The 72,089-nt window shown below is 39.5% G+C and overlaps 1 protein-coding gene across 1 annotated transcript; it reads left to right on the plus strand.

Annotated features, from left to right (window-relative positions):
• The first annotated feature begins 18,552 nt into the window (after window positions 1-18,552).
• LOC107836177 (uncharacterized) lies at window positions 18,553-56,807 on the plus strand. Its single transcript, XM_016671197.1, has 16 exons — window positions 18,553-18,937; window positions 40,470-40,520; window positions 43,312-43,412; window positions 43,618-43,744; window positions 43,857-43,906; window positions 45,994-46,126; window positions 46,351-46,509; window positions 47,358-47,475; window positions 47,815-47,876; window positions 48,912-49,037; window positions 49,138-49,232; window positions 49,311-49,466; window positions 49,545-49,741; window positions 50,758-50,887; window positions 54,915-55,108; window positions 55,687-56,807. The coding sequence occupies exons 3-16, from the start codon at window positions 43,347-43,349 to the stop codon at window positions 55,919-55,921; spliced, it is 1,848 nt and encodes a 615-aa protein (XP_016526683.1). The 5' UTR covers window positions 18,553-18,937; window positions 40,470-40,520; window positions 43,312-43,346; the 3' UTR covers window positions 55,922-56,807.
• The last annotated feature ends 15,282 nt before the right edge of the window (window positions 56,808-72,089 follow it).

Here is a 72,089-nt window from a genome sequence, read left to right on the forward strand (position 1 = left end):
AGCCAGAGTAATGTGTTCTTTCAATGTAATGGCAAAATACATGTGGTATTTTTTGTGTCCTCTATGATATCTTGTTTCTATTGTGAAAGAGTAGATAGCAGCCAAAAATATAAAGTATTACGGTACATATGCTCCCAATTAACATGGTACCAACAAAGTACAGTAGGAAAGTTCAAGAGATGCACTAAAAACTTGTTGGAATCTAGAGAAGCCAACTCTTCTGTAAGAACATAAAGCTATTGGCTGGTCTGGAAGTCACTGGAACTCATTAAATGGCAATCTACTGCGAAATTCATCATTTGCATGTAGTTGGAATAGATGATTATGAGATAGGAATAATGTTTGAAAGTAAACAGAAAAGTAAATACAAAAGACCCTAAAATACATTTAGAACAAATATGAAGATTTCTGATATCAATATTAGCTTTTTCTCAGTTTTGTCAGCTCTATTTTAGACTAACAAAAATTGAGCTTTTTCAGTCTAAAATAGAGCTGACAGAAACACTAAGTTTTAGTTTTGTTAAGCTGTCACCATATATATGTAAATGTAGATTTTATGTACTTTCTTGTGAAAAGTATATGTAATTCTTCAGTGTAGCTGATCATGCTCCATGAGGACTGGGCTGCCTGTGAGTGCTTTAGGATTGGTGAAGAGCTCATGGCAGAACTGAGAAATGAAAGAACAATATGTGCTTAAATCAAGTCTTGAAAAGTCTCCAGAAGTACTAAATAAGTTGTTGGATTTGTTTCATTTTGGAAAAGCAGTCACTATAGGGGTCACCACACTCATAAAATACAGCAAAAAAGAAGAAGAAAAAAAAAGAATAAAGAAAAAATGGCTAAGTTGTCAGTACTATCTGAATCAAATGAGTTTCAGCTTGAACTTTCTTAAATGAGTTTCCGGCTCTGCTGGAAACTCGAAAATGCAATTTTCTTTCAATCAGTGAACACACACTAAGCAGCAATGCACATCAAATGTGCTTTCAATTCTGCCTATCGAGTGGCAACCTTAACACACAGTGAACACATCTTGTGCTGTGACTGAGCAAATTCCTGAACTTCAGCTATGGATGTCTTATCAAGAGTCTTGATGTTGAGTCTCGAGCTGAATAGAACTGTTTTGAAAAGTGTTATTGAATTGGGAAAACAAGAGGAATGGATTTATTTATTTTTTTATGTGCATCTCAGGCTGCCAAACATGTGAACTACCAGGCTGTGCTGTTCTGTGAAATAATTACTGCAGGAAGAACACTCAAAGTAATCTATATTCAACTGGAGTGAGGTGTTTAAAACTGATGTTACAGGAAACACAAAACACGTAAGATGTTTTTAAAAAGAAAACATGTTTTCCACAGAGGCACACTGCCACATTATTCAGGCTGTTACAACAGACAACCTGACCTCAGGGGATCCTGGTCATTTATGATGAGAGCCTTTATTATTTCGGATTTTTGCAGTTTCGGTCATTTTGTCTTAAAAATGTTGAGTTAATAAATAAACCAACCTGCCACAGGAAGTCAATTCACCACCACTGGCACATTTTGTCCTTTTACTGATGGATCATCCTGACACAAAGACAAGTTCAGCAGGTGGAAGGAAGGCTGAATGTACTGTAGCAACGTTGCTCTATTTTAATTATTTTGGTCTTCAAATCTCTGTTAGGGAGCCTGCTGAATTTGGAAATATTGGTATTATATTTGGACAACTCAAAATTAAGTTAAAGTATTGCATTCCTTGGAAACCCACAAAGAAATTGTTGTTTGCAGTTGATATGCTAACCTGTATTAATTGCTAACATCAGATGCTACAAACAGTTCAAAATATCCACATTAAATCTTTTGTCTTTGCTTGGAATGAATTAAAACCCTTTTTTAAAATTTTTTCATCATTTTAAATAATTAAACTGTGGAGATAAAAAAAAATGGACTAGTGTTTTTTTTTAAGTGGTTCCAACAACTAAACTTCACATGTGACAGTTGTTTTAACATTACCATTCTGCTCATGTTGTAGTCTCTACAACTGGGCCAGAAAATGACCCTTTTCAATACACAGCGAATATTTGCTGCTTGCTCATGAAACCCACAAAAACATTTGAATCCAACTCAATGCACTGACCCAATGAGGGTGAAGAAACCATTGAGCAATCACATTCGACTTTAACAGTAGAGGCTATCCATCACCCAGGCAACTGCGTGTTTCACTGAGCGAAACAAACATAATACAACTTAATAGTGGGGTTAACAGAGAAGACAAGTTTACCGCTACGGTGCAGACATGAACAGGCCTGAGAATGGGTCAATGATTTGTGTGTCGAAGGCAGAATGGAGCAAACTATGCTGCCATTGAGAATTATTTAAATCAACATAATTACAGCTGATGCGTGAGAAAATTTATGCACAATACATACCCTCATCAATTCACATGGTTGCTCACAAAAAGTTTCACAAACGTTACGCACATTCGGCATTCTCAGGGCTGCTGAGTCAATGTGCTATGAAAGTGCATCTTTAAGGCCTCCGGCTGCTGTTGCACAAGAAATTTCACAGGGGAAAAAAAAAATGACGTTTGCTCGTCATCTTTCGCCTTTGTCAACTTTGACCTTTGTTTTTGGAAAAAGCTAAAATGAAGTATTATTTCTTTGACCTTTCAATGCATTTTGATGTTTTCGTCTGCATCAAGGAGAAGTCTAAACTGAGATATTAATGAAACAATACTTTTAGAATACACAGATTTAAACACTTGGTTAGTATATGCACTGTGCAGCATAGGGCAACTTTACATAACCTTTCAACCCATGGATGCTCATGACTGTCAACATTCCTCTGCTTTTTAAGTTTCATACCATCTTTATTGTGTCATGTTTTATTTTTCCTTATTCAAAGTGGATCCTATCTGGCTTTTCAAGTGAGTATTTATCTGCTTGGTCTGTGCTTTTTTCCGACTAATTCGATTTGGCCTCTATAAGCAGGATTTTTGAATGAGCATCTGTCAAGGCAGCTATAAATTAATTATATTTAGAGCGAGCTGAAGCTTCTTTTTCCTTTAGGCATTCATGAGAAGATTAAGGCCTTACACAAACTTGGACCTTTTAAGTCAGTACATGTACAAACAAAACTATTAACAAACACACATGGTATGCACGCACTTGCACACACCCTGCAGTGTTCAGGCACATATTGCTGACTAATCTAAATGGACTCTTTTTCCAGCAGTGATAAAGTTCTCCAACTTCAAATTCTTCTTCAACAAATCTAAAATGATTTTTTAAAGAAACATAGAAATCTGTTAAGAATGAACATGTATAATTCTTTACTGACCTTTTTAAAAAAGTTTCAAAACATGGAAGTGATTTTTAAATCGCACTTTTCTGACCCAGTGGAAGCAGGACTTTGTCAAAAAGAGTCTGCAAATGTCAGATCAAAAACACCACAACATGATGACAGGTTGTTGTAAATCAGATTGTTTTGTTGATAAAAAAGAAAAGATTATTTAACGTAAACAGTTGAAGAAGATGGATTTTTCATCACCCCCACAACAAGCCCCCACAAACCTTTTCTCCTCTTGCAGTATTTCAGCTATAGAGTTATGATACAATTGTTTCTGTGGGAGACATGAGTCTTGAACAGAAGACTGGCTTCAACTGAAGGGTCAACACAAAGCTATAATCAATAGATAGGTAACAACACTTGTAAGAAAATGTACTGCCTTTTTATTCCTTTGTGCCCTCTGCCAGTATAACATGTCTACTGACTTTCATGAATTGTGTAATTTAATTAATTTCTAACAGCTCTCTCTAAGCACTGCTCCTCATTGTTTTCTGCAACTTTTTTTTCTCAGTGTTTGAGCCAAATGAATGTGTATGCACAACGTGTTTGTTATTAGTTTAGTTTGCACAGACTAATCTGTCTGAACACAATCAAGTGAGACTTTTAGGTACTTCCATTCACTTCTGCTATGTTTTTCTTCTGTTTTTATTTTTTAAGCAAATTATAAGGAGACTGTGCGTGATGCCTTATGCTTGGTTTCTTTTTCATGCTTTTTTAGGAAAATATTTTTATAATTTATTATTATTTTATTGACTTTGGATATAAATATAACGATCACAAGCTAATGGAAGTATAAAAAATGATGAAATATTCAAGATTACACTCATTTAACATCCAACGCAGTCAAGATCACAAGAATCATACACCTCAGTGAGGACATCTGTTATATGGATGACATGAACTGAATCATCACAAAGATCAGGAATCAGAACAATGGCTTCACTTGCTTGTCGTGACAAGCAAAGGTTGAAATCCTCAGTATCTTTTGACAGGGACTCCTCATCTCCGACAGCATCGAATCATATATCTTGTCAGCGTACCAACTCTAATGGTCACCCCGGAGACGAGTGGATTTTCTGCATGGTTTGCCATCAATGTAACCGCTGGATCCGCGCTGAGTGAATGTTTCACAGATATCATCAGAGGGAGCTGACAGAAGAAGAAATAGAGCTTCTACCACAACACAAAGTACTTTAGATAACAGGCTAAGCAGAGGTGAAGTACAGTCGAGAGCGATAGCTGTGCAAAAGGACACGAAGCGTCAGGCAGCAGAGTAAATACTACATGTAAGGATTAACCTGCCTGTGTGAACTTGCATAGATGTAAATAATGGAAATATGAGGCTTACCCTGATGGAAAAAAGTGATTTACCTCCCTCAGCCTGTGCATAAATTACACACACAATGCTCTTTGAAGAGTATGCAGTTACTACCTACACTAAGTATTAGTGGTTGGTGGAGTATTTAGAAACACTGTGAAAGCTGATAATTATGAGGTGAATCATGCAGCTGTTCATCTATTGCTATATTATATTAACAGTTCCCACTGACAGTCAAACAAACTCAGTTTCACCAACTTGAAGTCTTGATGGCTAAAGCAGACTTCATTCAAAAAGCAGCACTTTTTCCAAAAATCACACGGCGATTTATAAGGTCACAAAGAGCGCCATTAGAGCTGCTAAAAATCATACGCAAAAATAAATAAAAACAACATAGCATTTAACTCAGTGAAGCATACAGGCATGGTTCTGAGCTTACTATTTGATGGTGAGTTGGAGTGGCGAGTGTGGTCGGCGATGAGGGAGGCAGAAAATATGTAGCAGCCACACTGGTATTTCCAGTGGGTTTGGGCTATTGGTGCCTCTGGAAGCGAGGTCATGTGTTGACTAAAGTCATTTCATTTTGTACTAGAAAACGTCACAGGTCAGACTTATGGAGGCAAACTTTTAGCATCAGACTGCAGCCAGATGCATCTTGAATGTGTGTAAAGTCCGTAGTGGACAGAAATCTTAGCGTCCTGCAGTACCTTGCAAAAGTACTCATGCACCATTAACTCTTTTAAATTTTGAGAAGTCATAGCATCAATCACTATGTCATTTACTGGAACTTGACATGACGAGGCAGTAGTGCATAACTGTGAAGTGGAAGGAAAATGATGAACGGTTTGTTTTACTTCTTTACAAATAAAAATATAAGAAAATGTAATAAAAAATACTATGTGTAGAAGACCAAAGAACACGGCGGATAAAGGGAGAAAACTGAAGAAATTTAAAGCTAGATCTCAAACTATCAACTCCTCACAGAGCACTTTTCTATCCATCATCTGAAATAGAAGAGTATGGCACAAGTGAAACCTACAAAGACATAAGGCTGGTGAGGAACAGTATTAATCAAAGACACAGCAAAGAAGCCTATGGTAACTCTAGAGAAGCTGCAGATATCAGGTGTAAGAACCTATTGCACACTGCATAAAACTTGCCTTTATGATAGTCATAAATCCCATAAGCAGTTTGTTACAAGCCATGTAAGGGGAGACAAGAATCATGGAGGAAGTTTTTCTGGTGAAATTAGAACAAAACGTTTTCTATTATCTGCAGATTCTGAGTGGTAAGAAAAACTAACACTGCTCATCTCCCTGAGGACAACATGGTGTTGTCCCCCATCATGCTGCCAAGGTGCTTTTCTCCTAGAATAAAGGCACAAACAAAGCAACTGGAGAAAAAAAATAATGAGAAATCATATCGAAGAAGAGCCGTTGATAAGATGAAATCACCTCAATCGTACCATGGAGGATACGTCTCTCCAGCAGGAAAAGGGAAGCAGGGAAGAATTCATGGGGAGATGGGCGGAGATGCTAAATAAAGGACAATCCAAGAAGAAAATCAGTCAAAGGCTGCAGAAGACTTAAAACGGGGGAAGAGGTTCCTCTTCTTCTACACTTTATCAATCCTGCCAATCCCATCACAGCAGCAAAGAACAATGAAAAACAGTGTAAAATACGAAATAATTAAAAACCATACACCACGTATAAAAATAGTTCTTTAAAGAGACACAAACCCCTGATCACATTTCTGATTATCTCACTATGTTTACAGTTTAGAGCTTCACCACTTCACAGATGAGTAAACAAATAATAAAGTAGACGCCACCGCCTGAATGAAGTCAGATGTAAAGTAATGACTAGTGCTCAAACTTGGCTCCTAATTGTTAAATCGACCCCCAAATGCAGAGTCCAAACCTAAAGGCCATAGAGAATAGGCTTGGCCAAAGACACTAATTTGTATGAGAGTGGTCATTACTGAGACACAGCAGCCAGCTGTGGCGTGCTGCTGTTTATCTGGAGGTAATGAGAGGTAACATGGCTGTAATGCGGTTCCACGCATGTATATCTGTCTCCACTTCCAGAAAATAAATCCTGTTCGGCTGGTTTGGAATCCCTCTGCTTCCCCCCTAGCCCCCTCTCTCCCTTCCTCTCGCTCTCTGCTATTTCTCATTAACCTCATGGAAAAGAAAAACATGTTTAGTATGAGCTGAAGACCCCCCTATCCACTGACTCAGTTGTGGGAAGGGAGCTGTACTGGTTAATTGAGGGAGGTCTCACACGGGGAGAGAAGACACCCACACTCAACACACACATAGATCAGAGAGCAGCAGTGTTTTTAGGTGATGTTCGGGGTGGCAGATAAACAGAACATGTCTCGAGGAGCAGCGGGAGTCCTGATGGGACTCAGGTGAGAGAAAGAGTGGAATAGCCCAAGGAGACATGACGCTCGTCTGGCCTGTTTCCCGGCCTCCCGTGTCGGAGCATGAAAAGGAGCAGGTCGTTTACACCCCGCTTAAAAAAGGAGGAGGGGGAGGGAAAAAAAAAAAAGCCACCATAGCTACAGCAGCACCTGGATGTTATTTGGGCTAATGGAGTTGAGCCTCACTCAATAGTAATCAACTCAGGGGAGGGCTTGTCGCTTGGATTCCTGTAGAACCATTTTCCAAAACTTCCTTTCTTTGTCTTGCAAAACTTAACTTTTTTTTTAAATTTTTTTACCCTCCTACCTGGCTTTCCTCCCTTCCCGTCCTTATCTCTCCCCACCTTTTCCTTGTGTGTTTATTTTATTTTGCAGAGAGCTGTGTTATGACAAAGCCTTCACTCCCCGGATGCGTGCAGTCAGAGCTTGTGTCATGCCCTTATGAGGTATGAGGGCTCTGCCAGCCCCACCCGGAATGCTCTTCCCAAGCTTTGGAGGAGGGGTTGGGAGAGCCTGTAAAAAAAAAAGAAGAAAAAAAAAGGAGGTGACTCCTGCTTCTGCTTCTCTTATCCAGCCTTGTGTTGATGCAAATCTAAACGTCATATATCGTAATTTTTACAACATTCCCTTGTCAGCTGTGTTTTAGCTTGTAGCTCACTCATTACTCACTTCTTCTCAAGTCAGAAATTGAGAAATAGGTTCGAAAGCAAGAGTGAAGAAATTGAGCACAAGGTAGCCAAGAATATGGCCAAAAGTTACCAAACAGTGATAATGTTATGTTTGGAACACCAAACTCTTATGAATAACGCATAGAAAGAAGTGACTAGTTTTGCTTCTGTTCTAGCTCTTAATCTGATACCCCCCTCCCCCCACACACACACCAACACTCTCATTTCTCCAACTGGATCAGCTGATTTTCTTTTACATTACTGACATGTTGCACTAACCTGTCAAGACATTATTTTGAGAACAAAATCATTTAATTCTAGTGCTATAAAGTTTTTCTCATTCAATTGCCTCAGAGACAAACAACAAAAATGATTTTGCTATAGCTAAATATATATATTTTTCATTTTATCATGATCAGTGGGCATTCGCAAACATTTTGTAATGGCAGAGGGCACATAAAAAATAAAAGGCGCTTCAGCATAATATCTGTCATTCACTTCAATACCACAATACGACACCATGATAAAGGAAATAACCCTGCCTGTATAGCTTTTCAACAGATTTATTGCTGTCAGGATGCCAAGGACAACATGCAGTTGTCACACTGCATGTATGCCTCAGTAATAATAACATAATTACACTATGAAGAAGTTTCATTCCCCTCAACATTTTTGAAATGTTCAAACTAAAAGTCAAACTGACAGCATCACTCTATGTCTAATTAATATGACTAATAATTATCTGGCCATTTGGGGGTACATGTGGTTGATATTTTAGTATGAAATCTATGATAAAGTGAAACACTGAAAACCACACAACTGATCTTGAAACATGCACCATTAAAAAAAAAAAAAGACATTTCACCACATGTAGACCCACATTGTCTAGTTCTTATGTTGTGTCCTCATCTCTCATTTTAGGTTGCTGCCTCCTTTTAATCTAAGGTTTTGATTATTTCATGTCTTGGGGTGAAAAGTGTTTTTAGTTGGTGATTGAGGAGAACTCGCCCACCTTTTCTATTTAGATGAATTAGGAAAGGGTTCCCTACACCGTTTTTTGTGTGTGTGTGCGTGTGTGCGCGTGTGTGTGTGTGTGTGTGTCACCAACAAGCAGTCACTCACCCAATTGACATACTCCCATGAAAACATCCAGAAAACAATGTTGCCTACGGCCATAGTGACATAAAGGAAAGAACTAACTGTTATGAATTTATTTATTTGCAATCTTTTTAGGTTCTAGAATAAGGCATATTACATAAAACTTTTACCTGACAGGATTCATGCATTTTTGTGCTGTTAAAAAGCTGAGAAGAGACTTCCTGAGTAAGACTATTTTCCGTATCCCTGCTATTACCTCATTCGCAGGAGCAGCAGAGAGTTTAGGACTGTTTACCATCTATCACAAACCTCAGACGCCTGAAATCTTTAGCTAAAGGCATGTGACGCTCGATAGCAGTATAGAATAGTTTATCATGTAGCAGACGCATTCATCCTGTGCTGGCTCCTTTCATTCAATTTACCAGAGGGGTTTATTTTTTATGTCCTCCTCCGGTGTCGGGTGTTTTCTATTACAGTGTTTCACTCTCGCTGTCTCTTTCATCTGTCCAGACAAACATTCTTTGTTTGCCATAAAAAAAACCAAAAAAAAAACTCACTTCATTTGTCATATCATGAAATATTCTTAGCTCAACACAAAAAGAGAAAAAAAGAAAGCAGACGGGGATTCTTTGGAAAAATATCTTGTGACAGACTCCAAATTGAAAGTTGTAAAATAATATTACTAGAAATCCCTAAACAGTGTACCAGAAATCCTGTTTATTTTTGATCATGCGTTTTCTCTCCGCTCTTGCAGCTTGAATGTGAAAAACCCCTCAAAGAAAATGTTGCATTTCACAATTTTTCCATTCTTTAATTTTCACCACAAAGCCTGACATGTTTTAAGAGGTGCAACCTAATATTGCCTGAACTCCAGGACCTACCACAAAGATCTCTGGGTAAATGGGAGGGAAGGAAGTGCACAGACAGGAGGACGGGCGTGGATGGAAAAGTGCGCAGTAACTTGGCCGCTGCACACACTTAAGTAACAACACATGGCAGTGGAGGAATTCAACATCCATGAATGCTCTAGATGAGCGAGGACTGGGAAAAGTTTGCTTCTACCAAGTCGCTGACCAGCTCCAAACGAGGAGCTGATAAGGTTCTGCCATACCTAATTTCTTTCCATGTTCTCATCCAGGGTAGGCATCACAATGGGCATGATTCATGGGGGTAATTCCGACAGCTACTGACTTGGCTCCTGTCTACATTTGGGAAGAATGTGACCTCACAATATGCTTCTTTCAGGCCCATCCCTGTCTGATTTTGTCTCGCCTCATCTTGAAGCCCTCTTCTGTTAGAGATTGCAGAGTGAAGACAAGGGAATGCAGCAGAGGGGCAATAAAGAGATGCTAAACAGAGTGGAAATACTTGAGTGGTTTAAAGTAAGAGGGGGTGACGTGCACAAAAGATTTAGAATTCTGCCACTGTGCAAAGGACAGAAACAAGTTTTCATTGCCTTGTTGCAGGTGTGACGACTGCTATTTGTTTCAAAACGAGTGGAGGTCAAGCTACACAAAATCCAAGCTTAGTGAATATCACAGCAATAATTTAGACTGTTCTCTATACATAAGTGAGTATAAGATAACAAATTGGTCAGAAGTACCACAGAACTTGTCATAAATGATGAGAAGACCTAAATGCCTGCTCAATTCAGGCAGATGACTGGGAACTCAAGTGGAACCTAAGTGAAAATCAAGATATTAAAAAAATCTACCAAAAGTTGAAAAAGATATAAAATTAAACAAAGGAAATATAGGAGCTAAAAATGGCCATAATGACTAAGTGGCTATGTATGTGGCAATGGAAAAAAAAAAAAAAAACAGGACAACATGTGTCCAAAAGCAGAAGTGGAAGCTGCTAAAGAACAAACGGAAACCAAGGGATGAGTGAAAGGTTTCAATGAGATGATCCACATAAAAACAGGTCCATAAGAACAAAGCAAGACAAACTAATGCAACAAGACACCAAAGTGAAGATTAAAACATTGCCACTCCTTTAAGGAAATCTCCTTAACAACCTTAACCAAACAGGAAAAAAGGTAAATAAAAAAACAGGGATCAAGGGAGATTAGTTGATTAAGAAGCAACAGGAAGCAACAGACTGAGCGGCTATATCCCCTCAAAACCCGACTTCCTTTCCTCTGCATGTTCTGTAGAGTCCCAACAACTTGTGTGGTACTTTCTTATCCTGAGTTATTGGTTTGTGAACTCAAATACAGGACCACTCATGAGGTAGCTACACTTTAACTTTGCATGTTTTGTTTGTAAAACATGCAAACAAACAGGACCAGCAAGATGACATAAAGGGTCTTACAAAAGAAAAAAGGAAACAGAAGTACAGAGGGAGATAATGGTTAAATGGATGCAGTTGTAAGAGAATACAAAACAAGGCCTTGTGTATGCAAACAGTCAGAACAAGTATCGAAATGAAGAACAGGAATAATCTCACAAAAACAAAAAACAAAAAAAAAACAAAAAAACTGAAATCAGGCCAGACTGAAAATAGAACAAATACACAAAAACTGAGACAAACCCAACAAAAACAAACTTAGAAACCATAGGTTAAACACAACTGTTTTGAAACCAGAAGTTTTGCTTGTGTTCGCTGGTATGCATGTTTTCTTCAAATCCAGAAAAAAAGTTTTGCATGTTTCAAACAAAGAAAGAGCACTTGCTTCGCCATCAGTTATTTATGACCAAGCAGCTGACTTATCAGAACAAAATGACGCAATCCTTAAAAGGAGGGTTTTAACAGAAGGGGACAATATGTGCTTTGGTGCTCCTTTTAAACACTTAATTCAGACAATATGGCACAGTTGTTATCTCTGTTACCTCACAACAAGGAGGCCTTGGGCTCCTAACCCTGGAGAAAATATGGTTGGATCCTTGTTTCTGTGTGAAATTGGCAAGTTCTCCCTGTGCATGTCTGGATTCTCTCTCAGTACTCTGTTTACCTCACTCCTGAGGTTAGTGGCTACTGCCCTAAACTCCACTTTGACATGAGTGCGTGTGCATAAATGTGTTTGCGTGTTTCTCTGTGATGGGCTAGTGATCTGTCTAGTGTGTCGTTTTACCTCTCGCCAATTAACCACTGGAGACAGGAACCAGCCTGCACAGGCCAAGAGAATAACTTACAAAGCAACACAACGTTTAACGGGTCAAACATACACATTACAAGACAATACAATTGGGTTAATATGAAAAAACCAAGGTATGTGGGGCTTGCTAACCCACATTGTCAACACTACAGGGTGCTTAGTTTTGTCGATTCTTGTTTTTCTTTATTCCGCAATTCTATCGCCCTCTTGCGTCCAGTGCGTTTTTATAAGTTGCATTTGGATACATTTTATGTAAATAAGGCGTTCTCTTGTTTTTGGTTTAATTTGTTTTAGCTTTACACCAAGTTAATACATTTGAACTTTGTATTAAACCTTTTTCCTAATCCCTTGTGCTTAGTTTTCCATTTTTCGTCATTCTCTCCCAGTACCTCAGTCAATAACCCTGATCAGTTGCTCCACATTCAGTTAATTAGTTCTACCTGACGATACATGCAATCGCTCCCGCCCTGTGGAGATATACTCCACAGATTCTTATTCTAATTGCTGTCAGGCAAAATGATACATTGGCAGCCAGAACTGAAGTTGAGAGTGATATTTAGGTGAGATCTTGTTGCTCTAGCTCTTGCTCCAGTTCTAGTCTGTAAATGTATACAGAATTTACTTTCTTTAGACATGGATGTTAGAATTGTAGGAATTATAACCCAGTATAAATCCTTTTTTTTTAGCTTGATAAAGAGCTACTTACTCATTTCATTTTGCTACAGGGCAATCTGACTATGTTCATATGTGCCATCAACAGAGCACACATGACCATAAGCATGAACAATCTGACACAAGCAAGAACATGTCTACACTGCCTCACATGTAAACTGGGCGTCGGCACCAGTGCATTTGTAAGCAGAGGTGGTTGTGTTATGTCAATCCTTTTAACATTCCGTTACAGTCTGCCTCCTCGGAGGAGAAAATATGGTGTGATGTCACTTCTGGCAACGTCCCAGTGTCTGAACACTTTTCATGTCGTGCCCCAATGAATGAGGGGCAGACATTAGTCAGAATAAGACTCTCCGTAGTTAAAGCTGGTACTTGTTAAAGTGAATTGCTGCCAGAGTCCCACCACCGTCTGTTGCCTGCAGATGGACAAAACGCACATCAGAGCGTTCTGCCTCCCCAAAGCATCCTCAGAATGCAAGTTTGCCTCTCTCAAGTCATCCCTGTCTTTCTTAACGGCGGTGCCTCGCTGCTCGGCCAGCACCGCCTTAGAAGCTGTAAGCAGCCTGGCGGCATCGCTTTAAAACCGCTGAGGGGGGTTAGTTATAATACAGCATCATCAGCCCATCAATCCTCGTCCACTCCCACAGTGAGCTGCACATTCTGACAGTGACTTGCGCTGCGCTTAAAAGCCTTGGCACTCTTGTCTCAGGCCCAGATGGCCTAATAAAGGGACTGTTCAACAAAACTTGAAGAGAATGTTTGGAAATCCTGATCCACCCTAGCTGTGTGTCACTGTGCATTAGCAGTGACAAAGACATTCCTGAATCCTGACTCCCATGCTGTTCTGGCAAGTTTTTCAAATAAAACTGAACAAGAAACTGGAGATGTAAATTGCGAGCCTATTTAGAGGATTTAATATTCTCTCCGACGTTAAAAAAAACAACAACAAAAAAATAAATAAAAAAAATAAAAAATACCCAGAGGCAATTTTGGGTTAACAATGTGTCAGCGGTTAAAAGTAATAAACTGTTGGAGGACCAACACTTTTTGGTAATTTATCAAATGAGTGTACTTTCTGGTTTTTATCACAGAGAAACAAAAGAAGATTTGTTAACCCACTTCTCCGTCCCAATTATATTTCATTCCACAAGACGGCAAAATAGCTTTTGATTACATGAATACTCAAAACATATTTTTAAAAAAATGATAAAAATTCATAAACAAAGTAATGAAGATCTAGTTTCTACATCTTTTCGTAAACCCAGAATGCATTGCTCATTTTAAATCATTTTTCTGTTGTTTGAAAGTACAGCATATCAAAATTGATTTATACACTTCTTAGAAACCAATGGAAAGATTGTTACTGCCAGTACATCAAGTAATCAGTCAATTATAATTGCATGTTTCCTGTAGTACAATGACTATCTTTAACGATGAACTCTGATGAAGTCTACTAGACTGAAAGATGTTCCTTCCGTCACCCTAATTCACTCGTTTCACTATCAGGGTCAAGTCCTGACTTGAGTCCGGACTGGAAGTGTGAAGATGTTCACACTTCACACTTCCAGTCAGAAGCAACAAGATGATATAATTACCATCAACAGACAGCTTTAAACCCAAATCTGTCAGGGATATGAACAATTTTGGACTTAACTGTACCTGCTCACTGTCAGAAATAGTCACACAAAACATATTTTCTAATATTTCACTGATTAAGTACCGGCTCAGCTGTGCCCACAGACCTTTGTTTGAGAAAATAATCACAATCAGCTTTGTCCAATACAAAGCTGATGAAGTCTGACTGACTGTGTTTTATCACAGTTTATCAGTAACGTTGAGGTTAGCTGAATAGATCTAAATAACAGTTATGCAACAAGTACATATGATTGGTTGATGGATGGATGGATGAGTTGCTGTACATTGAGAATTGTTTCTCCTACGAACTGGTATTTCTTTGGCCACTATCTAGTGGAATCAAGACAGAGTTACTGCATTCCTTACTGGTTGGCTGCTGAGGAGAGAGATAATTACAGTCCCCTTCTTGCCCTGGTACTTCCAAAACTTGACCAACAGACAGACAAACAAATGGGCCCAGTTTGCATTTGACTTTAGTTCAACACCAATAATGGTTCATCTGTGATTCTGCAAACTGGGATTGCTTCGACTGCAGGTAAGATATCGATAATTCTCAAGTATTCCTTACCACCAGAAAATTCATAGCGTTAAGCTTTTCCTTTGACATTTAATACATGTGTTTGCAATCTGTCAGGGTTGATTTTTTTTTCTATTTGTGGGTACCTATTGGGTCTCTTGTCTTTCACTTGTGACACCCAAAGCTGTCTGGCCAACAGGATCCTGAGAAAATATCCTTCATAAAGCAAACTCCTTGAGCAACTCTTGGTCTCTCAGATTTGGATACATTTTTTCACAGATGGCGAGGAAGCAAATGTGCAGCAGTGCAGATCTGGAAAGGTGGCATCATACTAACATCCAGAACAGGGTTCTCCATCACTGGTACTAATTTTTGCTGATAAAAAAAATATTTAGATATTGTTTTAAGCATTTCTATTCCAGCTGACAAGTCTGGTGAGCTTTGCTTAGGCAGTTTTTTTTTCACTGATGAGAAAGTGCTCCCATCATGCTGGTTAACACTCAGCTAATTCCATTCAGTGATTCTATTTTGGTGAAACGTCTAGACATAAAAACATTTTACTACAAACCAAAGCCGCAGCTCAGTTCTCTAAAGACGGACCAGACGTGGACCTTCCAGAAAACCCTGAATGACACGTCGGGTCCAAGCAAGTGTTTGGGGTTGATTTTCTGCCAAGCACCTTGCAGGGTGTTGATTTGAGCTTCAGAGATAAAATATAGCGGATGAAGTCATGTGTTTACTTCCCGTGATGTTTTTTTTTTCACTGGGGAAAAGATTGTCTGCAGTCATAAAGCGTTTATATTAGCATCTTTTATGAGATGTTCCTTGTATACATAACTGTTTGCAGCATAATAAAAAAACAAGACCAACAAAGTGCAAATTACAGGGTTTGTGGGGGTGCTGACCACCTATTTTCCACACTCTAAGTCACAACATCTGTAAACAAAGTCACTGTATTCTACCATCTACACGCCCAAAAGTTTCGACCACAAATGATGTCAGTGCACGGTAATGAACATTTAAGGCTGAGAATCACTCACTTCATTCAATTAAAATTGGGGTTGCTTATAATTGCTTTCTATTAAAAGTTTTATTTCTCCAAAATGCATTTCTGGCACAATGATGAAAACATGGTGGGATCAGCAATGAAACTGCCAGTTATTCTTTAAGACCAAATTTGATTACATGTTAAGTTACAAGATGTTGTGTGTCATGCTTGCCATGTTTCTTCCCATCACTTTTCAGTAACACCATCCAGATTTACAGTCAATCATGAGGATTTTTTTAACACTCTGGTGAATCATCACTTTGCTGTGAATCACTTCTTTTTGCTGGCTCTTCAATTTCATCTATGATTTTTTTTTCTAATGTTGGTAACTTCGACTCTGCAATTTCTTGTGTTTACATTCCTAAAGTTGCTCAATTAATGACAGTTTTTCTTTTTAGCTTTATTGAATCACAGTATAATTCAATCATTTATGAGAATTTCTATTGTGCAATTGTGAAGTATTAACTGTAAATGTAACTCTGTTCTCAAATCTGAAATCCAAACATTAGGTAATGTCTGCACCCTGTTGTGATTCTTAACAGGATTAAACTGCTGCTCAAAGTCAATTGAAAAACTATGCATACTTTTAATGATATTGATAGATATAACTATTATGATAATTAAATAATCCTTTTTTGGGGCGATTCTTTGTGCTTCTGTCATGATGTGTGGATGAGGTGGCGAGGAGAGGTGCAGAGACCCAGGTTGTGATGAAGATGATGATGATGATTTAATGGGGGAGCACAACGAACACACGATGGCACAGGGAAACTGGCTAGTACACACGACGAGGATCCGACAAGAGACAAAGACAACAGGTGGGACTAAATACACTGGGAGTGTAATCAAAGAAACGAGACACAGCTGGGAACAATCAACAGGGAGGACAGAGACTCACAGGGGAACAGGCTAATAAACACAGAAAAACCTCAAAATAAATACACAGAAAACACAGATCACAACAGTTTCCAGTCTCCAAGAGATTTGTTTTCAGGATTTCTCTCCGCTTAGTTTTGTTGATCAACTCTGACCAGCTCCATTGTTCCATCTATAGAAAAGCATTCCCTCAGCATGATGCTGCTACTGCCATGCTTTTATGCATTTACTCACCTGAATTCTGGATTTCTTCCAGAGGTTCCGTGGGTGCATTGGATGTTTTGCTGATTAATACTCTTGTTTTCTGGTCTTAGTAGCTTTGCAGATGTGCTGTTGACTTTCCATTTTCAGGTGGTATACTGAGCAGTGCTCTATGCTATGCTCAGAGCATGAGATATTGCTTTAAAACATAAACTTCCTTTAATTTTTCCAACACTTTATTACTGGACTGTTTACTGTATGTCCACACAGGTTGAAAGTGATTAGGCAAACTCTTAAGGCAACTGGGTGCTACGCATGTTTTAGTTATCACAGTAAAAAGCACACTGCGCTTTTTTGATCTTTTATTTGTTAAACATTTTGACATGAATCGTTTTATTTACCTTGCAAAATTATGTGCTACTTTGTCAGTCAGCCACAAACTTTCTATTACAATCCCAATAAAACAGAAAGTTTGTGATTGTAACGTGACATGAAGAAGTTCAAGGGATATAAATACTTTAACGGCACTATGCTATGCCTTGTTAAAATTTTGAATGTAAAGCCAATTGAAGAACTTTGTGTTAAATTGTTTTACAGGTCATCTACTGTGCTGTATTTAACATCAAATGTGTGATGGGCTTTGACTGATGTCTTTCCTATGTTCTATTTTGTCCTAATCTGGAGGAAACATATTAGTGTGAGCAACCTAAATCGGTTACACAATAGTGACTGAAAGTCCTGTCAAGATTAAAAAAAGTCTAAAATGAACGTTGCTCTGATACTGCCTCTGGAAACAAAACACACAAAGCATAAGCAGGAAGAAAGGGCCTCCATTAGCGTTCAGTACAGTGACTGATGATTGATATGATAGCAAGCCTATTCAAACTGCAAATTTTACACATGATTGAGGCTCTATTGGATGTAATGAAATGGCTTTCCTGAATATTGCACTTGAGTGACTGTGTGACCACCAGCACAATGGCTGCTATTATAGCTTTGGACCTTCAAGCCCTCTTTCATTGTACCGGGTCCACTGTGTTATTACAGCAGAACTCAGAGTGAACCTGCGGCTTCGGTTTCTTGCTGTTTCGGATGTGACCATTCTCTCCGCTGGGAGCAATTCGTGGAGTGTTAATTGAGCACCGCAATCACTCAGCAGATTTATGGAAAGTCAGAAGGGTCACAGGAGATTTTCAGAGGAGGCTGTCCAGGGAGCAAGGCTAGCCTCAGAGCTGCAGCTGGGGAATTTCTGGCCTTTGGAAGCACGCTGCTGGCACACAAACTCCCTGTGTTCCTGCAATAACCCCAAAGGATATCTGTATTTTATAGATAAATTATCCCTAAATTGTTCATATGGGAAAATCATATAATGCTGTGGGCGTCTTTGGTGGGATGTTCTGTTTTACTGTATTTACACTTTCAAGGCGGAAAATATCTTGGAAAAAACACAATTCTGCGCTCAAAGTGTATTATCTTCAAATAAAACCGTGACCCAGTTTGCTTGTATTGGTCATCTACTCATACAGATGTGTGTCATTCATTGGATGATAACTGGAGGGACAGACAGACAGGGCGTGGCCTGTGGGGCCCATCTGGTCTACAATAATCAGCTTTAACAACAGATCTACACAGATGAAGATACAGCAGCATGTGTATAAACAGAGGTTCAGCTGTTGACTACACCATTTAACATCACATATTAGGCTATAACCTGGGGCCAAACTACTCTGTAAATATTAATGTTTATAGGATGCTCTGTTCTGCGTTGCCATTAATTCAGAGTAATGACACAATAACGTGTTTTTTTTTTACTTTAGATTTTATTCTGCGGTGCAGTGTGTCAGAGTATTAATTTGAATGAATGTGTGTGTGGCTCTGCATCTGGACACTCCTAATGCTTTTTAATCCCTTTCTGTTAGCCTGCAGAGCTTGCCATGCCACCACTATCAGCCGTGTTTGCATGTGTTCAAACAGAATGTGAGCATCTGACAAAGTCCTTCTTATATTTTTAAAGTTTACTTCCTCCACTCATTGAAGAATGGCCTTGTTTCACTAAGGTAAGAACAAAACTATGAATTCTTTTTTTCCCCCTGCTTTTTATTGTGTTATTTATGGGAAAATTCAGGACGGTATTTGGAGTTGCTAAATATGTGCAAATCTGAGTTTTTCTGTTGTGCTACTGGAACAACGCAGAAGCATAAATGAGGCACTAAGCATTTTTTTTGGTTTTTACATTTATACAAACTGAATAAACTGTGAAAGATGTGTTTAAATCACATGATTATAAGTAATAAAGGCCACTGTCTTTCTTTTTAAACACAACTCTACAAGTTAGAAATTAAATGTATTTGTATCATTGGTCATGGAGATCGCACACATTTTGCAAATGATTGCCATCGCTGGGAGATAATGAACAAGTCTTTTTAAGTTTTAGCTTCCAGATATTTATTACACTCCTTTCCACTTCACTTTACCAGATGGATGTTATTATTCATTTAATAAGAACCACCAATTCAGCCAAAACAAATGATTTTTTTCCACAAAATAGTATAATAATGTACATTTTATATCTCCTAAGCATTTTTTTTTACGATTTGCTTTCTTACAACATGGTCATTGTTGATACTCTGTTCTAGCTCTCTTCCATGCTATAAAATAACTCCACATTTTATAACCTATTGCTTCGCCTCTGGCAACCTGTTGCCATAGTGACACCAAAATTAATTTCTGATTGGCTCACCAGTCCTTTGTGATGACATATCACCAATCTTCCAACTGGTGTGAAATAAAAATGCATTTTTTCCCCATATTTGTAGCATGACAGGACAATTTATCGATATCTCGGCAGGCTCTGCTGTTGGGGAGAAGCAGTGGAAGGAGTGCTTCTTTGCATTAAAAGACCCGATTCTGAAATCTATATGTGATTTCTGAAATCTAACCTTGCAGACAGAATCAGCGCTTTGCTCTGCATCCTGAGATGTCTCTGAGTTATAGAGAGTGACTGTAGAGACACTGTGGAGATCCAGTCAGTTCCACAGGCAGTAAACTCAACAGCATACGTGTCAGGCCCAAAAAGCACTTTCGTTCTTGTTATGGAAGGATTCTCTGGTGGTTGGAATTAAAAATTGTCTTCTCACATTTTCCAACTTTATTATCCCCTTTTTAAGTCTTAAAAGGGCATAAAGGTTCAAACTGTACCATCAAAGTAAGTTTTCTTGCAAACTTTAAGGTCTTTTTTACTAATTAAATTCATTTGATCAACCCTCTCTCAGTAAAACACAGTGTGTGGTAAAAGAAAAATTCATCGTCTTGCACATCAGTGGAAAATAGACATCAACTGCTTTATTTTGGCATCCACAGATTTGTAACCAGAGGACATATAAGTGTCATAAAAACAAGAGGCAGAAACAAGGCAGCCACTTTTCTAAATGGAGTGGGTGCAGTTCACATCTTATGATGGGTTACAAACGCTGGTATAATTTTGACTTGAATGGATTGTTTTTTGTGGGCAGAATGGTTAGGACAATGCTGGTGCAATAACGCGATGCAGTTGAGAATAATTGCTTTGAGCTCGCCAAACTTTTTTTTTTGCTGTGATTATGTGATAAGCTTTTGAAGAAAAGTATAACTGTCTTACAGTGAGAGTTGCCCAGCCATGATGATTTATGAGTGCCTTACGTCTTTGTTTTGCTGCATGGAGCCTGCACGGTGCGTGGAGTCTAAATATCATGCTTGCTTTACACAGAAAACTAATGGATTTGTGTTACATTGGTAAATAATGTGGAGTTGTGAATGGGCTACAAGCAAACCTTTATGATCCATTAACTGGCAGGCGCGGTTTACCCCTGGCCTTGTGTGCCAGCTGGCAGAAACTGACAAGCCTGTATCATAAGCAGCCTCTGCCAACGATAGCTTTACTGTGGTTTGCACAGTTTCTCCCTAATCTCTCAAGCTGATTAGATACATGCTGTTTTCTCATTAGGCAAGACTCCTCATGGTCCCGTCTTGTGGAAATGTGTGTTGGAATGAAGGTAAACAGTGTGCGTATAATATGTTTGACTTGATGTCTACAGACAGCTCGGGAAGGGAGACAAGTCTGTGGAGTGGTTTGAATTTGGGTGGAGACGTTTGCATTTACAGTAGAACTGCAGACAAATATGCAAGGACCCCACCCTAGGACGGCGATCAACTCATCTGTCACCAGTTTCTTTATCATCCAGACAGAGATTGATGTCGAAGGATAAAATTCCTTAGGATTTATATTGCAAAAGAAAGTCCCATATTTAAAAAGCAAAAAAAAAAAAAAACTTTTGAGGTTCGATCGTACAGTATGACTGTTTCTGTTTTAGTTAGGAAAACTGGCAACAATCTACAGCTTACAAACACAAATCATCATCTGTGCATTAGCTGTTCCTTGAAAAAGAACTATTTGTGGGTCCACTTTATAATTCATGTTTGATATATCGTAATTTTTTACAACCTTTCCTTTTTAGTTTTAACCTGCAATCATCTCTGACTAAACTTTTTTTTTAATTTAATGAGATCATTCAGGTAGAAGTTATAATTCTGCTCCGGTTCTGTCCAAAATCGTTACTTTTAAGCACACCAGGCTGCATCACCACTCCCATTTCTTCCAACAACTGTGTGACTTTACGGTTCAACTTTTCTGAACATTTTCAGTCCATGTTTTATTTTTGAGGGTTTAACTGATGGGTGTCCATAGTGGTGGCTGAAGGCCCCAATAAAAGAGTGCTATAGTGGCTGATGCAGCTGGATACTTTAATTCAGCTTAAAAAATTGGCAATTGGCACCTTTCAGATTAGAGTGTGCGTGAAGTTAGTTATCTTACAATAACATTGCATTAGTCCTGAACAATGCAATGTTCGGGACTCTTCATCTAGCAGCACTCACAAATGTGTACATATTCATACAAGATGGACAAACAACTTGGCATTAAATGCCTTGTGGACACATTCAACTGGAACTGAACTGACAACTTTGTAATTGCAAGGAAGTTACTTTTCACATTGCACCTTAATGAGTTGTTTTACAGAATTGGGACAAAAAGTGGTTCCAACTAAGAAGTTGTTTTTGGTGGGTGAGGAAAAATCCATCCTTTTCACTTTATTATTTGCATGAAAATAACTGCAAACTGTTTTTTTTTTAAAGATTTTTTTGGCTCTTGTGGCCTTTATTTGATAGTTAATTGACAGGAAAGTGGGTAATGAGAGAAGGGGGAAGACATGCAGCAAAGGTCGCCAAGGTCGGGAATCAAACCTGCGACAGCTGCGTCGAGGACTAAGGCCTCCATATGTGGGTTGTGCTTAACCCCTACGCCACCACAGCACGCCCAAGCAAGCATTTCTAAAAGGTGACCACACATCAAGACCTTAATTTTTAAGTCAAGAAAAGAATGTAATTTCATTTTAGACTATATGGGTTTACAATAAATGCAACATCATCATCCATATATATAGTCGTGAATTTTTGTTTGATGGCCACATCTTAAAGTGACTCACCTGCCTTTATAAACACTGGGAATCCTACAATTTCAAGGGACACCGTTTTTAGTAGGCTCCAAAATATGCTGGATTTTTTTTTTCTGCAACAGAAACAGGTCGTTTGAGAAGCATGTAATCCGGATATATGTACTATTTGATTCTCAAATCCTTCCACTTCCAAGATCACAGTCATTTACCAAGGCACCCATGGCTTCCAAACCACATTTACTTTAAGACTCCACAGTCAAATGGATGAGGGGGAATTCTGAGCAGACAGTGATGAAAGTTTTGGAAACAACTAGTGGGAGTGTGGATGAATCTACTGTACAAGAAATCGAGGTCAAATGTGAAGGAGATAGGTAAATCAGACGCTTCCTCCATCTCCTCTAAAATGTGGCACTTTCACTGGGTCAGATAACAAGCGAGATACGAGGAGCTGAGGAGGACCTGAGGGGGATGTGGTGGGCATGAGACCAATAACAATAGTTCAAAGCCTCTTTGTATTTTAGGTCGCATTTGATCCATTGTCCCCGTTGGTCTTTGGAGACCACCACCAACATGGCATCAACATACTCAGGTTTGCAGGGTTTTGTATGACTAAGATGCCTCAAAAGATTAGGTTCAGGTGAAACCCAGGGTTAAAAGCGGGTGGGAGGATCAGGAATCTCACCATTGTTTTGGGCTGTTTCTGTGAGAACAGGGAACACTTAGATAAGAATGTACTTGTTTAAATGATAAATACCAGGCTTTATCTTCATTGGAAGTTGTAATTATCCACATTAGGAGAAGTAAGCACGGTTAAGATGATAAAAAGAAATCTGAAAAGAAAAAATTAAGATAGATAAGCACGCATTTCTTTGTCTGGTGATGATTGTAAATCCCTTGAGGGGGATTATCGCAGTGGCCTGTTTCTCACAAGAAAATTCTCCTACAGAACTGACGTTTGTCTGTCTTGCACACTCAGGGCAAAATAAAGGGTGTGATTTCTCGAGAGGTATGCGAATGAAAGCCAAAGGGAGAAACATCTCAGAGGGACACCACAATGAATGAAAATTTGGAGGATGCTAATGAAACAATGTGATGATTTACTGTCAGTAACAAAACATTTACTGTCATTTTCCCAAATGCTCTGCTTCCTGGAACATGTTGCATTTGGTCTCAGCTTCATACAGAGACTTTGCAAAGTAGTAAAAAGCTGCAACACTGTGTCGCTGTAGTAATTTCTGTATTATGCAGCTTTATTGGGAGATTATGTGATTGACCAGTTCAAAGGAAAAGCATGTTTTTCTGTTTTAAGCAAAGAAATTAGACATCTGAAAGTGCCTGAGAAATTTTTACTCGCCCTCTTAAATTTGATGCCCCTAAGTAAATGCTGGTGTGGCAATTAGTCTCAGAGGGCAACTCTTCTGTGGAGACCTCAGAGGATTGTCAGCGAACGTCAGTAAACAAGTTGATGGGAGTTTGAATGAAACCAAACACATTGTAGTACTGGAAGACTGGAGACTGGGGCAGACAGTCACCTTCCCAGCAGGAAGATCACCATAGAGCAGCCAGAGCCACCTTTCATTGGCTCAGAACAAACAATATTCATAGACTAAAATAATAAATCCCAACCCTAAATCCAATCTAGAAGCTGTGAGAAGAAAAAAAACATGTGTTAACACTCTTCCCATCGAATTTAACTAAGCTCGAGTTGTTTTGTAAGGAAGAATCAGCAAAACTTTCCGCCTGTGGATGTTAGGAGTCGTAGAAATGTGCCACAAAGGACGTATATTTTCTGGTTCTACAAAGTACTTAAACAAAGGGGGTTAAATACAAATGCATGCCAGATTGATTTTTCCATGTTTTTGTGGTAAAAACCTTTTCTTAGTGTAATTTTGCCTGCACTTCATAATTATAAATGACTGTGTTGATCTGTCACATACCACCGAGATGTGATAAAGTTTGTGATTATTATTTGACAAAATACAAAAAAGTATTTCATTTGCAAGAACCTGCAATACCACAACACACACACAGATTTTCTCATTAGGACTGCTAATTTTTCTTTGTAGTGTAATGTTTGACTAGTTTTATTTTTGGAAAGGAAAGTGTTTTTTAAATACTTCGTATCTCTATGAGCATCACTCCGGGTTCAAGCCAGAGGCACATGAGCTATCGGCCGGCTAATGAATGGACGGGACAGAGATGTTATCTGGCCTGAGGGAGGATGTTTACGGAGTGGGAGTGGAAGGGCTGTGCAACTTCAGTGTGCTAATGCAGCTAACAGCCAGGAAAGCAGAATGTTGACTCTGCAGATTTAAGCCTGCTACTGATGGCTATGGGGCCAAACACTGACCCTATGGACCAATAAAGAAAATCACCTCAGGCACGAGCCGTGGGGGTCAGAGGTAACAGCATGGCTGGGAAAAACACGGACCATGGCTTTCAATCACTACTCTTCCTAATTGAAATGACAGTTGAAGACCAGCGGGGGTAACAGTGTTTATTTACGTCTTTGTTACATGGTGAGCAAGCACAAAGATATGCCTGGCCCTGCCAGGGATGACATCGCTTCTGTATGCTGTCTGGCTCTGGGATCTCTGCCCCAGTACAATAAGAGCTTCCTGTCTGCCGTCAGAATTTGCAGCTTTCCACCCCTGCCTCGGATAAGGCGAGGGGGCTGGTGGGGACATGGTTTACTGGGAGACTGCGAGTCCTAAACAGACTGATAACGTCGACGCGATCCCTTTCCTTTGACCTCCAAGCTCACACTCTGTCTGATCTTATATCTGCTATAATTGCATACAGACTACCTTCCTGTTCCTTCCACAGGCTTAACGAGCCTAATTGTTAAAACGCTGATGTTGCATTTCTGCAAGTCTCTAGTCTCTTGTTTTTTAAGCGAAGCGGCTTTTTTTTTTTTGTTAATAAAAGTCTCCTAAAAAGCTTTGTAGGAGTCAGAGGCATCTCTCACCTAAATACAGATCTGGGCGAGAGCCTCTGTCTGCACAACTTCAATCCCTACATTTTCTTGCCACCCCACATCAAACAAATTAAACACACTTTTGTCTTGTAAAGCAAATACTGCACAAAAAACACAGCTCTATTTGTATATGGTTGGCATATACAAATAAAACTTAGAAATCTAGAAAATATGAAACACATTACTAACCCATGGAAAGGGTGATTACTGCCTTTCCATTGTTTTTCAAATCAAACAAGTAATTTTCAAAGTACTTTTTAGATTAAAAGAAGGCTTTTGTAGTTACCCTGGATTTAAAAACAGCAAGTATTTATACTGACAATAAATTCATATTGATAATAGATTTACAACGTCCAATAGATTATTTTTTTCCATAGAACATTTGATGAAATGTTTAATGTGAACATGGTGGATGGATATGCAACCCTCATTGGCGATATAAAAGAAAAAGGGTGGTGAAAGCAGCTTTTAGCCAAAGATAACCAATGCTGGAAAAATGGGTGTGTTTCATGGAAGTGTGTCCCCCGTTAACCCCTTCTTACGCCACCCCTGCTTATAGCCCAAACAAAGAGTAAACAGTACTAAGGCAACAAAAGCTCTTGTTGTGAGCAAAATATTCATTAGTTAAGAAATTACTTCCCTTTAGAGCATTGTTTTATTTTGTTTCCTCTGGAGGTACAAAATGTCTGTTGATTTCTGCAGATTATGTTTAATCCATAACCAACTCATGCAAACAATCCTTCTGCGTGCATGAAGTGGCATTTCGGGGCCATACAACATGTTGCTATGGTAAAAACAGTAGATAAACTCATAGCTAGTACCTCACTAGTAAAATATGGACTGAATTATATTGAACAATCAGACGTGCATACTGTAGCTACTGCAGGGTAAAGAAGACTATTCCGGTTGCATAGTTTTTGGGAGGAATCAGCTGAATATTGCATAAGCAAATCAGAGTAAAAATGCTGGTGAGTACCAGAACAACAATTATAACATCTAAACTAAGTCTTAATTGGATTCTTTTAGATTACGCTTTTTGCCACGAGTGGCCATTTTTCACTCCACAGTGTCTACAGTTCACTGTAGACACTGTGGACACAGCAGAGCACTTTCAATTCACTCCTGTGTTGGCTTGTCAATCTAATGTCTGGAAGTTCTCCTGATGTTCTGATCCTAACTGGATGATTCACCATATGGACCTTCATTTTATAAACTTAAATTTGAGGTGAAGACTAAAAGCGTTTAACCAAAGCTGCTTGGTCAGCTTTAATTGAATTCTAGTTTGTTTGTCTTGAAAGTTTGGGGAAGCATGAATGTGCAATCAAACTCTGTTGTGGACAAAAAGGCGAATTCTGGTTTACCTAAAAACCTAGGTGTCTGTTTGGCATAGTTGAAATGAACTCCGGTGCATTGGAATGCACTCGTGAATACCAAGCGGATCGGAGATCCCACCAAAAGCAAGAAGCAGACTATACGTAGGGCATTCTGGGTAAATACAACCAAAACAATCAAGCTCTAGTGGGAGAAAAGACTTGTGGTCTTTTACCAAGAACAAACATGAAATCCTACAACCACTAAACTGTGGCGCCATCCTATTTTTGTTTAAACTCTGTGAAGCACGAACTTGCGTACGTCTTCTTCAGAGATTTTCATCATTTCCTTCAGTGGTTCTTGGTGTAGCGCCCCACAGGCGAGGGGGGAACAGGGATTTTAAAAGGGTTTGGTTCATTTAACAGTGCAGTGTGAATGTGAACCACACCAGCTGAAAATGGTACAAATGTTTCAATTTAGGTCCCCAATCAAACAAAGTCTATCCACCTATCAAGTGTGAAAATCCCCTCTCATTGACTTGACTTGCAAATGAACAAAATTAAACTTAATTTTGGTTGAAGCTAACAATAAGGTTCTTTTTTAGTGTTTCTGTCACTTCACAAGGCTAAGTGGCCTGCATGGTGAGCCACATTGCCTACAATAAAAAACTACCACTGGTAGATTTCTGTTCATGATATCTCCCAAAAATTGGGACAATGAATGAAAAACAAACATATAAGAGGAAGAGCATCGCATTTGCATAGATTTTGCAACACTGATGCAGCTATCTGAAGAAGTGGGGGGAGGACCAGAGGTTCTCCTGTTTCACTGAGGTCAAAGTTAGAGAGTGACCCTGAGCAACCGGAGTATTAAAGCAGCCTGATGCCGTCTAGCGTGACTAGACATTCTGCATTAATGGCCTCCTGAAAGGACCGATGGCACAGGAGGAAAGAAATGCAAATACTCAACCTCTAACAATCCAGCAGCATGAAAAGGAGTGTGGGGGCTGGGGGTGGTAGTAGGGAGAGATTAGTGGGAGCAAAACACAAGCATGTGCTTTAGGGATTACACCAAGATTTAAGGTCCACAGTCAATTCATTGTTCGGATTTTAACACACAATGTGCATCTTTAACAAATTCTCTAGACAATAATTGAAGAACAGGGTATCTGAATTACAAGAGGGACCCCGATGTGCCAAGATTGTTTCTGACTAAATCAACCATCCCATAAAATCTGTCCGAGTATGTGATTTCCAAAGCAACATGACACAATGACATTTCTACAAATAGGACAGACCAAATTCCTAACAGGGACAACATGTTGTGTAACACAAACTCAGGCCGTGGCAATTGGGTACACGAGTTTGGGGTCTTATTAAAGCAGTTGTTAAAAGCAGAAAATGAGGAGCTTTTGTGGCATCTTCTTTCTTATTTAACAGATAAAATGCTTCATATTCTGCTCTCCATATCAGTCTACACATACAACGTTTAAACCCAAGGATAATTTACATCTGCTCTCAAAGTGTTAATGTCAATGTCAATTTATTTATATAGAACTTTAAAACAGGTATAAAACTGCACCAAAGTGCTGTACAAGAACGACAACACAAATGACAAAACAGAACACAAAACAATACATCAATTAAATGCCAGAGGAAAAATGAGTTTTAAGAAGTGATTTAAAATGATCCAGGCTGTGGGCAGATCTAATCTGGAAAGTTATTCCATAAAACCGGAGCAGCAACAGAAAAAGCTCGATCATTAGCAAATGTCGGTTGTTGTCGGTCATTAGCACTTTTTGCCAGAAGTCCCAGAGTTCATAGAAGAACAACCTACGTGTGTTGATCATGCAAATATATGAATCACATCACACTCCTTGTGAAACGAAACATACTTTTTTATAGTGACAAATATTTTCCCTACGAAAGGGGAATTAAGCATAAGATACACCACTGTCTTTTCAAGTTTCCCCTTTTACAAAGAATGCAGAAGTCTTTTCATCTTAGGTGCAGTCAACTGTGAGAAAAAGAGTCTATAAACATTCAAAAGATCACATTGTATAGCTTTGAAATAATGAATTAGCATTATATATCATGAAAAATATGATTAGAAATGATTAGTACTTTTGGGACCTTTGTTTTAGCGTTCCACAAGTCAGATGTATCTCAGCTTTGCACATATTGCACCAGGGATTTTGGCCCCGTCCTCCATACAGATCTACTCTGTGTCTTTCAGGCTTCTGGGCTGTTGCTGGGCAACAATATTCAGCTCCCTTCAATGATTTTCTTCTGGGTTCAGGTCTGGAGACTGGTTGGAAATTAGAGACCTCTCCATTCTTTGTAAGAGGGAAAACTGAAAAATTGGCAGTGTATCAGATACTTCTTCTTTGACTGTATTTACATGCTGACCCATTTCAAATTACTCAGTACAGTAACCTCAAGTATGTTAACCACATTTCCTACACTAAACCACTTTGTCCACCAAAGATCAACTTGAAAAAAAAATTAAGCAATTGGAAATGATATTGTATCAAGAAGGAGTTACGTTATGTAAGGAATTCAGCTGTTCATGATGTCTGTAATGTCATGTAGAAATTGGTCAAGTTTTATTTAAAGCCAAAATTAAAATAAAATTTCATATAGAAAACTAAATATTCAAATCTGTATCCAATTTACATAAATGTGAAGAGTGAATATATTTCAAAATTATATGCATTTAATTTAGTGTTTTTTTTATCATCATGATTACTTAATGATTCCTGACTCAGTGCATCATGACGCAAACCCCAAGATGTACTTTGCAACCTGACTGGACCAGCAATATTAACTTAAGCAGTATTAGCCCCGCCCACTGACTTTGATAGGTAAAGTTGAAAATATTTAGCCTACAGCAAGAACCATTGAAAAACTTACATAAATGTGAGTGTTATTCACACCATTCATTAGTTTTATATTCATTAAACGATCTGTTGTTTTTTTTAAGTTCATCCATCTTTTGAATTGTGGTCCTTATGACCCTCCGTACATGTTCAACATCCGGTAAAATACAACACAAACCTTACGAGTCGACAGGAAATTATCCTCATAGAAAAGACGTTCATTGAGATGGCTTTCACATTTGCTCAATATTTTCCTTAAGGAAGATATTTGAATAAGTCACTTTTATTTCTTTATGAAAGAGTGAGAATTATATCTGTCACTAAGGTCTCCATTTGGCTTTTTATTGCATGTACCGCAATCATAATGCCTTTTCTATTCTTTACAAACCCGTTTCCCCTGTGATCGTCTCTTGCCACATCTGCCACTACCCTTCAGATAAATATAGACCATATAATCACCTGCCACACTTAATTAAACCCCTCATCATCGTTTTTATCAGAGGCATCAAAGGACAGCATGCCCAAAGTGGGCCACGCAGATCAGACTTCAGCAGGGCCCCTTCAAAAGCTCTTTGCACAATGGAGGTCGCTAAAATCTTTAAGTTAGTTTAGTGGAAATAGGTCAGAGTGGACAGCTGTAGGTAATGTGTCCCAGGCCCGGCCTGTGGTCCAGCATGCTTCTCGCCATATTTAACACCCTTTGTGCCATCCTCTCGGCACTAATCTGTCCTTTCACTGAGTGTTAGCTTTAATTTGCAGTGATGTCTAAGAGGGCCCAGGCATCGTTAGGGAACCTCGATGGGGCTACAACTGGACAAGCTGCTTTTGTCCTCTGTCTGCCTCTTTTTAAACGGCCATGACAGCAGATTTGAAATGCCTGTCTGATGAGGCTCAGATGCCCTGGCTTTAGATGTCGCAGTGACTCCACTTTTAGGCCTGAGAATGTGAAAAACATCTAATCACGAGGGCAACATAAGCACATTAAACAATACTAGAGATGAGAGTATGCAACAGTTTCATAGAGCATAGCCCTTTTCCCTCAGTGACACATTGTGGTTATCCTTGATGGCTCTAAAATTACAGATAAATCTTAACTTGATTTAGCTCCGCTGTCTCGACACTGCAGTTTCAAGGAGAACATGAGTGAGAAGCGATAACTGTATCACTTCAGAGAGTTTGGCATCTGCACAACATGGTGTTCCCATGGGAAAATCACAGACACAACAGTTTTTGTTGAGCTCTCCAGTGGTGCTCATAATGCCATTAATTGTGTGAAGAGCACTAGCCACAGAGTGCTCTGAAACCACAGTTGGTAAGGAAGATTTGTAGGAGCTTGCATAGATCTGCTGCGCCTAAAACTACAGGATTTTACATTACTTGCAAAAGTATTCATGAACCTTTACGTTATATATTGTGGGCAGTTCAAACACTAGAATACACTTTAAACCATCCCACTACTTTAGCTCTGGCTGTTTTTTTGGGCTTGTTGAAAATAAGTCTTTCGCATCAACCTGCAATCATCTCCCTTCATCTTCTCTTCAACTATGCCTCGATTCCCAGTGCCTGTCGAAGAAAAGCGTCCCAATAGCACGGCGCGGCCACCACCACGTTTAAGCATGAATGCTGCTGTGAAGTGTTAATTTTCAACCCATTTTGGATTTAGGCCAAAAAGTTCAATGATGGTCTCATCTGACCACATCGCCAAACAATTTTCAAGGTGTATGAATACCTGTACAAAGAGATGAATTTAACATTTATTTCACACGATTTCCCCAAGAGAGATGCAAAAAAGAAAAGGAGTTACCAGAATAACGCCATTCGATACGTTATTCTGTCTCAACAGACAACCTTGAAACTTCGAGAAATATTGTTGCTAATTAAAGCACAATAGGGAGACACAAATAAAACAAAGTTTATCCAGGGCAGCTGCTGGTGGGCATAGTGGGAAATTTCCTTCCATCATATTAAACTTCCATCTCTATCAGAGACGCACTCAGATTCCAGCAAGCCAATCAGCCAATCTAAGACAAATGATTTTGTTGCGCTTTCCTGCCACACTGGGCGTGGGAACGGCACAGATTCTCATAAAAAAGAAAAGAGAAGTGAAAAAAACACAAAAACGGAGAGCCAGTAAATGATTTCCCTCCTGCTTCAAAGACTTGAACAAGAAGAAGAAGAAGAAAAAAAGTTTGTGTTTATGTTTGTTATTGTCTTTGAGCCCTTTAGGTCTCACATGGTTTCTACTGAGCTTGTGTATGTGTAAACAATATTTGGCAGAAACTGCTGTCTGGCCAGAGAGGAGGAACACAAAAGGATGCCATCTTTCATTCTCACAGATAAATAAACCTCTTCAAGGGTCATTTAAACTGGGAGGGCAGGGGGGGGGGATGTATTACGCTTTTTTTGAGGCAGCATTTTGATCAAAGCCTATTTCCTTTCCTCTGTCCCCCCCGCCTCCACCCATGCCATCCTCCCAGCCTACTTTATCCCCCACCCTAACCACGACTGCCTTGCTGCTGCTAATCATTGGTGGTCTCCTGACTGCCAACAGTAATTGATTAGAGAGAAAGGCTAGGGGGTTGGGGGGGGGGATAGCTGTTGAGGGGGTGGAGGGAAGGTATGGAGGGGAAAGTTCAGCCCAGAAGTTCTAGAGGTCACTGGCCTTTTCTTCTCCCCTCTGAACTCCTTTTCTCAGGCTATTAGGTATCAGCCAAGTATTTGGCACACTTTCTAAGGCTTTTGGCAGTGGCGAACACAAACAGGAAGGTCCCTGTAAGCAGAAAAATGGATGCATCTGCTTGAGGGAAAGGATAGAAATGAAGGTAAAGAGGTTTGATTCATGATGTGTTGATTTAAGAAGTCAACAGAGTTGGTTAAAGATGCTTATTTTTGTTGTCCCCCCACCCTCACTGGTGGAGTGCCACCATGTTGTTTGATCCCTAGTGAGTGCTCAACATCCTTGACGATATAAAGCATTCGGTAAGTGTTTTTCTCAAACAGTCACTCCTTCCCACCCCCTCCCTCTAATTTCACAGGAAGAGGTGACATTCCTTTCCCCTGGAAAGTGACTCATACTCCTGTCTTGTTTAGTAAATGCAATTATAGGCTGGTTAAAACATTCTCCTCCTCTATGAATTCAGAAGAAAAAAAAAAAAACCCTGTCTTTTCAGTCTGATGGGGTGTGTGTTTGCCTGTGTGAGTTCTCTGTATGACCAAACAGGGTCATGTTCACCACAGAACCCACGCTGCTGCTGAGTACGGACGTAAAGTCTTGATGCCTGTGGAAACATGACTGTCACAGGAAATGTTCAACATGCTTCGCTGTTCTGCAGCTGAGAGACAGAACAAGAGAGAGAGAGAGAAGTGGAGAGAGAGAGATAGAGAGAGAAGGAGGTGAGGGTGTTGCAAAAATGGAGCCCTCCCAGAGCAGAGAGGCTTATTGTTGATGTTGGCCGTTCCACCGTCTCTGGGCTGTCCGGAGTTTACTGCGCTCTCCGTGTGAGACCGTTATAAGCACAACTGGAGCATGCTCAGATACTCGCAGACCTATGTCTGGACATGAAGGCTAACTCACGGAGCGCAGAGAGATCTGGTGATGTAACTCCTGGAGTACAACTGAGCAAGATGAAAAAACAAAAAAAAACTAAACCCAAAGGACCACAGCACATTCCAAAACTTTTCATACCATTTGATCTTTCACAAACTTACAACTACAAAAATAAAGCATTTTATTGGAACTTCATATTATATATGACTGCATACAATTTAGTGCAAACATGGAAGAAAATTATACATGGTTTTATTGTTTTTTTTTTAAACAAATAATCTGAAAAGCATCCCTTTGTTTTCATCCCTCACTCAGTCAACACTTTGCAGAATCACTGTGTTATGTAATTACAGCAGCAGTTTTTTGGTAGTATGCATCAACCTGCTTTGCACATTTAGAGACTAAAAACAACTTTTTAAATCTTGCCACAGATTCGTATTTGGAGTAAGGTCTGAACTTTGTCTAGGCCATTTTAACACATCATTAGGTTTTTGTTTACAGGAACCAAAATGAGGGGGTATGGAAAAAAAAAATGTGTGCCAAACTTCTGATTTTTCTCTGCAAAAACTTTAGAAAACCATAAATCACGTTTTCTTACTTCACCACTGTGTCTCTTTACGTGAATTAATCATATTAAGTGTCGATAAAAGAGGGGGTGAATACTTTCGCAAGCCACCGTATGCTGAAGAGAAATAACTTGAATAGTTTCACATGTACATCATGAGATGAAGGACTGTTGGAGTGAAGAATGGTGAGGTTTCCATGTTGACCTCAGCCAACTTATCCTGCCTCAGGCTAAAGCAGCTGTGAAGCATTCATCTCTGTCTGTTTTGTCACTTACAGTGTCTCTGAACATGCATCATAAGGAACAGATTTTTCACATCTCCGCCTGGAAGGTCGGAGGCTTTCTCGTTTTAAATACAACCTCACTAAAGAAGATGGAACGTTATTCCTGCACACGAGTTTTTATTCCCCTACTGCTTATGTATATTCAAACAACATGTACGGAAGATTATGACAGAAACTGATATGCTTGCAAACACCAGATCAAGATATCATGAAAGCCAGGTTCCTGCAGGCTACAAATAAAAAGCTCTTGTGTGGTTTAACTTTATCCAGACGTGCAAATACCAGTGGAGGTCCCTCTAAGAAGTGGTGGGGTCTGTTTTATGTCCCGACAGTTTGGGAGTATCTGCTCTCTGCTGCCTCCCTTTGTCGGCCAGGCAACATTGATTTGGATCAAGTCATAGACCCCCATTGTGCATATTTATTCCATACACACCCAGAAATTTGATTTGAAAGTGGTGCTGTTTGCCTTTCTTTTATTGACTCCATTTTCATACCTGCATAAATGCTTTCTAACTTTGCCATGGTGCTCAAATCTGAGAGGCCCTGAACCCACATACCTTCAACCCCTCCTATTAAACCTGTGGTCAGGATGTTCTCCTGAGATTAGCAGTAGAAGTGGATACCACCATGTGGGCCTGCATAACACGGGTATAAAAGCTCTTTTCACCTGACTTTAGGAGTCTTTCTAGTCTTTCGCTCAGTCTGTCAACAGTTGCCTGGCTGCCAACTGAAATCAGCACAAGGTGCAGTAACTTATGCCTAGCAACAAAGACTCTGGGACTTCCTAAACAAAATGATTTGTGTGTTAGGATGATGGGTTTTTTTCCTTACGTCTGCAGCCAAAACATACCAAAGCGCTGTTTTAATCTATTATTTAGGAATACAGTTCCTTGTAAAAGCATTCACACCCTAGAACTTTCACATTTTGCCGTGCAACGACCACAAACGTCATCGTATTTTGCTTGAACTGAAGGGAAAAAACAACACAAAGTAGTTCATGATTGTGAAGTGGAAGAAAAATAACATGCTTTTATTTTTTAATAATAAAACTTAAAAAAAAAAGTGAGTTGCCTGCTTTATTCTTATCCCCCTAAATGAAATCCAGTGCAACCAATTGCATTCAAATTTCACTTAACAAGCAAATAAAGTCCAACTATGTGTAATTTAACTGGGGAACTGCAAACTACCAACATTTAGTCATCAACCTAAACAAGGGCTGTTGAAGTACAGTCATCAAGAACTACTATCCTTCAACTTTACATGCCTGTCTTAACCAAGACAAGTGAAACAAATGGCTCATTTTAATCTTTTAGCTCTTTTAGGCCTGATGATAGTCAGTTGTTTGATTCAGGTGTGCAGAAGCAGAGAAGCATCTAAAAGTTGAAGAGTTACAGCTTGAGGACTGGGCTTGGACAACCCTGATCTAAATTCATAGGTCATGCAAAGAAAAAAATAATCAGAGAAGCAGCCATGAGGCAGAGAGTCACAACTCAGGAGTGAGAATCTGTTGGCGGGATGGATTTTTATTCACCCCCAAATTTGGCCTTTATGGAATATTAAAAAGTGGCGGGATTTAGGTGCGATCATGTTTTCTGGACGAGTATGAAAGGATCTTGGCTAGAGATCAATGCTTTTCATCAGTCTCAACAGTGTTCTTAGGATTTAAGGATCTTCAAAACCTCCCTGTCGCGGCCCTTCTCAATTCCAAAAAACAATATTTCAACTAAGGCGGTGGGTGTTAACAGGTGGTTTTTGATTTGAACACACTTCCGACTTAATTTGTTTGAAAAAATATATTCTTTATTTCTTGTAAAAAAAAAAAAAAATAGCTACAAAATAATTACCAAAAATGTCCTACAACTTAGTCAAAAATGAAAGTAAACTTAATATGACGTTTCAAGTACAAAAAAATGAAAAGTGAAAAGTGAAAGTGGTAAAAAAATAATTTACAAAAAACCTCCGATCCACACACCAAACATTTGCCAAACAATCGCTCCACTCAGCACCCGGTGTGTTTTAATTACTCAAATTAATGGGAGGGTCTAACCAATTACCAACATAATCTAATTAATTCAAATATACAAATTAACTACAGATTTTGGATCCAAACTTAACTTAAATAAATTCTAAACTTCCCAAAATAGAAAACTAAATTAGTAGAAATTGCAAGTTGCAAACATTACATAAATGGCCACCACACTCCCTTTCTGCCGGATGATTAACCTGGCTGGTAATCTCTAACCAGCTCTGCGTTTCTTGTTGCTTTTCGAGTTTCTCTAGTTGAAATTTATGTTTTTTTCCTCTTGTGGTCAAGTCGCCTAAAGCCTTCTGTGCTCCAAGTTCAGGTTCAGGTTATGTCTCCAGATCTCCACCATCAAGCTCACCATTAAACTCCATTCTCACCTCTGGACTCCAAACGAGCCACCTTTCCTTCACACCAGAGCCTGATTCACTCCTCCCACGCACTTCTCAGCCTCAAGTTACAGGAAACCACTCCCTTTTGATATTTAATTCAATCAACTTTCCTGATCACTGAATAATGTACCTCTCCTTCTTTAGACAAGATAATTCCTAGCTCCTGAGAAGAAACAGATCCTCATCATAACATTTCTCATTCTCTATGCACATTATTGTAAATACAAAATGTTTCCTTTGAACTCATATCCTGAATGTGATTCGGCACATCCGTCGCGGAACTAAACCCTAACCCTGGCAAAAAGAAGACAGCTGTTGTTGGAAAAATATATACCAAACATGTGGTGGAAGGTGCTCTGCTAAGATGAGACCGAAATGCAACTTTTTTGTTGCATGCTAAATGCTGCGTGTCACAAAAAACTAACACTGTCCCAAGAAACACATTGTCCACCCTTTGTGCTCCTGTACATTGGCCTCATGCACTGTCGTGGCCCCTGGGCCGGCACTTCTGAATTTTTGTAAGTCAGCGCGGATTGCACACACCATCTTTCACTCAAACTGTAAATGACACGGCAACTGAAGCATCATATCATAATGTGATATGCATAACTAAAGCAGGTAAACTTTATTGCATTAGTGAAACATGTATGAATGAAACATCAAATATAACATCAGCAAATTGATGATAGAAATAATAAAGATGTAGTTGGGGTGGGTGCAGTTGTCTATTTACTCTCTGAGAAGGGGCTAGCTCCCCACACTTTGAAAACCTGGACTTTAGATCAAAGCATATTCCTCTGTTAGGAAGGACCAGTCAAAGTACAGGTCTAAATCCAATTGTCAAGTCATGCCAAGGCTTTAATATCTATGCTTTCTTCTATTCTTTGCTTTTTTCGCCCCCATTCTTATTTGTAAAGAGTGAGACAGAATTTGTTGTGCAAATCTGAGATAGACCCATAAGACTTGCAGCAAAAGGTGGTTCTTTAAAGTATTAACTGTACTTTAACTATGGCTTTATCTGTAGCAGGCTAAATTTGCTGAGCATAATTTTTTAACCCTGGTAGGCAGATAAACATCTTTACCCTTGACATGGTGTTTGCTTTGTAATTTCATTGTTATATGCATAGAAATTGAGAAACTGAGGGAAGAAATGCAAAAGAAAGTCTCCAGGGCAAGACATGCCTACTGGTGGAGGAGTACCCATTCCTATCACTCTGCTGTCACGTTACGGGCGTGAGAAGCAAAAAAAAAAAAAAAACAAAAAAAAAAAAAACAGGGATATTATCTTTTCATGAAAAGCCTTCGGTGTGGGTGGTGCAGTAAGCCAGTTTTAAGCTGATGCTGGATGATTCATCAAGTATCAGAGAACAGGACGGCTCCTGTGGAATGAGGGAAATGTCATCTGATGCCATGCGGGTTGTTTGAGCCACACATCCGCTGCCCCTATTCACACAAGGCCCCGTGAAAACCACCCTCACAAAATTTAATATGGATTTCTCAAATTCATATAAGTACCACTACAGGCACATGCATGGCTGTTTTAACTTTACAATCCATACGTCTACCACGTATGATATGGCATTTTCAGCTGCCATATCAGTCGTTTTAAACCAATGTGGCTGCAATGATGGTGTTTATCATATCAAAGGATACTCGGTGAGGCTTGCATTCATTTCAAGTGTCCACCTGACCTCAAGAGTATGAAATGGGAGCTTTTTTCTCCTCCACGGTTTTCCTAAGCAACGCATGATGCAGCCGACTGTCTGTTTGGTCCAGATTTAGTATCACAGAGGAGTGGACGAAGGTTTTGTCCTCCTTTCGATATGGAGAAATCCATTTCATTTTGCTGAGAAGAAGCGGATTTTGAAAAATATTCAGAGTCATCTCGATGGCGAGCGGAAAAGCTGAGAAGCAACGGAGAACCTGGGGAAAAAGTGAACGTTTTTCATGCGGACTGTTCTTCTGCTCATGTCTGTGTGTCAGGAGGAAGCAGCAAATGAAGATTAATGAGGGTCGTCTGCATTCACACCCCTCACAACGGGGATCAGGTGAGAAGAATGTGGTCCATATTACAGTGGAGGATCTGGGGATCGATAACACAGGCTTTAGCCTGGGGGACGAGGGCCTCCTGACCCCAAGGAAAAGCACGGACCCCTCGTTCAGCTCTGCGTCATCCTGCTCAAGGGCTCTGAAAAAGAAAAGACTCAATGCTCCGTCTTCACTTGTTATACCGCGCCAGGTTCAACCAACAGCCTCCATTAGCTACAAGCAGGCTGATGAAGAAGAGGAGGAATTCCAGCTGGTGTTTGAAAATGGCGCTGATGGCACATCTGGTGCTGGAGGCCTCCTGACAACACCCATAATCAACCTGATCCCACCCACTCCCTCTAATGTTGTTGATGATGATCGATTCTTTGACGGCGATTTAGTTGAATGTGAGGCTTGTTCATCTGAGAGCGATAGAAGATCTGCTGCCACTGACCTGGACAAACGGCAAACGGAGGAATCAAAAAAAGGATTCACACTGGCTAAAGGAAGTAATGAAATTGCTGAAAGCAAATCCAACAGTGGTGGTGGTCTAAGTGATAAATCTGGAGAGCAAGAAGAATCTGTACCTCATAAAAAGCTGGATGAAAAGAAATTAAGAGCCGCATTCCTATCAAGTGCCTTTAAGGGGGCTGCTACACCTGACATCTCAAATAAACGTGAGTCTATCGGTTTTCATGTAAAGGTGAAACTCTGGAGCAACTAGGTTTTAATTAGGTGACTGATTACTTAAAGAAATTTGTAAATGCGTTTATGTTGAAGTAAAAGAAAGGAAATATAACCACTGTTTAAACATTCTACTGTAGATTCTCTACCAGGATACGACACCCTGGTATTCATTCATTCAGTTATAAACCAAACTCAGTTGCATGAAAGTCTATGGGCAAATTATAAAGAAAATGAGAACAATACTGGATTCCTGAATATTTTTCTTGCAAAAATTTCAGTCTTTTTTATATACTTGAGTGGACAAACAAACCTGTAAATTATCAGCAGCAGTGAAGTGGGACTGTATTTTCTCATAGTGGATTATAGTGGTAGCAAACACAATGAAAACAGGATAGGGCCTAAAATAGAGCTCTGAGGTACTCCACAGCTATGAGCAGATGAAGACACATATGAGTCACTGACCCAACAATCCTTGTTGTTTGCAATGTTATCATTTGAAGAATGCCTTCTTGGAACTCCACTATGAGGGGTGTTTAGGATGCACGAATGGCTGTGAAACAGACTGGGAGCAGAGCTAAAGTTGTTTTTTTGTTTGTTTGTTTTTTTAATGAGCTGAGTAAATTATGCTATGTTTTTGTGTTTCACATAGAAACTCTTCGTCTCCTCTTCCGGAGACAAAGAAATGTGCACATCCCTGTCCTCAAAGGAGTCTCCTTTGTCCTTGAGCTGTAAATAAACTGCAGTGTCTTAACCTGATGTGCTATTCTCTGTGTTCTGTTATCTTCATCAGAAGGTGAAAGAGATATGGTTTATTCTTAATCTTTAATCTATAGCCTCTCTATGGTTCTTGTAGGATAAAAAGTGCAAGGCAATACAAACGGGTAACTATAAATGAGAGGTAAAATGTCTTCATGAAACAGAAGATGAAGTCCAGCTGCTCTCTAAGAAAGATAAGATAAGATAAGATAAGAAACTTTACTATCCTGAAGAAATTTGTCATGGATACAAACACTGGCTGCTACACGATTGAAAAACCATAACTGTCATTTTATCTTCTCACTTAAAACCACTTCTATGACTAATTCCTTATAAGAGAAATAAATAATGATACACCAGAGAAACAAAGCAGTACATTTAAAATCTTAGACAATATTACGTACAGTCACAGTTTATGCTTTGTTTCTGTTAATGGCTTTGATAGAAAGTGAAACAAATGAGTTCCTGTAGCAGTTCAGCCTATTTCATAAATATATGAAACAAAAAAATACCCTAAAATTTCCTCCAACTGCTTAGTACCTTATCAACCAAATTCTTTTTCATGCCTGTTTAATTTTGCGTCTATTTGAAAAGCTATGACATACTTCACAGCAAAAACATTGTTTTCTGTTTTCTTCTCTTTTTGTCACAGGGGGAAGCAACGCAGGGATACATTTTCTATCATTCACTGAAAATAACTTGGGTAAGTCTTTCCCTGGTTCTTGTATTCTGTCTTTTTGTTTCCATTAAGGAATAGTCGAGGTGAGAGGTAAATGTCATCCAGATCCGGACCAAGTGTTTCTTCTTCCAGCTGTTCAGACTCAAGTGCTACCTTTCCGTTTTGATCTTGGTTCCCCATTCAGCTGAAATTGCTCTCATTATGTGACATGGCTACAGTACCTAGAACGCCTCACATGGGAGTTGCAGAAGTTCCCTTTTGTTGGAGTCTCTTTTTAGCCATTGTGCACGTATTCCCCAAGTGTGGTTGTTCAGCCTGTTCCCAGGTTTTGGGTTGCTGTGACTCAGCATGCGCTCCTCCCTCCGTCTTCTCTCAAAAAGCAGACTTTCCTTTCAAACCAATGGTACAAATGATAAGCATCACTTTTCCCTATCCATTACACAAATGTGCTGAAATGTCATGACTCTAAAGCTTCGCTTTGTTGTTAATCTTGTGTCTGTCTGTGTGTCACAATGTGTCATAGGCAAAATGTAGGATCTGCCTTTGCTAACCTGTCTTAGCAGGCAGGCTTACTCATGGTTTTGCTGTCCCCGATAGTCATGCATCTCAGACTGATGGATTATGTCTAGGCTGAATTTTAACATGCCTGAATATTCCTGTCCTTCGTTTCTTTGAAGAACGTCATATAATGGCACAGAAAAGTATTCATTTCCATAATTTTTCCACGTTTTGTCATAAACAACTGGCTGACATCCACAGCACTACATATTTTGCAAAACTGATGTTGGGCCCTGAAAACACTACCGCCCACAGCAAAACAAGGTGGTGGGAGCATCATTCTGTGGTGCTGCTTTACTTCACCAGGGAAGTAAAGCAGGGGTCGTAGCTGATAGGGAGACAAGAGTCTGAAAAGACTTGTCTTGTATTAAGACAGTAAACAAAGACATCAAAAGTCATGTATCAGAGAGGCAATCTAGAGGTGGCAATTCTAAAGGAGGTGTTGGTATTCTCATGGCCTAGTCAAAGTCCAGATCAATTAAGAAGCTGGTCCAAGAGGGGCAAATGGAAATATATGGATGCTATTCTTCCACTTTGAGAGAGTAGAGTAATTTTAAGGACTGTAGGAAGATAACAAAAGTCACTGAGTGAGAAAGTGATTTTCTCAGAATATCAAAGGCACACAGTCATCAGCTATATGAAGGTACTCCCATGTGTCTTCCGATGTAGCCAACACTCATCAGTTCTTTCAGCCCAGCCTCGATAAGACAGGGGCTTGGCACACAGAATTTTCTGCCTCTGCTTAGCTGCAGGTCATATACTCTTAGAGCCAGGTGATGAAGAGACTGCTAGCTCAACGCCCCTCCTTTTTGTGCTCTTCTGCTCCTCCAGGACCCAGACAAGATTCCAGTGCTGACACACATAAACCAATTACACTGTCTTATCTGCCTCTGCCTTCGTTTCAACCCCTATCCATGTCAAACCAGCTTTTCAGAAACGGCAAGCTGAAATGTGGAAACAAAAAAAAAAGTACTCATATGACGATGCTCATGTTTTTCTTGGCTAGCTTATTCAAAAAGACAACTGCTTTTTCATCCTAATCCTTTAACCTTGAAATTTATTGAAGTTTAGGCTGTCACAGTCACATCACTATGTTTTTGCCATGTGTGGCATGAAAAAGTCAGGGCTTAGCTGGATGTCATGTTTCCAGCCTCATTCGTCTTGCTTGTTATGATTGGACAAAATAAATGACCAAGTGATATTTGGGAAATGTAAGAAAAAGAGCTGCCTGTGGGAAAGAATTTGGGCTGTCAGAGAAGCATGTCATCCACCAGACAGACAGGCTTGTGTTTGGCTGGTTGCTCAGTAACTCAATCTACAGCACATTGGAAAAGTATTCACACCCCTTGAACTTATTCACATTTTATTGTGCTATCACCACAAACTTCAAGTTATTTTACTGAGACTTTAGATCAGCCCAAAGTCCCACGTAGTCATGAACTCAAAGCACTGTGATTCATGGGGTTTTCATGAATTGCAGCTTTTGCGTGTTTGGTTTCCCCTACCAATTTTGAATATTTTATTTGCCTGGTCTTCTTTGCAGATTAGCTCAGACTCTTTCAGACTGGAAGTGAACAGCAGTTTTTGAGTGACAGCCACAAATGACTTTTTAGACTCTCCCCTGTGGGTTTCGGCCAAAAATGCTAAAGAACTGAGCAATGTTTGAAAATGATTATCTGAGAAAAAGTTGTTTGTTTTTGGTAATTTTCACCAATAGTACAAAGAATAATTTTTGTTGAAATATTTCTTTCTATTTAGGTTTCAGACCACATGCGTTTTTTTCAAAGAAATATTACATACACTCCAATTTGACCCCAGCTATTAAATAATGCGACCAATTTTAGTTATTTCACCAACAAAAACAACCCTCAAAAACGGCACCATTTATTGCAGGCAGGGATATAACTTCCTAAAGTTAAAATTATATATTTAGCTTTTGGGGTGTTAAGTTTAAAAAAAGGACTGATCTAACCAGTGTATTAGATAACTGCTTTCCAAATTATTATTTTTTTATGAAAATTGTTTTCTATCCCTCCCGCTTCATAATAATTCACCACTTTTTCCATGTCTATGAAAAAAATCTCAATAACATTCATTCAAGTTTGTGGTTTCGACATGATGAAATGTGAAAAATTTCAAAAGATATTAATCCTTTTGCAAGGCACTGTTCAGCATTATAATCTACAAAAGCTTATAAGGACTAAATCTAAAGCTTTCTCTCTTTCTTTAACAATTTTAATTGTTTTCTTCTATTAAGATGACTTGAGCAATAGAGATCTTATCCGTCCTGACATGCTGAAGAAAGAACTTGACAAGCTTCCTCACACAGCCCGGATGGAGGCCTTTACCTTCCACAGGGTATGACTACTCCTAGCTCCTCTCCTCACGTGTGTATATTGCATTTTAGAAACAATATACACATTAGAAGCAGCTGACTTGTAGTACAGTGAAAATCTGCTAAATAATTATTACTGGCATATGACAATGTGTTGAAATAACTTATATTTGATGACTTTGAGTTCATTAGATAGGACGGTTATCTAATCAGGAACCTATATTACAGCGACCATTAACACGTTCCTGCAGTTTTGGAGAAACAGTTCAGACTTCTGCTTTCCACACATCAACACATATCACAGATCTGTGCAAGGAAAGAAAAGGATCGCTTCAGCAACGGCGCATAACCACCGGTGAGTTTGTCTGCACCTTATGGATAGATATTGTGCATAATGACGTTTCTCCAGCTAATGGGTGATTTAGATGCTGTCCTTCTGGCATTACTTTTGTTGTGTGTCTGTCCAGCTTCATGTGAGCCTCATTCAGCGGATCAGAATGGAAACTTCACTGACAAGGTAATCTAAAGAAGCAAAGTGGGGCCTAAATAGCATAGCATCATCACACAGTTTACTGATGTTGCTTGCTGAATAGTCTCTGTTTAGATTTCCCTATCTCTCCTGGCCTTATGGTAAAACAATGGGTGTGCAAAAAGTCTCAGGAATTTACTCTTGTTATTGAAATTTTCCAAACAAGGATCCTTGTGTCTTTTACAATTTCGGTGTATGCTTAAACTGAAACTGTTAGTTCAAAAGAGAAACTCACATCCAGAGAAATTGTTGTCATCAAGGCTAAGTTTCATGTGGTTACAACACCGGTTTTGTGTGAGTTATTTACACAAACACACATTTTAAACCAATCATTATCAACATTACCATCATAATAATTTTGGGTGCGAGACACATTTTCCATAGGTTTTGAAAACTAGAACTGGGTTCACCAGAAAAAACATATTTCTTCTGGTTCTCAACAAGTTTTTGACATAATTTTGTCTGGGTATTTGGCCACCTTTCTTATCAGATTTGGTAAAAGGTTTTTAAATTGGATCCATGTTAGTCAGCATGGATCCAGCCTTTATACCCAATCCAATCAAGAGGAAGTTGGTTAAGATTAGTTCATCAATTTAAAAACCAATTATGACATTAGTCGGGTATTATTGTTGTCCACTGTATTTTCTGTGGATTTACTGGAAGTAAGTTGATAGTTCAGTGTTAAGCCATATTGTGTCAATAAAACCTCTTTGGGGGAGATGCGCTTTTGTTGATGTTGAAAACTGAACATTTCAGGTAAGCTTCAAAGTGTCGCACTGCAGGGTTAGGGTCAGAATGTTCTCTTGTAATGCTGGTGTTTCTGTACTTCCCAGTACAGAATCGGCTGGGTGAGACGGGGTGGCTCTTGTGTTGTTCTTGAAAAGCTTAACCAATTTCCTTTCTCATGAGGTTGATAGTTTGTGTCAGGCTGCTGAAGCTTTGACAGAACTGGAAGCTCCAACACACCAAATACACCAAAACCAGCGTCGGGATAAATAAAGCAAGCTAACACTGAGCTTCTGGAATGTCTCCAACCTCAATCCAATGGAGAATTGATGGGATATGCTTAAAAGGGGGTTGAAAGCCAAAAACACCAACACATTTAGGAAGAGTGGTCAAACATCCAGCCAGATTTATCCCAATATGCTGTTGATGACTGCAAACAGTTTGTGGTTTTATGTAACTTACCAAAGGATATTTATCCAAATATTAGTGGAAGTGTATGGAATAAATTTCAGCCAGGATATATAATTTGACCCAGTGTGTATTGGGAGAAAAATCTCCGGAAATTCACATTTGTGCATTTCTGTCTTGTGTTTAAAAATCTATCTTTCCACCCTGCAAAATGCACAGCTCAAATAAATGATTAAAAACCCCACATAATGTAAATTAAGGTCTGGCAAGAACTGTAACTATACTACCACAATTCTTTTGCTACATGACAAATGTTGGCTAAGATGTGGATATAATATTATTTACCATGATTCATGAAAACATCACTAGAACAAACCATCAGTTTATTTAATTTCAGCCACCATCATAGTTGAAAACATTTCCAGGTAACAGCAGGGCTTTATTTAAGCCAATCTGCGCAACCAAAAAAGACAAAACAAAACAAAACAAAAAATGTTGTTTTAATTCTTCAGGCTGTTTAAGCTCTTCACAATGACTCAAATATGTTAACGAGCAGCAACATGTCTTAACGGGCATATCCAACTCAGTCACACTCATTTCCAATAAGACGGTGACGCAAACATTGACAATTGTGGAATTTTGTTTTGAAGTGTTGCCAGAATTTAAATAGCAACAGTGAAAGTCAGCGTCATCTCCTGCTTTGTAAAAAAGAAAACAAAAAAACAGCTAATTAACCAATCTCTGGTTAAAAACAACAAAATTAACTTGAAGCAATCATGATGTTTTAGAAAACTTTCATCTTCATACAGTATGAATCTTTGCCTTAGAAATGACTCGGCTTCACAAAAGAAAGAAATGACGATATAAATGCTCAGTGTTTTGCAACATCGTGTTTATAAAACAGGGTTTCCATTGCATGACACGGTTGCTATGTGCTGCAGAATGTATGTACATCGTCTACCTCTCAGGATTTATACAAGCAAGAGGCCAAATCCCTCAGTGAGCTGAGCATAGAAGAAGTCTGCCAGTGGTTTACCAGTATTGGACTGCAAAAATGTCTCCCTTTAATCAGAGGTAAAACATCATATTTTGACTCATCACCTTGCTTTTCTTCGGCATGCAGCAAAATATATTCAGAATCATTAAAATTTTAGTTAGAACTTGATCTTTTCGTAGTGTTAAGAGATGCAGAGATGCATAAATGCCTTTTAGAGAAATCTGTCTTTTGTTTTTGGTCTATTAAAAATAAGACTTCTGCATGCATGTTTGTTTATGGCGTCTTCTCTCTTCTCTCTTAGAAGCTAAACTGTGTGGATCAGACATAGCCTCAGTAGATGCCAACACACTGGACATCCTCCACATCAGCTCACTGGAGGACAGGGAGCGATTACTGTCAGCTATCTATAATGCGCTCCACCCTCCCAGCACCATGACTCAGACTCTTGACTCTTTGCTTGGTATTTTTCACCTCAGTAGGAATGTCCCAGTCAAGCAGTTGTTTCTATATATCAATCAGATTAGCTGTTTATGGATACCACCTTAAATCTATTACAGTCAGTGCCATACATTTGCTTGAAGTAACACATAATAACCCTAAAACATTTTGTTCCTTCTGACAGTTTTCATATGGAGTAATTTACTAAGTGGAAAGCCTCCCTGCTTTACTCTCTGCTTTGATATGACTTGTTGACGATCCACTATGAAACATGTTAAAATGCCGTTTCCAGTCAATTCTGAACAAACTTAGAAAAAAAGTTGTTTTCCTTTTCTTAGCTGTGGCATGATGTATTTTCCAGGCACATAGTACCATTGTACAGCACAATCAAACTCAAAAGTTGATTTTACTTAATACGCCCTCTTTAAAAAGCTTTGGTTTGAACATCTTAATTGTTGTTGAACTAATTAATGGCAGATGGTTCAACTGTTTTGCGTACTCAAAATAGCAGGTCACAGGGCACAGCGTCCAATACAGTCCATCACGGTGAACACCATTTAAAATTATTAGAGAAAAACTATGTTTTCTCTAATAATAAGTTTTTGCAATCCAGTCTGTTTTGCAATCCATGTAATTTTGGTTGTGCAAAACACAGTCGTTACAATTCCTTGGCTAACACTATGGTTGGCTGACATAAAATTACAGGCATTACTCCAACAACCGGGAGTTGAGTTTAGTAAGGATGTACGATCCTAATCATTAAAAAAAATGCCTCGACTGGGACATCCGGGCTTTAAAGTTGTAAAGAAGGTTTTAAACTTGACAAAATAAAATAAATACATGTTTGCTTGATGTTTCCTTTTTACCCAGAGACTTTAGAGCCAAGTAAGACGGAAACGTCCACTACAGATTCGGCATCCATGAGCAGGTCCACATCCTCTCCCCATGTAAGCTGCCTGAGTATGAATCGGCGTTCTTTTAAGTTCAGGTAAAGGTCATATACTCTTTAAACCTTGCACATAAAAAAAAAAAAAAAACATACTTGCAGCAGGTCTGTAGCTACTGGGTTATTAGAAGGAAAACATTACGTGTAATAACATCGGTATCAGAGGCCTTCAGGCTGATACCTCTGCTGCATTCTATTGCTACAAGCTACAGAGTACAAAAGAGAGAACCCTATTAGGAACATGCTACAGATATTTTAATTAGTTTCTGCTGGTGCTGTTCCCTGAAGTACTGCCAAAAACGCGCACCGCAGTGAAAACAAAATACGACTAAAGGAAAAAGCAAGTGTTGTTTTTATTCTCATGATCTTGCTTGACAATAGGAACAGGAGCCAAAACCTCATGGCACCAAGGGGTTCTCAGATGATAGAGATCACAATTAACGGTGAGTCAACACAGTCACACAAACTTAAATAGTAAATTATCACTTATTCCCTGAAGCAGAGACAATAAAAAGGCTTGCAAAGTGTCATTACCCCATGCCTTTTCCCCCCCATCTTGACAAATGACAATCTTCAAAGTATTTAATTCACTTTTTAATTGATTTATTTTTGATTTAAGAAATGCATTATTTTTAAATAATATGATGCAGCCAACTTCCATCAGTCATCATCTAATTACTGCATTGCTACTCCACTTGAAATTAATTAAATCTTCAGTATTAATGAATATTAAAGAACAAACAGTATCATGAAAACCAAGTGACACCAGAAAGATCAGAGATAAAGTTGTGGATAACCTTAAATACCCAGCACATCTCACAGAACACCGGAATAATGGCAAAAATAATATGGGGATGAGTTTTCTACAACAAAGAAAGGTAACTGGTTGAGTTTGATGGGAAGGTGAATAGAAATGAAGGACAAAAAAACCCCTCCCCCCCAAAAAACCCTTCTTTTCTGGGCTGTGGTAGAAGTTCATCTTTTAGCAAAACAATAAACCTAAACATGCAGTCAGAGTTGCAATAGGATGGACCAGTCAAAGTCCAGGTTCAAAGCCTAATGAGAATATGTAGGAAGACAAGTGCCACATAATCTGACTAAACTTGAGCTATTTTGTAAAGAGGTCTCTTTACGTGCAAATCTACACGTCCCTGAGAAACTGGAAAAAGATGAGCACCACACTTTTCAGATATCTGACTGAGATAAATATAGTAAACCATGTGTTCAATTTGATTGTTGGATTTCTTTTACGTCATAATTACTCACACTAATTTGTGCTGATATAGTTAATAAAATTGCACATAATCACAGTTTGTTTGTAATGTCACCAAATATAAAAAAAAAGTTATAGGGGTGTGAATACTTTTGCAAGACTCTGTATGTTAATGTCTGCAGTGTAGATTTGAGCTTCTTAGGTAGATTTTTAAAATGATTTTTAATGTGTTTTAAATGACTTAATTTTGATGCAAATGTTGCAGCATCAGAACGGATAGTTCATCTGAGGACCCCAAAGGAAACAACAGTGGGAAAAATCATGGATTCGTGCATGAAAATGCTGGGACTGATGGACAATAAGACTCTATTCACACTAAAAGAGAAGCAAGGTGCTCAGATAATCAGCAATATCCCCATATAGTTTGCGATAGCATACAGAGGTTTTATATGAAGAGGGTATTAATATGATTTTGTGTTTTATTTCCTCAGATTCCCTAGAGGAGTTGTCCCTGGATCAGCACATAGGAGCTTTATTGAAGACACCATTAGAGAACGAGCAGCTGGAGCTGCATCTGTGTAAAGCGGTAATGAACTTTGACACAGTAGTTACAGATTTTACAGTGTGCACGCTAACAAACGTTCTGTTTGATTTTACGTAATAGGACAAACAAACGAATTCTGCATCGGAACCTAGTCCGGATATGAACGGTGAAAAAGGCGACGTCAACAAAAATGCCCAGGTGAACCAGCCAGGTAAAGAGGAGAGGATCCGGGAGCTAAACCGGCAGGTGGACTCGCTGCAGAATGTCATCCTTCAGGTCTGTTGTAAAAATCAAAAAGCCCTGTTCAATTCATAGTAAGAATTATAATCAATTTTATCCCTTTGACTCCCCAAGGTCCAGGAGCTTCACCACGGCCTGGTAGCGTTTTGCTCAGAGATAAAGAATATGGACCCAGATGCGAATGTGGGCAGGTTGGGTTCTGCTGAGCTGAAACAGAGGCTGGAGATGGTAAACAGCCAACTGCTGGAGAAGAGGCAGAGGCTGCAGATCCTCAGAGACAACATTAACAACTCAGCTGCTCATAAAAACAAGTAGGTGAAGTGTCTTTGTGGAGGTGGTCTAGCCTCGCAATGGAGAGAGACTGGACTCTTCCCTCTTCAAGTGATGACACTTTGCACTTTAAAATGTTACAGTCAGGGAATAACACCTTTATTTTTAACGAACGAGGCGGAACATTAACACTCTTCACCTTTTGTTTACTTACATCACAAGAGACAGTCATGTCATTAAAAAAATAAAAGAGTTAGTGAGGATTTTTCTTCTTACGATGGTTGAGAGAGTACCAGAGAGGAATTGCGTCATATCATCATTCTTCTATAGCGGTGTCCAAAATCAGTGCTCAAGGGTGAGTAGTTCTTTTTCCCATGGTCCAACACACTTATCAAATAATGATTCATTAGGAGGTCGCTGCAGAACTTTATGACATGCTGAGGAAATAGTTGGAGCTTTAAAACCAGCACTGTTAAAACCAGCACTGTTAAAACCAGCACTGTTAAAACCAGTGCTGCAAGCAGAAACTTATCTAAAGCTGGGAGGAAGCCAGCTCTTAAGGACTAGAGCGGAACACCTGTGCTCTAAAGCAGGGGTCTGTTACTACAGTCCTCGAGTGCCACTGCTCTGCAACCTTTGAATGCATCCCTGTTCCAACAGACTAAGAATAAAATGAATGGCTAATGACCAGGTTTTTGCAAAACTTGCCGACATGCCAAGGAGATAATTCTGGTGTGTTGGAGTAACAGTACATTAAAAAGTTGCAAAACAGGGGCACTGGAGGACTGGTGTTGCAGAGTCCTTGCTATAAGAGACCTCAAAGTTACTGCATTGTTGTTATATTTTGAGAAACACTGGGCCCAGAGATTCACTGATTTTTCATGGAGACTGAGCTGTCTACTATACTTCTTCAACTCTGGCAAAAAAAAAAAAAAATCCCATAAAACTCTAATGATAGTATAAAATGTTACTTGTAACAACTAATTTTGCTAATTGCATGTGACTACATGTATATATGTCTGTCACAGTCTCTGAAATGTGGTCTCTTTTCATTTAGACAGCTGGAGGTTCATCTGCTGGAAAAGATTAAGCTGAACTGCCAAGTGTTTAAGGAAGAAATTACCATTGTACATCTCAATCGACAAGCTACTCATCTCTTAAATGCCTGGCAAGGAAGCGCCAGGAAGGTACAGCAGAAAAAATGAGTGTTCTTTCATTGAATGCTTGCATCATTGCAGAGTTTAATTTGCAGATTTAAAGAGCGCTGGAGTTGAGTCAGTTGAGTTTAATCAACAGCGTGTGAATGACAGTTGCACCAATATGTGGGAAAGCTGTACCGTCTGAGACTGAGAATGTTTTCATTTCCAAAAATAAACACTGAGAAACTGATATGTGCACCAAAACAACTGCAGATACTGGGAGAGGCATGTTTGGTATGGAATAATAAAATGATTTCAGCACAGAAATAGCAGAGTCAAATTTGGTGTTTTTTTGCAGAATATGGTGCTTTTTGAGCTATTCTTAACCATTTCAAAGAAACTTGTGTGACTGGCCTTCTTTTCTTTCAGACATTCCAGTTCTGATGCATAAATCAGTTTGCAGCGAGATGTTAAGATTTATTTGTATACAAAGATATTTAACTCTTAAATAGATTAGCCCAGTAAGACAAGGTGGTCACAGCTATTTGAGAAGATACTCCTCCAATCAAAACTATTGCTGATTTGACAAAACACAATGGTGCATTAACGAGCATAAAACATTGTGTTTCAGTGTCACAAAACTTGAAAATCCTCAGAATATGTAATATTAATAAATCACAAGCAACCTTTTGTTTGCAAAGTGGATAATTTTAAAATTCACATTTCTGAAACCAAATGAGCCTTTTGAGTCATGCCCACTGAATGCAAAAGGCTCTGCCATAGATGGCATCTGTAATGGCTTTTACCTTATATGGCTACAGAGAATTATTAATACAAATTACCTTTATAATGAGAATATGTTAAATGGAAGCTTATTAGACTGAGAGAGGCAGAATACGGTGAGTGCAATGATACAGGAAACTTGAATAATCTCTTGAGAAGTAAAACAAAAAAAAGAGAATGATTTCTTCTCACCTAACAAAACAGTGTCTCTACTGAAAGTACATTCTGAACTGGATTGTTAAACATTTATTTTGGATTTAAGGAGACAAGAGCAGCCACAGGAGATGGCTAAAACCAGGAAGTTGACAGCCAGACAGTTGAGTTAACCAAAGGTGTTGTTTGTGAGCACATCATTGTAGTGCAACCATCAAATCAGTCAATCAAATTTTATTTGTATAGCACATTTCAGCAGCAAGGCATTTCAAAGTGCTTTACATAATTAAAATAAAAACAGCATGTGAGAAAGAGTTTAAAAAAATCATCATAAGTAAAATTAGGACTATGATAATAAAAATTGGTCTTTCACAATCACTGCAGAAACTACAGCACTGACCCAGAATGTTTCAAGGAATTTAATGTTTTGAATTAAAAAAATTTGTCCAAGCGGTCACTCATCATCATGGTGTTGCCCGTCACTCGTCAACCCGGTGAGTGACAGGCAGACAGTATCTCTCCTCCTAGACACTTTTTTGACTTTTTTGCATTATGCACTGATGTTCACGTTTGGTGTGCTCTGTATGCATTATTATTGATTAGCAACTTTTGCTTGAAGTCTAAGCGCTTTTGGTCACGGAAATGAATTCAGCTATTGTGAGCAACAAGAATGAATGCCCTTTAAAAAGGAAGAGTTGCTTAAAAGAGGATGAACAAGCGGACAGAGCAAGTCATTTAGACAAACTGGCAGTGTTTACTGAGAAAAGGATGTTTAGCGCTGACATTCGAGAGCCTGTGACCATACCAACAAAGGAATGCATGTGACAAAAGCTACTGGGAGAGTGAAATGGAGAAATGGGCCAGTATGTGTAAAACTATCTGCATCTATCCCCCAGTGGAGCTCCCCTTCTTTTTTAATGTGGCTCTTTTATCTCGTCGGTGAAGCCCTAACGAGATGCCATGAAAGGACACACGCGGTTTCAGCTTTGAAAGGTGCCCCGTGTCACATTGCCGCCCCCAGGCCACACTTTTTTAGGTGCTGAGTTTGTGGGAAAAGCAGCAGCACTAATGTTTATCATATGACCTAATCAGAGTTAACACACAGGTCAGAGCCAAGGAGCAGTCTGGGAACTGATAGAGCTGCTGTTCAAATAAGGAACAGACCGCCCAGTGTTTGCTCCTCGTAGGCTGCCCCAAATTTCAAACAATAAGGAAATATTTCATCATCGGCCGTCTAATCACCAGGATCGCCTGTGACTGGAGAGCATCAATAAAGCAGCTGAGAGGGAAGGAGGAAAAGGGGGAAGCAGAGGAAAACAGAGACACAGATCGAGGGGTGAAGGGTGAGAACATCAAATGAGGGAAGTGACTTTAAATAATCCGTTTAGCTTTAATGGTTTTAAAACTTCAGATGGACAGTGGGAGAGAAGAAAGCTGGAAAATTATTGGTTCATCCCTCCCTAGCACCTAAGTCCTCTACGTGCAAAAAGGAAATTCCCCCCCAAAAAACCAACAGAAAGAGCATCTTCAATTTTAATCTCACTGCACTCCTGTTAGATTATTTCTCACCGTTTCATTATCTTCACTGAATAATTCCTGATGTTCTCACTTACTCCGCATTAGTTTTGTGGAATAGTACCGCATGTCTGCCTCAGGCAGGCGGGGATTTCATTCAAAGTTCCGGATAAACAAGAAGAATATGAAACGAAAAGTCCTCAGGTTCTTAAAATATGACCAGAACTGAACAAACTGGAAGGGAAAAAATACATATTAGAGTTTCGTCGAGGGGCTTTGCCTGCGTTTCCGTTGATATATCCTGTCTGGCCCACTTGTCTAGAGAGAGAGAAGCTTTAGCTTTGACCCCTGACCCTTGCGAGGCGGCAGCTATTGCTGCAAGGCATTCACACGCCGTGTGGGGGGAGAGAGAAGTATGCCAAGAGGCTGGATAAAGGGCCCGTTGGAATTCAGTGGTCAGACTCACAAGTTATTTCTGATTCCTGCAAGCTTCTTGCGGCGTGATCTCTTTTAGAGCTAATCATTATATCTTGGTGGTCGACTGACTTTGACGCAGACTCAGTATTTATCTCTTGGGAACTTTCTTGTACTGTAGTGGTGTGTGTAACTTTAAAGGAGGCGATATCCGGGTTATTTTTATAACTCAGTGGCACATAACAAGTTTGACAGGCAGTTTAGAGAACAAAAGAAGTCATAGTTCATCAATCACCAATGGTGAATTATGCTTTGAATTGAGACCTAACATGACATTAAAAATTAATTAGTTATGCAACTGCATTATCTAAGCTCGATGGAAATGTTTGTTTTGAATGTGTGCAAAGGTTTCCTGTGGGAACTTAAAAACATACAAAAAAGCATAATGATAAATCATGCTGCACTTTTGCAGCCATTGAATGCATCAAGAAATCTGCTTGTGGGGAGAATTGGAAATATTTAGCATGATCATCCCTGACCAATGACCAGCCAGTCAGAAAGTATAGAATCCACACATTTTCCAAATAGTAAATGCACCACACCTAGGAGCGACCAAAACTCATGCTAGAAAATACAGTTGACTATTCCCAGTTCAGAAATCGCAAAATTTTCTGTGGAGCATAATGCTAAGCTATTCGCAGAAAGTCTGTTAATGGATGTTTTGTAGAGCTTATCTAAAATATTTGAAAGAAAAGCCAGCTTAGAAAACTGAAACCTGGGTGTGACACTACTTGAAATGCTACTGGCTGGTGTTTGCAAAGCAGCTTATCTAGAACTGTCATTTTCCTTGACGATTATTGGTTGTAACCCCAAGAGGGGCGATAAGAAAGACTGTGGAAATTAGCTTAAAATACTGTTTCCACTGTGTTTTAAGGTATATTTGGTTTTTCAACAGCAAATACAGGCAGCTATAACCTATTATGAGTTTCTCAAATATTAACAGATTTCAGCTTTGTGGTCCCTAATTCCCATGAATACCGAGGGTTCACTGTGTAGTCTTCATGGATACAGACTAACAGCTAGGTGACCCTACAAAGCATTGAATCAAGTGGGACAAATCTAAATGCTACACTAGTCAGACTTTTATTTTCTTTAAAAAAAAAAAGTAAAAATACTGCATTGTTTGAGTTTTTGTTTCATGTTATTACAGGAGAAAGCTCAAAAACAGACTTCAGCTTTAGGCAGCTTGAGCCAGCTTGTGACGCCTCAGTCTCCAGCCATGCTGATGGTCGTGCAAGAGAAGCAGCTTTCTGATGGGCATTATGGCTTCACATGCTGCCACAGAGATGACAGAGGACTGGTGGTGGTGAAGGTGGACAACTCCCACCTGTGTGTGGGGGACAGGTAAGAAAGGTGCACTAACAAAACTACCCTGGCCAGATCATTTAGGATTGTTGACTAAAGTGTGTTCACTGATCCCCCCCTAGCAAGTGAAAGCAGATCTTACTCATTTCTTTCATTGGTGCATTTTTTTATGCTCAGTAGCTATGGAGACTCATTAAATAATAGCCCCAAAACAAGCAACAGAGTCATGTAATACTTGGATGCAGAAGAGAGAGAAAATGAGCAGATACAAATATGTCATGCATTTAAGCAATTAAGGAATTATAGTCAGTGTATTGTTAGAGAAACAAAGCTGTTAGAGACACAATTTCACATACTCTCAGTGGTGTTGTTTTTGCTCGTAGAAACAGTTTGGCCATGGAAAGATCCTAGACTACAGAGCAAATAAAGAACCAACGGAGTCGAAAACAGTCTTTTGTTGTATTTTTTTTTACAAGCGAATAAAAACCTGCAGGCCATCTATCCTAATGTAAATCCTGTTTGTTTATGAATGCAAGAAATTATTACCAAGCTTACTGTAAAATATATATTCTTCAATATTTGTTAATCACTTATTACCTACCACTTTGTCCTCACAGACTCGTGGAAGTGAATGGGGTGCCGGTGGTCAGCGCCACCCTGGAAGAGCTGAACGATCTGCTGCGTCTCGGACCGTGTGTCCAGATTGTTGTTCTTCGCCAGCCTCCACCTACTCTGGTCTCTACTTGTCTCAAGCAACCGGACATAAGTCCAGATCACGTCCAAACACTCTGGCCTCAAAGGGATGAAGTAACTACAGAAACCGCACCACAGAGAAAGATTGTGGCCATCTAACAGTGGGCTTACAGAGCATCGGAAAAGTAGTCATACCACTTGAACATTTCCACATCTTGTCATGCTAGACCTACAAATCCTTGATGTATTTTATTGGGATTTTATATGATTGGCCAAACAGGTGTATATTATGAAGTAGAAGAAAAATGATGAAGGATTTCCAAAATATTTCACAAGCAAAAATCTGCTTAGGGTGGCCGGTATTTTTGTTCTCCCCTCTTTTACAAGACTCTAAGCATGGTTATTGGGACGGCCGAAGCCTTTTTGGGGCCCACATAAAATGTCAAAATCAGATACTTTATCATACCTAGGCTACACTATTTGTGTAACATACTTATTACTATCAGTGTCATTTGTAAATAGCTTACATCATACCAGTGTTTTGATTCTAACTTTTCAAGAGTAGCAAACAAGCAAAGCTGCTCTAATTGAAATGCAGAGAGGTATGCAAGCGTGGCATATTGATTTAACTATTAGAAAGTAACATCTGCAGACAAACACCAAATTTACAGTAAACAAATTAGCAAGTTTAATATCTTTTGATTTTAAAATTGGTGTCTAAAATGAGCCAAACGTGCAATCTGTCACTACAAAACAAAATCAAATGATGTGCTTGGGTGCCTAATGGTGTTGGGGCCCTAAGGAGCTGCATAATTCGCATTTGCCTTTGACCAGTTCTGAATGAATTGGCCAAAGTATATTTGTGAGTTAGAATGGCCTAGTCAAAGCCAAGATTTAAATCCAACTGAGAATCTGTGACTAGAATTGCAAATAGATGTTTTCATCCAGTCTGGTTGAGGTTGTACTATTTTCCAAAGAAGAATGGACAGAAATCTTTGTCTTTGATTGAATCATCACTAATGGCTGGAAATAAAAAAAGTAAATATTGACACAAAACTGTCTTGCATTCTGGACAACGATTTCCAAACAGACTGCAAGAAGGGTCCGACTTGATTAGCACACTTAGGCTTTCTGCAAGCTTTCACCTTGCCAACTTGACTCTTTAGATCCTCCCGAATACTGTTCACAGCAGTGTTTCTTAAATGAAAGGAGGTTGGGTCTTTGTTGGCAAGCCGTAACGTAATCCACTGCATTGCATGAACAAACCCTTGGGGCCGGAAGTAGCCCATTTATCAGCCCCCTTTCTTCCTGCTCTTACTAAGTGGCAGTGGATCATGCATGTCTGACAGAAAGACAGCACAAACACTACCAAACCCTGACCCAGACCCCGAGGGGTCCAGAGAGCCTGAGAGGAAAAGTGAGGAACTGGTTTTGCTTGTCCCATGATGAGAAAGGTCACAGGTCAGTCACCAACACGTTTGTGTTTTAATGGTTTTCTAATCAAAGCCAAATGAGCTCCGTATAATCCCGATGATGACAGAGGTGGCATTTGCTGCTTGCCAAACTGAGCCACAGGGAGGGAGGAGTACCATGCTGGCAAAACTGGAAATGTGAGACTTCTTTACAGGCATGGGAAATTGAATTCCTCCACGTTGCAACATGTTTGTCTATCCACTCACACAGACGAACCATAATAACAAACCTCAGGATGTTTAACAATACAATGAAAAGTGTACTTAAAAACGGCAACAGTTCAATGCCAGGGCTTGGACGCGAGACGCTGTGGGAAGGAAGAGAAGGGGAAGAAATTATTGATGATCATGCTCAGAGTCAAAATAGCAGTGTGAAAGCAGCTGAGGTAGTCTGGTCTTCTATTCAGCGCAAAGAGACATGGAGAGAAATTCCCAACTCTATAAAATAAAGCCACACAAAGGCTGAGGAGAAGGAAAGAATGTGTCATGGCTACCTTCATGGAAACAAATTAACGCTGGAGAAAATGAGACTAAAATCCTATAAACACTCATTCTGGCAAGACTAGAAAGAGACGGAGGGACTCCCAGTGACCGACACAACCCTCTGAACACATACTCGCAGACTTTGATATTCCTGCTATAAAACTATTGCATGTTGTCAATCTAATAAGCACAAGAAATCCATCTGGTGAGGATTTAACTGGACACGTTGAAACCCAAACATCTCATTCAAGACATTAAAGGTTAGTTTACGATTTTTGAAATGAGGTTCTGTTAAAATGTTAAAACCAGTTAATATCTGACCCTTAGTAGATGGGTCTCCTGGGATCTTCATTTATTGTATCTCTGAGTACTTGAGCTAGCAGCTAGCTGTTGATTATTTACAGGAGAAATGAAAGTTGGAGGCGGTACGCCACCAATAATCGTCCTGATTAAAACTCGTACTGAAAACGGGACATGTCAAGAGTATCATATAAAATGGTTTCATACATAATAAAACCAAGTCTACATTAAGCAATATATTACTGACACTGATCTCGCCATCTGAGTCACCAGTGGGCCTTGGTAAAACCATAAGGACGAAACACGGACAGACTAGCAGAATTTAATTAAGGAAATGAAATTCACAACAGTCTCATAGAATTCGCAGATATCTGCAAGCAAGCACTCTTTAGTAGTTTCTGCAGACCAGAAACTACCTTGCCAGGTACCCATTGTTACCTGTTAAGGTGGAGCTCAGCTCACCTCTCCACACAGAAAAAACAATCCGCCATGATGAAAGGAAGTCACTGGAACACCAACGTCCATCAGAAAATGAAAAGATGCTACAGATGCATATCAAGGAGGAATTGTAAACAATCACGTTGATTTCTGCGCTGTTGTAGAAGTGCAATTTACCTAAGATTGTAGTTTGGCAATGACAAGTGAACAAAGTCATTGAGTCCATGTTGGGCATGCTTCCAAATATTGAGCAATTAAAGTCGGAGCAAGAGAAAAGTTGAAGACCTTTAAATGCTTTTCTATTGCAGTGTAGGTGATGATTGTCTACAGCACACGCTGTAAGCTTTATAACAAGGCTTCCTCTATGATTGAGTTGGTGCATTACAGACATCATGGCCGAACATTAGCAAGGGGATAAAATCAAATCCAATTGCTTAAAACTTCAACAGAGTCCGTGCCTCAAGCAGGTAATCATTTCTTTATAGCTGTGGGACCAGATCCCCTGTACGACGCAAAGCGTAGAACAGGAAGCTGGCTTTTAACGGGCTGGGAAAACGTGGAACTCAGAACAGCAACAAAAACAAAATAAAATTAAAAAAAAACAGAAAAAGAGTAATTTGGGGAGAAAACTGATGGAAAATAATACAACAGATTTTATAGAGGCCCTACCTATAGAGCTGCTGGCTAGTCTGCTACTAATTTGAATTTATATGGAGAGAAGATGCACCAACTGCATTGAAGATAAACTCTTAACATTTAAACAGAAAGTCACCTCAGAAAACCATCAGTAAGTTAATAATTCCCAGAACTAATTTCAGTATTTTAGCCAGAGTTGAAAACAACCATGTGTGAGGTCTTAACATCCGCTACATAAATCGAACTACATGAAAAAAAAAAAAAGATTCATGGAATAATGGCAATTATTTATTTTTACTGGAAGAGTAACAACTTGCACACAGCCTACATTGGCTTGTGTTTTTGTTACTGCACCCTTGTCTAGTATAAATACTTATATCCTCAACAGACAGTCAGCGTCATGAATCTCTTCCACAGTTATTTTGTGGGTCAGAAGCTGAAAGATTTGGGAACCACTACTTTAAGTGACAGAGGATGAACCGCAGAGCACCAGTACTCTTCTGTTTGCTCATCAGGAACATCTGCAGTAGGTTTGAGCGGCATGCAGCGGCATCTTCCCATACCAGCAAAGCGCCTCAGGTTGACCTATAGCTCTGTACCTGACACACAGTGGCACGAAGCAACCTGCATCTGGTTTGGCTTAGTGGGTTCAGTAAAGTTACATCCAGTGCACACTGATAAGCTCAAAACGGAGTCCGGTGTGGCTGGATTTCTCCCTTTTGTCCTGTGAGCCACAGCTTCTCACTCTTCAGCCCCCTACTCCTCCACCCCCTTACCCTCCCACCTTCTTCAACTCTCTAACCACCCCATGACATTTAAGGGTGCCTGGCATCCGTTTGAAGTGGGAGAGGGGGCATTAGCTCTGGTTTCCTGCCCAAATCCCACACAAGCCAATAAAATGCATACAGGTCTAAAGTGAACCAAAGGAATTCCTGTTCACTAAATGCTAAAAACAACAACACTGGCATTTAGCCTTTTATGATACTGTACAAAACAAAGGTGGATTGTGTTTCTCGCTCTCTCTTGCAAGAACACATGCAATTTATTTGAAGGTAATTAAGAATTTGCTTGTATGTTAATTAGAAAATAATTCACATTTTCTCATCAGATTTTCATTTCTGCGGTGCTGCACAGCCCAATATTGTTAATAGCGGTCTATGCCCTCTAGCCTCTTACATTTCAGTAATCACTCAGTGGGAGTGAGGGCTGAGAGGGTCACAGTCAAATCCCCGAGGCTTTTCATTTCATTTTACTCGGGTGGAAATGGAACTTCAGCCTTTTTCCTGTGGCTAATCTAGCTGCACCGAGCACTTCAGAGACTCCCCAAAGATATTTATCAGCTAAACGTCTCCAGGCTAGTGAGGGCCTATTATCCTATTATCACCAGGCATAGTGAGGCTGCGGCTACCACTGAGACACGGCAGCATGAGCAGAGACTGCCATCTACTGGCCATCTCACAAACTCCTGTTTTGCATCCCCACAAATTACTTGAGTGGCAGCAAAGAAAATCATTTCTCTTGGGGTTGATTATGAAGTGATTTTGATTACTTCCCATTATTCATGAAATGCAAATAATTTACAGTGATTATGTTTCATGGCTGAATGAACACCCAAGAAGTTTGATTGAAGTGACAAATGTGTAGATTTATCTAATTAATGTGGAAAAGTCTGCACATCTTTGCTTCCTAGATGGTTTGTAAAAAACATATTAAGGAGGCTGCCTCAACACTCAACGCTGTTAAGTGGTCATTTTGGAGTCATATTAAGCATGTTAACAGCTCAAACCAAGGTATATTTTAATGCGAAATCTATTTCACTTTGTTGACAAATACAGCAGCTTCTGCAACTATTGGCATCTCTCGTTCGACTCTTTGAACTGAGGTAACCTTTCATTTGAAAACATTTAAGCAGCAGGGTAGAAAGGACACATGCTGATAAATTATTTATACAACCAATAGTGACAAAAATATTGGTACCATTTCACATGGTTGCAGCATTCAGACAAGGTTTTTTTGGCCTTTTTTCTTTGCACAGGATCTGATTTTTGTCAATTTATAAGCTACAATAAAAAGTAAAGCAAATGGTTAGATAGATTACAAACAACAACATAATAACTTGAAAACATTAAATGTTGATTAGAATTTTATAAATAATACTGTCCCCATATCTGAGAATAAAATATCCTTAAATGACTTTGGAGTTATTTAAAAATTTAGGAAAACCTTGTGTCCCAGCTGTACCTGAATGCAAGCTGTTTGGAAAGTAACCTTTTGTCAATGGAAACTCTTCAGATTCTCCATCGCCCTTTGACCATGTACGGCTTTGGTCAGACTGGATGGAGTAAGTAATTATTTGGACGCCGGCTGATTTTTCTCCAGTACCAGTGGTGTTTACATTCAGCTTCACAACATTTCAGGTGAGTAATTCAGTTAATTGCAGAGAGAGCTACACCTTATTGCTGTTGAAAAATGTGTACTCTGACAAAGTTTTGGTTCGTTTCACCTTTTATTCTCCGCTGCAACTGTATGAGAAAGTTTAATGTTCCCAAGCAGCAGAGTTTAGTGAAAGCTTTCTCTTTTGTCTTGGTGTCACGTTTTAAAGTAGGACTACACAATGCTGCATTACACACCGAGTTCCACATGCATCAAACAACACTGTATTTATTTAGTGACTGCTGGGAACTTCTGTCTTTACTAATGACCCAAACGTGACAGAGCGATAAATATGAGCCATGCTCCTTTTACTGTTATTTACTTTTTAAGACAATTACAGAAGCGTACACTCAGGAGAAACACAAATGATTGATGACCACACTTTGTGTTTTAATGTGAGTTTAACTATCCCAGATTAACATGTATGGACAGGGTTTGACATTAGGGCCACTCTTCAAAGGCAGCTGAGAGACAGTTTAACTCTCATTGCACCGTTTAATTAGAGGGATAATGAAAAGGCCATTAGGATTAAGTCTGAGGTGTGCTTTGGATGAGATAAATATGCTGCTAAATATGCTTTCCGTTGCCTTGCCAGCAGGCAGAGACCGGGGAAAGGTCAGCATAAGGCATTCGTCATTTTTCAATCTATTCTCTGAAATACAGAGACCATAATGGCTCGTGTCTTTGTCCGATGAAAGGTTTAATTAACACTAGATGAAAATGGCTTTGGGAAAAAATCATCAGGGCACATAATCAGCAATGAGTGGCTGGGAAATCTTGAATCAAGTCGCAGAAGTGTAGTGCAGACTACAAAGGAAGGAAGATTTATAGCAAAAAAGGGAAGAAATCAAAAGAAGAGAAAGAAGCAGATTCAAACTGTTAAATACTGCTGGTGGAGCTTGGTGTAACTTTACTGGTATTATTATTTCAAAGGTAAATACTAACAAGTTGATTTTGTTGTAGGCCTACTGAGCACCAAAAGCAAAAAAAAAAAAAAAAAAAAGTTCAACAACAGTGATTTTTGTACTATCATGAACTTTTCAGAAGTGTTGGTAAGAAAATTTAGAGGACACTTCAGTGTCCAGGAACAGTTGTGTTTCATTTACCTCCGAGATGAAAATGTCTGGGATGTGGGAACAAGGTCAGTTTAGGAACCAAGGAAGTGTCTTAACCAATCCATGAGTTTTCAGTTGTTCATTTGCATGTCCAGCTACTGGGCTATTGAAGGGGTATTCTAACCTAAGAATCTATTTGGGAAGGGAGCCACGCCAGAAAACCTGTTAACTGTTGTATTCAGGGAACAAGCTACCAACATTGTCTGCATTTTTAACAAAGTTTGAGACGAAAGGCAGCCATATTAGATTTTGAGGTCAGAGCTGGTGTGAAAGCAGGCTGTAGTTTTAGTCTTATTTTCTGATTTCAGACTTGGACAATGTAACTTCTGTGTAAAAATGAAATATATAAGGGCATCTATAGCATTCAAACGTGAGTATGACTTTAGCAAGAGCTTCAGCTGGCTTAGTTTTTCAGTTAATGGAGAGTTTTACATATGGATAAAAACATTCCTTGGACATATAGTTATGTTTATAAGGAACTATTTAAAAAAAACATAGCAAATATTGATTAATCAAACCTCGTTTTTCAGGGGTGAGACCTAAAAATCTTGAAGGTAACATATATCTAACTATCAATCTACTGTAGTTGGCATGCACAGAAAGAAACTTGTGTAGGAGGCACTAAAATTGGCTCTCGACCAGGAACCAACATCCTCCTAAATCCAGCCCTCCTTCAGCCAATCATGTGGTGCCGATGAATATGAATGTTTGTGTTGCTGCTGCTTTTATAGCATAACACAGCAAACTGAAAAAAGCCCTTTTGCACCGGTTTTTAAAATACCTGGTATTCACTGAGGAGGTTATTCCCATAAAGAAGATTTTGGAACCACTAATGTTGGATTAAAAAGCAACAATAAAAATGTTTTAATTCTCTAATGAGGTATGGCCTCGACAAAAGGCCAGGCGTGGGTGCAGTTGAGGTTACTTGTACAATAATAAGAAATATCCTCCTACTCGCTGAACAACAAACAGGCAATTTCTGGCACTTCCTCGGCATTGTATGGGGGAGATTATCAAAAAAGGAAAGAAAGCACAAAACACTACAGAAATGATCTCTTGAGGTGTAACAAATATGTAATAAATAGCCAAACCATTAAGATTTGAATTATGACAATTTTCCCACAAAAACAAAGTAATAGCAGCTTTGCTCAAAGGCAGCCTGATCCCTGATGAACAGCAGCTTTTGTGCTCTAGATGGCAGTAGAGGGCTCAAAATTTGCCCTGTTAGCTGAACAAAAAAACCCAGCAGACACACTCAGAAAGTCTCTCAGTGAAACCCATTACTTGCACAGAAAGATGCTTCACAAGAATCCATGTTTGAAAGACTGCCAAGCAAATCCTTAGCCAGGGCTGATTATTTGCTCCTTGATGGTTTTGGAAAGTAGGCCAAGGCACTGCTGAATCTCATTCGCAATAAATGTTTGACGAAAGCAACAGAAAAAAAAAAAAGATAAATTTTTGTAAAATACGAGAATAATATATGGATGCAGAATCTTCCATTCGATACCATCCGCTAAGAAACTGAGTGGAAGTCTTAAGGACATGATGAAAGTTATCCACCTTTACCCAAAGAAATTGGACTAACAAATAACGGCACTCAACTGAGCAGCTGAGACGGCACTAAATCATGTTTGCCCGATGCTCTCACTTTGACATTGTTTGACAGCAGATGATAAAGAACACCTCAATGAGGAAAAAAAAAAACAGAGAAAACAGGCACTGAATGAATTGATGGTTTTCCCAGTGAATACTCAGACTATTGATGTGAGCAGATATTTTTAACAAACCAAAAATTCTTCATACATAAATTAACCAAAACAAATCAGCCAGAACATAAAGTGGAATAAAATAAATAAGTACACAGCAGAAATAAGCAAAAACATGATACATGCTGATGGCACAGAAACTTGGTTGTTTGGAGGTATCTGTATTTCATTTTTTATCTAACCAGGTGAGTTTTGGGGATTAATAAAACCTTGGTTTTCATGGGAAAGACCATGAAAACCGGGGTCATCTGAGGCCCTCCCACATGATCGAACTATTCTCCTCATCTCTCATGTTGAGTCCAGACACTTTGTGAAGGAAACTAAATTTTTCCTCTGCAATCCGTGATCTCGCTTTTTCAGACCCTACCCAGAATTCATGACCATAGGTGCAGATAGGGGACATAGACTGACTACCAAGTTGAGAGATTCACCTTTCAACTCAGCTCTCTTCTCACCGCGACAGACTAGTGCAGCGTTCACATCACTACAGACACCCCGGCGATCTTGAGCCAGAAATGAGTAGAGAGCAATTTCCATGTCAGTAACAAGGTCCTGCTCCAAGTGGAAGATGTTAAGCATTTGTTGGTTTGTTCAAGAACGAGGGGAAAATGGAGCAGGGGATTTATCATTATCCTCCAACCCCATTTACACAACAGCTCACTGAATATTTTCTCTTTTTCGCACCAAAAGCTGTTTGCTGATGCCTTGATGACACCAACAATTTCATGTTCAAATCCTTATTTTGCCGTCTTCATGTCTAGCGAGCAATTGTGTACCTAATAAAGTGTCCATTTAGGGTGTATTTCCTCAGGAAAAAGCTGACAATGTCAATACTTGTTCAATACCCGTTTCCCCCGCTGTACTTGTTGCTTTCGATATGATTTGTGCGAGAACAAAGAAAAACACTTGTGATATAAAAAGATGACACTGTAGATTTCTTGCTTCAAATTGACACCACAATCCATCAAACAAAAACCCACACTCAGAACAATATTGTTCCTTCTCACTACATCACCGCCGAGGCACAAACACACACGCACACACACACTTTCCGCACAAATAAAAGCGTATATATCTAGAGTGTTTGATGGTGAGTGAGTGGGCCAGAGGAGATGGAAGAAGCACACCAGGGGGAATGATGAGAGGAAATGATGCGCATGATGAGTGCTGAATGGTTGGCCAGTGGGACAGACCTTGTCAGACTGTCTGCTAAAGGGCTGGGAGACACATTGAGACAACTGCAGAGAGAAGAAGAAGGAGAGACAGAGTCTGAGAGAGCAGCGAATCACTCAGTGACAAAGTTTTTTTCTTTTTTTACCACCCTGCACTTCTTGACCATAGCATAATCATCTTTACCCCACAGCTAAAGCCAACTAACGGGTGATTATTAAGCTGAAGGGTTAGTTGGAGAAGCAGGCCAGCAGCATGTTTTATTCAACTCCTATTACATAAACTCTGTGTTGCATTTCCAATTCTTCCTTTTTTTTCCTTTTTTTTCCTTCTGCAGCCCAGAAACGTCTCCCAGTTTTGTACCGAGCATCATTTTCTTCTCTTGTCGTCAAGCTTTTTATCTGCAGAGCAGGTCCTCACACATAGAAACAATGATGACCCAGTTCTGAGTTTGTCTCTGTCTTACAGCCAGTTCTCCTCAGTCCTAATCACAGTCCCAGAGCTCCGAGAGCGGCTGCTGCTGCTGAAACAAGGCAGGGAGCAGGGACGGATAAAAAGAGAAGAGGAGGCTTGACAGGAAGAAAAGGAGAAGGGGTTTGTCTTCAAGGAGGAAGGAGAGAAAAGACTACAAAATATCCGGGCGGATGGATAGATATGTTCACAGATAGCACAGAAATAGAACGACGGAGAAGGTTAAACCGCAGTTCCTTTTCTGATTCGCTCCCTGCGGAGAGCACTTCTGAAGGCGGGATTGATGCTATGACAGGCTGGAGAAGGGAAGTTGGGGCCCGATGCACCGTGCTCCTTCATCTGCACAGATGTCTCCAGAGATACAAGAAATCAGGTCATTCTGTTATTCATCAGGTGTGACTAGATACTTGCTTGCAGGGTTGCGGATCCATGTTGTGCTTATGTAACACTATATATATATATATATTAAAAAAAAAACACACAACCATATATTATATCTGTACATATACTCAACTAAAAGCACAAAGCTACCAGGTCATCTGAGCTCAGCCAGGCTGAGATCAGTAGATTTTCTTTAACATGAAGTAATTTCACAGAGTTGTATCTTAATAATCTGCTCAGACAGATAAAATATGCAGCACGTCTTAAAAAATTTCACGGACATGAGCATGTTTATTCCAGGCTTACTGAAGACGCCTCACTAAAACATGGTGCCGTTCTCTCTCTCCAGCAATAAGGAGGTTATATTGTTGTTATGCTGGTTTCTTGCAGCACATACTGCGCTTCAGTTGCCTCAAATGCCCCCGTTTTTTGGTTGAAGCTTTGCTTACATTTACTTAAAGAGATAGTGCAGCATTTCCAAAGGGAAGCTTAGTTAAAGCTTTGTCGGCAATATCTTATCTTTTTCTTTATTTAGCATAAATCCAAGTTAGTTGGTTCAGGAAGAAGAAGCTACTTTTGTTTTTGTTTTTTTAAATGACAGAGACCACGACCTTCCCATTTTGCTAAAATGCACAAGCGTACAAAACATCCACAATCTTACTCATGTCTGCTCTTGGGTATACAGCCAATCACTGACCCTCCTGGATTCAATTATTTCAAGTATGCTCCATGAAGAAATCAATAAATAGGTTAATTTTCTGCCATAAATTTGGAGTTAAGTCCTAAGAAAAAACTTGTAATAGTTGAGTTGCTAAATGCTGAACCACAAAGAGGTGAAGGTTTACTGTACTTGGTAAACCCTGCAGATCGCTTTGACGTAGACTGAATGACAAATATCTGGAAAAGCAGCTGTTACAAATGGTGGAGGATCTGTGATGTTTAGGTCCCGTTTATTTCTCCTTCTACAGCGCTGGGAGTCTCTTTAGGTTTATTGGCATAATAAATTCTTTTGTTGTCACTGGATCTTTCAGAAGCAAAATGGCTCAAGATATGTGGAAGTGGTCAGACACAAAGCCTTCTTCTTCTTCAAAGTCAGTTTCAATACTTGTGAGGAGACCAGAGAGTAAAGAGCATATGAGAAAACTCTGGACTCTGTGTGATCTAAAGGCAGATGCAAAGAGGAAAAGTCAGAAATCCCTCTTTCTGAGTACTTTAACCTTGATAAATGTTATAAGAAAAAGACTAAATGCTGAATACTACAAAGAAGACGATTTTACATGTCATTAATAGCAAGAGTGCCAATAATTGTCCCATCTGTGGTTTAGTCTAAAACTGATTTTTCTTAATGTTTTCAGACACTGAATAAATGCACTCAAAATAAAGATTGGATGTCTTTGTAGGTAAAAACAGCAGTGGGATGCTATTTTACATCAGTTCCAACACTCTGGAATCAGGAGGACTGAAGTCGGAAAAGCAAATATCATCTGTGAAAGGCCCTCTCGCGTTACCTAAATAACATATGCACTAGCTGACATGGTTACAGTGCCCATGTTTCCTGTGATCATTAGTGCATGATTTTCAGGACTTCAGGACTTGGGAGATAATCTCTGAGCTGTAGGAAAAACAAAACCGTAACATAATGTGACTGACCGTGGTTCAGCGGTGGTATCACTCAGATGTACTGTGATGCAAAAGGACTGAAGAGTAAACAGGACAAATTGTGCATCAAGCATGAAACCCTCCCGCTCTCCTAGCGACTTTTGTCACTGGAGTTGGAGCCAGATGGGACTGGACAGAGGAAGGGGGGATTTTGACCTTGTTTTCCTCCCCAAATTTGGCACAACAGTTAAAAAAAAAGAAAAAAAAAACATATAGTGAGAAAATAACATTTATATCAAACAGGGTGGTCTCAGTGTTTGCTATATAAGTGTATCCTGCACATTTAAAGGGCATGGGAGATGAAAATCAAAGGATGAGCGGTCACGGGTGCCAAAGCTGGAGACACATGGAGTTGGCACTAAGCTGGCAACAAGCTGAACTTAGGGAGGCGGGGGATTCCTTGCCTGGCAGAGTGTGTCTGTTTGAGCAGAGGGACCACATCTCAATGACTTCTAAGCCGACTATATTATGCTAAGACATGTATCCTTGAGGGAGCATGGATTGAAATTGAAAGTCACACAAGGACAGAGAATTAGCAGCGCCAATGAGAGGATACCAGCTCCACGCCCGGGATGACATACAGCACTGCGTCTGCATAAATTGGTTTAAAAAGAAATATTTACACTGGCTTATACCCCTGGTAAGATCTCTGCACAAGGTAGTGAAAACTACCCGCTGCAATGCAGTAAAAAGTTTAAAGCAGCAATTTATGGCTATGAACCCACGATCGACACCTTTTAGATGTATAGTTTAACAGAGTGATAAATATAGACATCTGGGTTAAGTCTGCCTCCGTTATTCCCTTCCTAAACTGCGAGTGTTTCAATATCCTCAGCGTGATGTATATCTCTGACATGAAGAGATGAATTACACCCTCAGCTCATTTCCTCTTCCTTCCCAACCTTTACACAAGGTGACCTTGCGTGGAACATAATTTGCCGCTGAGTGACATGTTTGCCGTTCAAACGTATGCCAGCCTGCATCAACACAGTGAGTCCTGTGAGACATTGCTAAGCCGCTCCTGTAAAACGGAACCCTACGATTCAGGGATTGCTAATGTGCGTCTTTGTGCCTTCTGTCTGCTTGTTTGCACTGATGGCTGGTCGACACTGGTCACAGTTACGGCATCTATAGGAACATGAGAGCACAACAGATGACATTTCAGTGATTTTAACCAAACATATCTGCGAGTCAAATTTAATCCTGACTGGAGCAAAACGTGGACATTTAACTTGGATTTTGTGTTGAGAATCAAAGATGAGCTGCTTTGTGATGCGTAGTTTCACTACAACTTTACAGCATCTTTATTCTCCTTTACAGTTTTTCTGGTAACACGTAACAATGTGTGTTACGTGTTATGTGTTAAGTATTATGATATACAAGATAAACTAACACAAAGTGATGCAGAACTGTAAAATGGAAGAGAATATATTCAAAGGTATTTTATAAATAAATACCTGACGCCCCTAAATACCATGTGCAACCAATTGCCTGCAGAAATCACTCTCCAAGCTCTGTAAAAATTAATTTCTGCATAAATACAGATATTCTGTGAAGGCCTCAGAGGTCGTTTCAGAACTTGAGGGAACAAACAGCATCAGACCTGCAGATATCCACAGCTCAGGTGGGAGAATCAGGGACATAGTGTTGTTGCAATTGTGGTTTCCCCAGGTCTGACTTTAATAGCACCTTGGCAAATAGAAAGTAATAAAGAATTCCAACGTCTTTCACAAGCCAAGCCATTTAGGGAACACTTTTTGGCATTAAAAACAAAAAAAAAGAGAGACACCACGAGGTGTGGAATCATGCTGTAGTGAGCTTTTCCTTTAGAAGAGATAAGGACAAAGCTGAACAGAGATCCAACCTGAAGGAAAACCTATAAGAGACGAAAAAAGACTAAAGCCTTCCAACAGGTGAACAGCTACAATGGGAGGGTTTAGAGAAAAGTGTTTTTTTTTTTTGTTTTGTTAGAATGGCCCAGTCAAAGTCCAGACCTAAATTCCAATAGAGAATCTATGACTAAACTAAAAAAATTTTTTATAAAAAAATAATAAATAAATAAATACCACAGATGTTTTCTATCCAATTTGACTGCGTTTGATCAAAACCCCAAGTCTCTAGAGGGCCAAAGCCAGTGGAGCCTAAAAGCCTAAAAGACTTGAAGCCGCTTGTTTTGGCAAAAGGTTCTAATTCAAGATGAATACAAATACACACCACACGTTCATCACAATAACATTTTAAAGTTTGTGGCTGTAACTTAATAAAGTGCAACAATTCAAGGGCATTCAAACTTTTACAGAGCACAGTAAATGTAATGAAGCTGCAGCCACTAACAGGACATCTCTGCTTTCACTTTTGGTCTAATTCATGCACAGTATTGGCTGCGTCTCTTCACCCTGTCCCCATGCTCCACCAACCAGCGTCTGACGATTTGAAATATTGATTTGCATGTCCACCCATATAACCACGCCTTGGCTTTGCTGTCAAGTTCATTTAGACGAAATCTTCTTAATGGCCTTTTGATGCCAATAGTGTGGCTGTGGCCACAGAAGAGTTGCAGGGATGTGTGTGTCGGTGGGGGGGGAGGGGGCGATGGTCGGTGTGCAACCAAGAAGGAAAGAAATATAAACAGTGTAGAGATTCTCATAATTAGAAATCATCTTTGAATTCAGCATAGCTAGATGCAAGCACTGTTTTTAGGGCAGAAACCTGCAGTTATTCATGTGAAGAGAATAAGCTGCTTGGTGCATCAAATCAGGTTGTACACTGTATTTCCCAATTAGTCATTTCAGCATGGATACACTCTTCTGCTTCACATAAACAGCCAACAGCCTTGCCTGAACATCAAGCCACACACACTCATAAGCAAAAACACAGTGAGGGTAAGAAATCCTGCGTGCTATGAGTTATTTCTGAGACGGCCTTTGCAGAGAGCACGAGGTAAAAGGTTATTCTGTTGTCACAGAGTTTAGGTCAGTGGCGTGTGGACAGATTTTAGGCTGAAAACTAATGTCACCCGCAGTCCATTTGAGAGATAACAAGGTGACCTTTTCATGTACAGGATCTAAATGACAAATTGATGTTAATGCATCGGCTCGAAACCTCTTTAGTCTTTAGTCTTCTGCTTCGTGGGTTTCTTCTTGTCAGACTACTGCAGCTCAGCAAGAAAAGAAAAAAAAAGTCTCACACACTCACACAAATCAGATGCAGCTGATAGCTGAAGGGTTCCTCCATTTTTCTCTTGCAGTGATTTTTTTTTTTTTTTTTTTTTGGACCCTGCGTCAGTCAGACAGCAACAGTTCATCACCGAGCCGGAGAAACCAATGGTCTTTATTCTCACTGCCACGGTCCCTGACACCGTGTGAGTGGCAGGACCGAGAAAGAAAAACTACTGATGCAACAGGGCAGAGGTAGACGAGATGGGGTTGAGGAGCAAAAGATGAGAGGCAGAAAAGAAAGATAGACGGATATTTGCTGTGAGGAAAGATTGAAAGGAGGAAGGCTGCAACCCTCTCAATGTGAAGGTTAGGGTATGCTCTGTGCTGCCCTGAAGTGCAAAGAAAAAGGTGAGTCACAGCACACACTTGAACTGGGAGAGGCCAATTGACAAGCAGCTTGTGCTGGAGGCAGCATTGTGGGGTAGGCTTATTATGAGGGAAGCAGATGAGAGGAGGTTAGAGAATGAGCAAGACGGGATTGATCTCCCCATTGTGCTCAGTGTGAAGCCCAAACTCTTTGTTGTTATAATGTCATTAGCTCATCCTTTGGCCCTCCTCTGAAGATTTGCATCATCTCCTTTAAACCCCTGTTTATTTATTTATTTGCATGCAAAATATAGGTCATGCATTCATACAGACCATACATTTTTAATAGAATCGCAGCTTTAGCTCAAACGTCTGCAAAGAGCCCCTGTGAGCCACTCTGCCGCCGACTCGGGGTCTGAATGGAGCAGAAACGGCGCGCCCGGTGCGGAGCGGTGCAGGGTGTCGTTAATGCCAACGCT

This window comes from Poecilia formosa, unplaced genomic scaffold, assembly GCF_000485575.1.
Source record: "Poecilia formosa unplaced genomic scaffold, Poecilia_formosa-5.1.2 Scaffold42, whole genome shotgun sequence".
Lineage (NCBI taxonomy): Eukaryota > Metazoa > Chordata > Actinopteri > Cyprinodontiformes > Poeciliidae > Poecilia > Poecilia formosa.

Coding starts and splice junctions, on each gene's coding strand:
- LOC107836177 (XM_016671197.1), top strand. CDS start 43,347: ATGCTGAAGAAAGAACTTGACAAGCTTCCTCACACAGCCCGGATGGAG. Junction 50,888..54,914: donor GGCAAGGAAGCGCCAGGAAG/GTACAGCAGAAA, acceptor ATGTTATTACAG/GAGAAAGCTCAAAAACAGAC. Junction 55,109..55,686: donor CACCTGTGTGTGGGGGACAG/GTAAGAAAGGTG, acceptor TTGTCCTCACAG/ACTCGTGGAAGTGAATGGGG.